This window comes from Lycium ferocissimum, chromosome 1 (genome assembly GCF_029784015.1).
Source record: "Lycium ferocissimum isolate CSIRO_LF1 chromosome 1, AGI_CSIRO_Lferr_CH_V1, whole genome shotgun sequence".
NCBI classification, from domain to species: domain Eukaryota; kingdom Viridiplantae; phylum Streptophyta; class Magnoliopsida; order Solanales; family Solanaceae; genus Lycium; species Lycium ferocissimum.
The window spans coordinates 15454894-15526982 of NC_081342.1; the positions used below are offsets into that span (position 1 = coordinate 15454894).

Here is a 72089-nt window from a genome sequence, read left to right on the forward strand (position 1 = left end):
ATGCATATCGTGGAGCACTAGACGATTTGGCCCTTTTGGTTTATCAAAAATGTAGTAACCCTTTTTGGTTTTTTGGCTTCAAATTTGTGACCTTTCAGCGTTCATAGGAGAAATCACTTGATTTTGTTGTTCATGAAAAGTATGGGAGTTTGTTATCTAAAAAAGTTCTTATATGGCTTGAAACAAAGTCCTCATGCTTTGTGCAGCAAGTTTAGTTGAAATAGTCCAGACGTTTGTATTAAAAAGGGGCAATTGTGATCACTTGACCTTCCATAGGCAATCAACAATTGTCCTAATCCTCCTTGTTGTATAGCGATGATATTGTTATTACAAGAAGTGATTATGTAGAGATATATCCTCTCAAGTCTTCATGTATCTTGGCCAGCTAAAGTACTTCTTGTAGTAGAAGTCACTAGAAAGTAAGAAAGTTCCTGTCTCAGAGAAATAATATCCTTGACCTACTTGCAAAATTAGAAAGTTGGCAGCCAAGCCTCGCACGCAGTACTCCAATGATTTTCAATGTGCATCTTATGAAAGATGATTATGGTCCATTTGATGATCTTGAAGAACATAGAAAGTTAGTCGACATTAAACTTATCTTATAATGACTAATTCAGATATTGTTTTTGCAATAAGAGCGGTTAGCGGCTCATGTCTGTATCTATAGTCAAACATTGGGCAGCTCTGGAGCAGATCCTATGTTACTTAAAAGGATCACCTCCACTTGACATATTTTATAGCAATAATAGTCAATATTATTTTTTTTATTTATTTATTTTTTTTTTACAAAAGGGGATGCTCGCTAACCCCTGTCTAGTGCCTGGCAGAGCTAAGGGGGCTTCAATCCTTACTCTTTATCCCCATCTTCGCCCAGGCTAACGGGGCCTTACTTATTCGGGGGGAGAGTGGAGCCTCGAAAAGACTGCTGAGAGAAGATCCTTGGCCCCTCTTCATTCTCCACAGGGTTCAAACCTGGGGGATCACCATTAGCATTGGGCTCCAATCCACACTACCTCTATCATACATACGACATTACACGAAGTGAGAATTGCATCGACGCAAGGATTTTTTCTTCACAAAGTAGCTTTTAGACGTACTTGACTAAGCCACTAATCATACAGCTAATAAAATCAAGTCGGTCACTACTGAGACAGCTCATAAAAGTCGTTTCAGGTGAGACAGAGGGCTCGTAGTACCTGCTAGCGCGGCTACGCAATGGAAGGGAAGGAGCCTAAATCGACCCCCTTCTTTTTTTCAAAACCTTGTTTTGGCCTGCGACTCGTTCTTCTCAGCCTCCTTACGCCTTGGTTTTTAGTTCATCGTTCGTTCGCACTCACTTCTTCTTTCATAAGTACCCTCCACCTCCAATCCGAAGGTTGTTGGTTCGAGTCACCAAGGGAGCAAACAAGGGCGAGCTCCTCGGGGAAGGTAATGGTCTTTTTATTTAGGTAATATAGCAATAATGGTCATTCTCACATTTAAGGGCTTTACATATGCACATTGGACACAATCTAAGGGGTCGTTTGGTTGGAACAAGTTATCCCAAGATAACTTATCCTGAGATTAGTTATTCCACTCTCCCACAAGGATAAATTAACACTACAATCCCGGGATAACTAATCCTGGAATTAGTTATACCACGATTTTATCCCAACCAAACGTGGGATAAACTCACCTCAAATATAATCCCGAATTTATTTATCCTTATTCCTCGTACCAAACGAGCCCTAAGATTGATAGAAGGTGTACTACTGAGTACTGACTACTGTATTTTGTACTTCTGCTGGTGAAAACTTGGTATCGTTGAGAAGAAACAAAATATTGTATCACAATTAGTGCAGAATCCGTACGGGGCAATGGCATAGTCCAATGTGAGATTATGTGCATACATCATCTTTTAACTAAAATTGAAATTAAGCATCCTATAACCACCACATGCAGGTGTGACAATAAAGTTGCTCTTAGAAAGGTTCAGAATTATGCAGGAAACATGAACATTTAGAAGGGCAACGTTTTTCCATCGTAGAAATAGTAATTTTACAGCTCCATACAGATTATCGAGTCAATTAAAACAGAAGAAAACAGTACGTCCTCTAGGAACATAACAATTTACCCATAAACAGATAGAAAAGCCACTATAAAATAGAACATGTAAGCCGCTTATTCATACAAAAATAATAATGACCCACAAATATTTTCAAGAGTCATCCATACACTATTAAAGGTTACTTTAGAGCAACATTCACATTTAAAGAGGTGTCCGTCAAAATTATATCTTTGTTATTATCTGCTTTTGGATGGTTTGGACAATCAAACTTGAGTCTCACATGTATAGGTCTTGTTATGATGACTTCTTCTAGATCTCTTTTTGATGTCAGCAAGAACTGAAGAATTACATCTCTGTTTACCCTTGTCCCAGGGTTCAACAGATCTGCTATCCTGGCTGCTTTACTCTGTCTACTGTCACTACACGCATCTGAATCCTTTTTCAGTCTCACATATAGTGCAGCAGAAATAGTAACCTGGTGGGAAACCAAAGATATGAAGACAATCACATAATGAGTAAAGCAGCATTTTCGGATCTGGAATTCAGTATGAAATGCAAGTAAATTCTAGACTGGGACAAAATCGTTTATCATTTTAAACAACTTAAACGAGAAATTTCACATAAATCTCAGAGAATCTCAGCAATTCGAGAATCCAAAGGAAATTGCTGGGAAGAATAATGTACCTCACTTGTTCCAGGACTTGAGTTAACGGAGCAACTGATCTCGACTTTCCCTTCTGGAATTTCTTCACCACGGCTCATCGTTCCCTCTTCTATGGTTGCTTCTATTTCTGGTCTTGAAAAGGCAAGGTGGTCAATTTCATCATACCATTGCTGGGCAACACCAACCTGCATATCCCCATCAATTTAACTCTTTAAACTAATGGAAAGAAGGCACTATTGAAGTACGTGCTACTTAATACTCCATTCATTGCAAATGGATCTCTTGATTTGATTTTGTACTGCTACTGGAGGAGTTTTAAAATGAATTATTCAGCATTTGTTGAGATAAAATGTTGGACTATATTCTTCCTTTAAAAGTAGTCCCAGATAACTATCTGTGGTACATGGTATATACCTTCTTTCTGAAAATAATTTGGAACTATCCAAAAATGGAAAGTGGAAATCAGCTTGGGATGAATGAAGTAGAATTTATGGGTGAATACAAATACATGAAGCCTAAAGGTGATCAGAAACCTTTTCTGAAGACGTATCCGTGCTATCTGCCTCGGATATTTCAGCTGCTGCCCCTCTAGTTTGCCGCCATATACAACTTTCACTCAGCGGTTCAATTAGATCAACATATTCTGGAATATCTACATTCAGTCGTATGTCAACTTTACCTGTTAAAAAATGAAGTGAGGTCATCATGCAGTGCTCCCTCTATCTGGAAAAACTTGGCCTACATTCTCTTTTTCCATTGATCCCTAAAACAACTTTTTTAACAGGAAGCAGTGACAATCAAATAACTACTTTCATTCATTGTAGCATTCTCCATTCCGGGACATCTCAAACTGCTCGAAAATATTAATAATATCATTGAATTTGATTGTTATAACCATTCAATTTCATTAAGTTATTAAATTTTAAACGTTGAAATAACACAGTAGTGAGATTAACATTTTAGCCTCCCTGCTTCGTCTATCTGCCGATCAGATAAAATCTGTCATCAGAAGTACTTTATATGATTTCAAATTTGAGTTAAACATATATTAAATTAATTACTCACTGATGAGAGGTGCATGTAGCATACTGTCCTCTCAAGTAGCATAAAATACAGGGGTACTACTCAACCTACCATTTTCTGCACAGCGTATGGATATATATGTAAAAATCACTAAAATTTCAACAAACACTAATTGCCTGTTTAGCCAAGCTTTTGAAAGGTCAAAAGTGCTTATATATTGAGAAAAAACACTTATTGGAAGGACTGAAGGTGTTTGGCCAGGTTCTTGATGAAGAAATAAGCGGTTTTGAGTAATAACAGAAACTGTTTTTCAGCTTTTAAGCAGCAGCTGAAAAAGTAGCTTCTCCAAAAAATAAGCACTTTTGAAATTTTTTGGACAAGATTACTCATATCAAAAGTTAATATTTACCAAATCAAAATTAGTAGCAACATTCTTTTTCGAAAGTTGACACCTAAAAGCACTTTTTGGAAATATTGGCCAAACTACTAACAAAAGCACTTATCAAATAATATAGCCAAACTGTCAAACACAAATTGCTACTCTCCCAAAAAGCACTTTTGATAAGAAATAATTCTCAACATAAGTTGATTTCGACAACTTGGCCAGAACAGGCCTTAAATTTGTAACCATAATTTCAAATGTGTAATGGGATCACTGGTAATAACCTAAAATTTGAACCCAATAAAATTTAAACCCTGAATCCGTCTCTACCGGTGATTTACATTTCAAGTATTACTTTTTAATACTGATCTAACTCCTAACATACTGATCTATAACACACTTTCTAGTCCCACTCTCTGGAGTTGACAAAAAAAAAACATCTTTTTTTTTTTAAACGAAGACGAAGGTATCACAAAAATTGTATAAATTACAACCAGATTCTTGCAAGAATATATGATCCAGAAAAAGAATACAATATTGAAGATAAACAAATATAGGTATTGATAAACAACTGAAAGATTAGTAATATTTTTCCAGATAAGAGCTTTTTAAAATTTATTTGAACTACATGTAACCAGTAGGCTTTTACTACCTGGCAACAAGTTGAAAGATTCTATGTGATCAATTGCCAATGCTGCATCACTGTAACACAAGCATCAAACAACACAGTAAATTAATATAATCAATCAGATAAAGCAGAAAAGAACAATGGCTTAGAGCGTAAATTAATATAATCAATCAGATAAAGCAGCAGAAAAGAACAATGGCTTAGAGCTTCTTTAATCTGTTACACTTACGCAGCACATACTCGTTCCAGAGGAGATGAGGACCAGTAAGGAAACCCAAGGATCCCCAAATTAGAAAACTGGAAGCTTGATATAGAACCGGAGTTTCTATTGAGTTTTAACACTGTCTGACCAACTACAGATAAGCAGAATACAAAATTGAATCAGGCAAAGTAGATGTTACAACAGATGCAGTAATTGAAGACATGATTACCTGTATCACAAATGAGTATCTGATCCTGAAAAGTTTCCACAGAAGATATAAGCTCAACATACGGAATTCTCTTTGATGAACAATGTGTATCCACTTGCTGCTGCAACCAATCATTAGGTATTTGATTCAAAAGCATCGACTTCTCCAGGATCAATGGCTCACAGATCTCCAAAATATTTGAAAATCCTTTTAGAGTATGGGTGAGTCAATAACTGACAAGGCAAACTGATAGAAATAGAGACAACTTAAGAACATTTTGGCAATAATTTATACCTTTAACAACCTTTCTGATCACGCCGGAGGCTAAATCCATGATCCACAAGGTCTCACAGCTGCATGCAAAAAAAAAAAAAAAATATATATATATATATATATATATAAAGTGAGGGCAGCCCAACAGCTCAAACTGTAAAATTTACAAATATGAGTGCAGAAATTGTCGAGATATTTAATATAAAAATACAGAAGACAATTTCTGCATATATGAGTTCATAAACAGCAATCTTGGGGCTTCTAATATTCCAATTTCCATGAAGGGGTCATAGAAACAAGATCACAAGCTTGTTCATTATATTTAAATTGGAAGTTCATGAAATGTTGCCCAATTGGGTCAAAACAAAATTAACAACCAATGTTAGGGCATATATTCCGAGTATTTCCAATTTTTTAAACTTGTTATGTTATACCAGCATACATAGTTATGCTGCCCAAAGATAGATTACAAAGCTTAAGCCCTAAGCACGTACAGCCTACATAGTTTAAGAACTATTAACAGACAAACAGTTACAAATGATGCATAGCATTCTGCTTAAAGAGAGAAAATGAACCAGTAAAGTCAAAGGGAAAAGAAGAAAATAGAAACTACAAGCCGGATGCCTGAAGATATTTTATGCCAGAACCAGCCAAGAGAACAAAAACGACAAGTTAAATGGGACATGCGTAACTGGTCACTGACAGTGTTTTGTGTTTTGGAAAACATGATTTTTCAACTTCCCCTATGAAGGCATCATATCTTATTTGAGCTTCGCATCGCCCGTTTCAATCTCGAAGAAAAGAGAGTTTTGGTAGGTTAACGATCAATGAAACAATAGTGAATTAGAAGAACTCATATCAAATATATACGTGGTAAAGAAATGGACCTTGGGCCTAACTCAACCCCAAAAGCTATCTCATGAGGAGAGGACTGCCAAAGACCGTATAAGGAGACCATGTACTCTTTAACCCACCGAAATGGGACTCCAACACCCCCGCACGCCTAGGACTAGACATCTGGAGCGTGGACAATACAAGACGGAGGCCCAACATCGGAAAAAATGAATTGGATGGGTTGACTCTGATATCATGTTAAAGAAATAGACCTTAAATCAACTCCAAAAGCTAGCTCATAAGGGGAGGATTGCCCAAGAGTATATAAGGAGACCATGTACCCTTTAACCCACTGATGTGGGACTCCAACTGTATCAATGTCATAAAGAATATGTACAAAGGAGCTATCACATGTGCAAACAAAGGCAACAAGTGTAGAGGAATTTTGTAGAGATTTGGAATTACATTCGATAGCTACCTCGACTTTTATAGAACAAGTACGAGTCAAATAGCAATGATTCGAAGCATTTCTTTTTACACTATTTCGGAAACACAAGGACTCAATCGGATATGTAAAATACTGGATTTCCAATCCTAGCAGGAAAGGGAGGGAAACTGATACTCTAATTTAAAGTGAATAAACACAATTCCATACTCGATCTCATAGATACATATAGAATTCTACGGAAAGCCGTATTCGATGAAAGTAGTATGTACGGCTTGGAGGGAGATCTTTCATATCTTTCGAGATCCACCCTACAATTTGGGGTAAAAAAGCCAAAAAGGTGATTTTAGCCCTTATCTTGAGGCTCACCTTATTTACCCTAACTGGATGAGCTAATCAGTAGTATAAAATATAGGGTACCATGGCGTATGCTATTTGAACAAGATGCGGTGTTAATTAACAAAACTAGCAAAGGAATCAACAGTTTGAGTGTGAAAAAGCACTATAGATGGTAACAGTTATTTAGATTGTTAGTAGTAAGACAACATACATACTTTAAGTTTAGCCTGCATAAGAAAAATGAAATTGATGTGAGATTAAATGGACTGTGGTGCTCAAATGCAGACAATTTATTTATCTAACCTCAGTCTTCCGAGAGAAATGTATGATAGATGAAGATGCAATACCCTATTAATTAAATAGACCACTTAACTTGAGAAGTTCTATGTGAGGGTTATGAGATAGGAATATACCTGCCAAAGCAATATGCAAGTTTTGTAGGATGGTTGTGACACCAGCAATGTTATATATAGTGAATGTTGAGCGTCTAAGGTCCAACATATCCACAAGAAGATTATTTTAGAAATGTAGATGCTAAGAATCTTAAGATGGGTGTGACGTGATAGGAAACAGAAAGATACATATATGAACCCATCCTACAAAAGGTTCAAGTAGGGCAAATATGAGAGAAGGTAGTTTGAGATGGTTTCACCATGTCTTACATAAACCTTTAAATGCACTTACATAAAGGTGTAACACTATAATGATGGAAAGTGTTACGCGGAATGAAGTACACCCAAACATCGGAAAGATGTGTTAGAAGGCTTACAACCTCTTATTATCAATGAGGACTTAGCGAACAACAAAACATAATGAAACCAAATCTCTAATCAAATGACCTAATGTAAATATAACAATGACGACTAGATCATATGCATCTGATCTAAGGTAAGTATAATAACAGCAATCAGATCGGACGTGTATCACGACTAGATCAAAGTATGCATATGATATGGGTGGTGTTATTATATCCATGACAAAGTGTTAAAGGAGATGACGTAGCCCTAAAATCTGACCTAATAAAAAAATGATAACTAGATTGTAGGTGCGAAACCATGATAACATGTTAAAAGGAGAGGAGGTAGTCTTCAAATCACGTGAAGGAAGTTGTCTCAGCATTACCTATAATCTCTTAGAATACATGCAGATTTAGGGAAAATAGAACAGACCGGAAGAAAAAATTCATATAGGCGATATCAACTAGTTGGCATTTATATGTCTAAATTATTAAATATTGAAATGAACAAATTCAAATAAAGTGAAATGAATAGTGAGGATTCATATAACCGACCCTAACTAGCTAGGTTTTGAAGAATAATTGTTGTCATCATCTTGCTCCCATGTGCAATTGAAGAAAGTGCAAGAAAGAACCCCAGAAACAGATAATATTCCCAGCATCCATCAGGTGACCTACTGTAATAAGATAATTCTAAACTAAGCCTTCAGGATACTTAAATGTTCAAACAGATAATTAATCCATTTCATATAGATTGATAGAACCAATAAAAGGAACTTTTCTTTCCTGCTGCTGTATCAGAAAATCAACAAGCAAGATAATGCCTTAACACCTAACCAAAAAACAAACGAAACAGCAGATGGAAGATGGTCCCTGCTTGCATTTGGTGGGCAATTTGGAAAGAAAGGAACTCTAGATGCTTTGAGAACAGCAGCAACACAATGCAGGAGATCAAACTTAACTGTATTAAGCTTTTTCTTTTGGTGTAACCAGATCTACCCAGAGGATACTATATCTATCCTAGACTCATTAGGTTCCTGTTAGAACTGTAGACTGGTTTACTCTCTTCTGCTCACTTGTAAATATGGTTTCAGTACAACCCATGTACTGTTTTGTGTTTAATACATACAACATGTTACCTTCTCAAAAAAAAAAAAAAACAAACGAAACAGTGAAAATTTCACAGCTAATCTTCTATGTTCATTAATACAAAATCGTTGTGCAAAATATGCATGGCGTCCTTGCATTTAAAATATAAGTTAAAACCTTATGAGGAAGAAATAGTACGAAATATCTGCAGATCTATAAACTTGGAAGAAAAAATGGACTAGCTGTCACATCTACCTGCGGTTTAAAATAAGGAGATTGCCATTTGGAGATTTCAGAATGTGCCACGGAAACAACAATGCATCCGGATTCAATTCCTCAGACGGGGCATCTAGATCATTTCTAGGCCAAAGCTTTCCCAATATCCAGCTCCATATACTGCTATTTTTATTTGTTTTGCTTCTTGGGTACAAAGTCTCCACAACCCTCCTCCCCATATCAGCTCTCCTAATAGCATGATTCTTTCACAACAGGGACACATTTGTTAGCTTTATGGAGTATTAGGGACGCGACGCAACAAAAAAGGGAACAGTGAGGGTTGTCCTCAACCACTAGGACAAAAATCTAAAGGTTGTAAAGTAGTAGAACATTCTAAAATTCAAGCATAAGATAAAGGAGATGCATGAAAGCCATACTGTCTATTGAATAACACAGTATCTTCAGATCATTCTATATCTCATTTGACAGAGATTTTTATATCAACTAACCTAAAAACAGAAAGTTTGACACTTGTAGGAGAGAACTGTATATTGAGGACTAATTCAACAACATAGGACTTGTGGAGAAGCAAGGAAATACACAAATATTACACTGTGAAACCCAATTTGAGTGCTCAGTTTTTACTTGACTTGATTATTAAGAGAATAATTAAAAGTTGTGTGTTCCGTAGGATTAAATGGGAAATGTGTAAGATCCCATGCAACATTGTGGTTGTCAGGAGAGGAATAAAAAAGACTAAAAAGTGAGCATACAATCTTTCATTCTTTTGTGACTATATGGTAGACCTCTCTTGTGAAAGAACTTGGACATAATCTTCAAAAGAACTAAAAGATATAAGGAAATTCACTTTGGGCAAAGTGGAAGTTCCTTTTCTAACTCACGTGACCTTGTACTGCAGCCAAAAGTCTGGAACTGAGTGCAGACTTATTTGCTATGAAAGAGACAAACAACATCACTCTTAAGTAGCATAACCACATTTGCCTTGCTTTTACCACTATCTTTCACTAAGTTCACTTGAATTAGAGGTGTAAACACGTAATCATGGTCATTGAAATTCGTGTGTGCTCAAATGTTGAAAGCTCAACCCTATAAATTTAGAAAATTGAGCTTCTCTTGATAAAGTAAACAAGCCTAAGCTTGAGTTCGCTTTACTGGAGCACAAATTATAATTTAAAGAGTTCATTAAATTTTTACATGATTATGCATATTTTAGAATTTTAGGGACACGCTAGAACACTAATACTCGATAGGATCAGAACATTAATATTTTTCCACATAACTGAAAAAGATCTATTGACTTTCCAATATATATTTAGAAACAATACGCTCAATTAATTTATATCATTGCTTTTATTCTCAATAAATAAATATGTAGAAGTTGGAAGAAAAGACCCCAGGAACTTAAACGAGCCAAACTCGAACTTGCACACTCAAATTGCTGATCAATAATGAGCTTAAGCCCGGCTGTATTCACTCCCTCTATTCCTTTTATATAACAAATTGGAGACACATTTTATATATATATATATACATATTACTTTTATAGTGAGAAAAAAAAATTATTCACATTCAGAATATTTTCATAGTTTTGCATGGAACACAGCACGTAATTTTAAGAAATGAATAACTTAATGAATTCTACTCTTGAGACAACAACTTTTTTTCTGAAAGTGAGTTAACAATTCGGGACATTCCAAAAAATTGAACTCTTGCGCGATGAAGTGGTTTTATTTTTCACTTTGTGCCAAATAAGACACAACCACACCCTTTCTTCTCTTTTTTTGTCCCTCTTAACCATCAATGTTAGACAATGAGACATAGGATATCATACCAAGAAACTTAAAGAGCTTCAACGCAATTACCTCCGAGTCCACAAGATACAGACAGTCCTCGGCGGCATGATAAAAAGAAGCTGCCGGACGCCTTAACTTTGCAGATTCAAATTCTCCATCCTCATGACCAGGGGAAGAACCAATCTACATCAAAATGATAATGTTGGCATTAAAAATTTTGGTCATGCTTTAATAGTAAGATATAACAATCAAAGATGATGAAGCCACCATGCATGCCTGACACATACAGAGTCTAAGATCATTCCATTGCCATCTAGTACAATAACTCTGTGGTGATTGGAGTCAGAAAGGAAAAGGCGATCGCCACTCTCATCAACTGAAATGCCACCTGCAAGAAAAGCCAGAAACTAAAGTATAAGTTAGACATGCTGGGAACAAGGGGCTTCAGGCAAACTATAATCCTGGCATTTTGTATATGGGAGCTTTCGTGTCTTTTATCATCTCATGAAATTATTTAGACAAGGGAAGCTTTTTCAAAAGTAAATTGACACAGCTATCAGTATCAGATTTCAAAAATCTCCCACCATAACTCCAAGCTTCCTCATAGTGATTCAAAGAGAACACCAACTACATACCTCTTTACCTCTTTCTATCATAGCACTGTTTTACGGCACTGAACATCATCATCATTTATTTTGATAGTTCAGCAAAGTAGCCTTTGATGAATAACGCTGAATACAATGTTATTCCTCTACTTTTATCCTTGAACCGCTAAATTGCACTAGGTTTACAGTCGCATTAGTCGTAAGAGCTATAATTTATCATTTCATACAAATTACACCTTAAATTCGGAACCTTCTTCAAGTGCTTAATTGTTCCTTTCTTGTCAGATTTTCCGTCATTTTACACAGCAACAAAAAGACGAGGGAGTAGGCAGAAGGAATCTGTAGATAAATGACATAAACACCAATTCAAAATTTTTTATTAAAGAGAGAGAAACAAGTTGCCCGTTTGAAGCAGAAAATTCTTGCAGCTACCTAATAATTAATATATGAATGTCCATAATTATCTTCTAAAAAAGTGCTAAATCAACAGTATGGGACAGCTCGAAAGGGTAACCTCTACCTGGAAAGTAAAGAAGCAGGTTTCGCAGGGGAAAACAGAGAGGAGATTCCTTGAAGTCATCAGTTGGCTTTACCCATGTGCTTGTCAGATTATGCATGGTCTTGGGGGTCTCACTCTCTTGTGCTCTGAAATCCTTGATTGCTGACATCGCAGAATGTGACAGAGAACCTTAGTATAAAGACAATAGAAGGAATATGGATAGATAGAGTTCCAATTCTCATCATGCCATACACTGACCATCACCATCACTGCAACCACTCCCCCAACAAAATTCACATTTTGTGATAAATATGCAACTCAGAAGTAATCAATTATACTACTTATCGAGAAAGAAAAAAAAAGGAATTTGTTATCCTTATTGATTAACTCTTTGGATAAAAGTAGTAACAGCTCCTAAAAAAACAGCTCAGTACTACCATTTATTCAGCATGCCAGATATAATTAAAAAAAAAAAAAGGAAACACACCCTACCTTTGTCTAGAATCACCATATCTGCTTCCTTCCCATAATAGATTGAAGGACTTTTAGAACCTTTAAACATCACATAGCAGGCCTGACTAGCAATCTAAAAAAGGTATAGTAAGTCAATTCATGGATGAATGGATCCAGTGACAATCAGAACATGAAAAACATGAAATAAAGGTTGCAGAAACTCGGACATCAAGTCGAAGAGCAAATATCACCCAAAAACAACTTATTAAGCATATGCGGCATTAAAATATATGGAGGGGAACAAAGTAATACTCAAGACCCAAAAAGACATGGGCAAATTGCAAGAAACATAAGTCATATCTTAACCCTAGTACACAACCAACAATTTTTTGATGAAGGTGCTGCAAGCTTAACAATTAAGCACAATATTTCCAATCCTGACACATATCAACATGTATATATGCCCAAAGGATATAAAAGATTGAATCTAGCTAAAATGGAATTGCCTATCAAAAACATGAAAAGAAAGATTGATGATGTGGACTTAACCCACAATACGTGTTGCATATTCTACCACAAGGCCAATTTGCTCTAATATAGACAAGATTCTAGGTTTAACTACCAGATAAGTACCACTTTACACAAAAGGAGATTTAAATGAGGCCGCCTAACACAAAACTCAAACTACTTAACCAATATTGTTAAAGAAGTCAAAATCTAATGATGAGGTTATGTTAAGTTCTGTACATTTATTTGGTCTACAATGGAACTCTCTAACAATGTTAAACAATCTTTGAAAGCATTGTTCCTTAGTTTATAATTTATCTCGGTTTTCGTAGTTTCTGTCAAGACTTATAAGAGTTATAGGGACTTGCTAGTGTTTCTCTCCCTGTTAAAATCATAGTGTTATAAACCCTATGACAGTATATGAAATAATGCTTCAACAACGTACCAAAAACTTGAAATTATTCATTAACAGAATAGAGAAATAAACATAGAAGGGATTTGTCTATTGTTTTACGCATTATTATTTTCTTAAAACCAATGATAATCAAGTTGTACGACACTAAATATGGAAGACAAAAAAAGATTGAACACGATCTTTTGAACCGGACTAATTGAGCAACAAATTCTGTGAACATACCTCTAGAACATCCTTGTTAGCTAACAGAATAGGAAAGGTGATGTATTCTTTCAAGGTTCTCCCAAGCAGATGTGTGCAAATATCACTGGAGCAAAGTGGGATCTTAGTATCCTGGAAACCAATTATTTGAAGGAAAGGATATCTGCAACATTGGAAGAAAGGACAGATTTGTGAAAAGCTGTATATAAGAAAATTAAAACGGAAGAAGTTTGCATCAGGATCTTCTCTACCTATGCTGGAGAAACTTTACTTTCTCAAGCATGCTAACAAAGTCTGCCTCTGTGATTGAGGAACTATCTACGAAGCCAGCTATGAGCACTAAGAAGATCCCATCTTTCAGAGATTTCTTATCAGGAATTCCATTTAACCAACAATGAGAAGGGCCTGTACATTTCGTTCGAAAAGCAACAGAAAATGAGGCAATTATGCATATATATCCAGTTCCACAAACCCGGCAGCAAACAAGTTAGTAGCACCATAAGTTAAGCAAAAAATGTGAAGTATATAGAACATAATAAAGAAAGATATTGATAGCACAACCAAGAATTTCAAGATTAACTTTTTCATAATCCACTGCTTACGTATAGCATCATAAATAATCCACTGCATATAGACATCCCATTATTAACAAGTTGATGAGACGAGGATTCATGAATGCAGAATTGACATTAAATATTCTATCAGGTAGAAGACATAAGATTTAATAAAAAGCAACCATCATTACATGCAGTAGAAAATGAATGCAAGCAACATGTTAGTTTTTGTTCTCTGATTCTTCTTCGCACCATCACTGATGACTTCTTTAAAATGTTAAGAGTCCAACTATGGACCAATACTTTCACTTTTTACTAAGATTGGTATGACGTTATCCAAGAGTAGATTTGATAGACGGGCAGAATTTTACATGGGATACTCATGCTGCTGTATCACCTTCCAACAAATTTCATGGAGAGAGGACAGCAACATAAATTAACAATCACCTTGAGTCTGGATTATTTTTTATTAGATGCTCTAGCGTTTTCATGATTCACCTATTATTGAGCTTGTCAACAAAGGGGCAACTAACTTACAATGGATAATAACCATGTTTACCATGCAAGCTTGAGTCAAACCTCATACTCCAGACATACACCATCTCATACTTCAAACATCTTCTCACCATCACCTCTCACTATGTGACTGTTCCATCTCCCCCCCCCACACCTCCACGCACACACACAAACAACCCCTTCAGTGTGTGACTGTGTGTTAGGCATGTAGTCTATGATACATTTTCTGCTTCTACAGTTGCACAAATGGTACTATTTGGTATTCTTAATTGGTGAGGATTGATGGTCTTGGCGTGATTTGAATACAGCGAAGCAGTATATAATTTGTGGTTCTGCTTGATTCATTGTTAGCAAATGTTAGAGTCAGTAAAAGCAGTGCCGATTGGAAGAACAAAAAAAGGTAATTCATCAAATTGGAGGATAGGAGTTGATGGTCATTGGATATGTTATGATGTAGCAAGTTCATTAGATTGTGCTGATGTTCTCTCTTCTGACTTGATAGCAGATATGCTTGATAAAAAGACTATTGATAGCAGATATGGAGCTAGGTGGGATCTAATGGCAGGAGGCTAACCTTCCTTGCTCAGGAAAGTCCTGCAAAAGATTGAACTGTTGCTAATTTTTAACTGATGAAGGGAAAAGGAAACGGAAGGCATGAAGGTTTTTGTGCTTGTTGCCGAAGCAGTCATCATGCTACTCAAGGAAGACTCGTAGATGATCTTCTGACCGATATGCTGGTAGGGAAAATAGACTGGTCACTGGTGACATGAAATCAGGATCATACCGTTCTTTATCGGAACAAAAAACAAATATGTACAGCTGCGGAAAGCAGATTACCACTCAGGCACGCTTGCTTTTGCTAAAAATAAGGTACAATAAGCCAAACTAGAAAATGAACTCAGAGTTCAGACATGCAATTCACCCATGACGAATACTAACAAAGCCTCAACTGAAAATCTACTAAACATTCAGCTGTCAGGACTCATTTCACAGATAAGATCCACAGAAGGCACATGATAAACTCAACCGCTGACAAGTTGGTCCAGTACAACAGTCATTTATTGTCCATTTGTACAAGTCTTTGCCGCATCATATAGGACAGGGGAAAGCATTTAAAGTTTTCCTCCAGCTCAGGAAATATTTTCTTCTTTTCTTCCTAGGTAAGTTTCTTCAACTCGCCTTATTAGCTTAGATGGTCAGAAATTACATCAAAGTTTTAGATGTTAATACTACCAAACCAGTGAAATTTCCCCAGAACATAATGAATTTTGCCTGCTAGAGCCTAATGGTAGCTAGACACATTCCACGTGTGACCTCAGTATGTGGTTTCATCCTCACTACTTTACAATAAATAAGTAAATCACATTTACCAAGTGAGAGTAGCTCACCTTCAGGTTTATCAATAGTAGACTTAATGAAGGAGGGGAAATCTAGTTGTACATGAGGCTCCGCCACTGCTTCTGATATAGTTGAATACCTGAAAGAGACTGTCAAGGACAAATGAAGACTACTACAACCTCCAACATAGTAGGCTGAAAAAATTCAAACTACTACATGGAGCAATAAAAACAAAAAATATAGAATTAATGGTCAAAACAAAGGTAATCTGCTTGTGTGCAATGCTCCTTTTTTTTCCCGACGAAAATCTCTTTCCTCTGATAAATATTAAACTGATAACAATTTCTTTATAGCCAGGTAGCCGAAATTTTCTCTATGTTAGTACATATACATGCATATATTATACGGCACTAGAAAGTAATAGTCCTCAAATAACTTTATCCAATAATCATGTATTACTTATTCCATCTTCTACCCTGCATAAATAAGACATAGATTCCCTCATAACTTATACATGTATTAGTTATGCGGGATTGTAAACTGGTAACCAAACATCGTACTTGGTGTGCTGAATTCTATACATAACAACTAAAACGTTACCAAACGCGGTACTTAGTTATGCTGGTTTTAATCACTTCCTAATCATCAATTCATTGTTTAAATAAATAGAAATTGTTACCTATGATCCTGATGACATCTATATCCACACCTCGTATTAATGTCTGCAAATGAATTTTTCGAATGACTCAAAAAAGGAGGCAGCATAAAATTGCTGTCTTTTACTAGTAGGTTACACCTGTTTCCTGTCCATAATCACAAATTAAGATTAGCAGAAAAATTAAAGAGAATAATTAACATTAGGCAAATGTTGAAACAAAGTAGTATTGAAGTGGTTAAGTAAGTAAATAAATACCAGGAGAAATAAGAGGGATTAGCCTATAAGCTTCTTTCAGGCGTCTTAATCGCACAGCCATAGCCATTCTTTCTCTTCAAACTTCACGGCGGGGAAGCTTTTTGTATTTTTAGGGCTGAAATGTAGTACTGTACTCAAATATTTAACATACGAGTATTCCTGCAAAATACAATTAAATTCAAGCTAAGAATCTAGGGAGTGTAACTTTTTTACATTTGTGAACGAGAACCCGTTGGGCCATGAGAATTATTCACTTTTTTTCGGAATTCTTTTCACTTTTTGCACGTGTTTGGTCATAAAAATTTTAAATACAACTTATTATATTTGAAATTTGAAAAATAATTAAAATCTTGATTTTACTTTTTCCACTTTTTATTTTGGACCATTACTTTTGTTTTTTTGTTTTAAATTTTTACCCTAAAATTTTTGATGTTGCTCAATTTTTATCTTAAAAGTTCGTATAACTTTTTTCACTGGTCAGAGTCAATTTATGTTGCTTAGTTGCTCTCCACTCCAACAACATTCAACATCATGTGCTAAAAAGCCTCTAAAAGAAAAGAAGCAGGTGGGAATTTTGTAACAAAGTTATATTTAGAGATGCTATATTTTCTGCGTACACCAGTAAACCTCCTAGTTGCAGCCTTTTGATGGGAAAAAACTATCAGTTTTGAACACTCCATAAGCTAATCTCGAATATAGTTGTTACATTTCTCGCACTGGTTATGTTTATTAATTGCTTTGGGTGATTTTGCTAGTTTTTAGAAATTGCATGTTTTTTTAGAAAATGTACATTTCAACAACCAAATATTATTTTCAAAAATTATGGTCAAACAGAACTCCAACTCCAACTCCAACTTCAAAAGTTCCAAGAAAAGTGAATTTTTTTTTGGTTTCTATGGCCAAATGCCTACTTAGCAGCTATTGTGTTACTCTCTCGGTTTAATAATAAGTGGTTTTTAGGCTTTTCAATTTTTTTCAAAATAAATGGTGTTTTAGGATTTCAAGAAGACTTTAGACAGATTCTTTCAACATTACCCTTATTTAAATAGTCAAGATTCATTAACTATTTTTTTTTTCCTAGAAAGTACTAAAACTTGATTAGGGGTAAGTTAATAAAAACACTTTTAATTTTCTATGAGTAAGCAATTTCTTAAGAGTGTGCATGAGCCTAAAAAATCACTTATTATGTAACGGAGGGAGTATTTTACTGTGGGTCTGCAGTTACCTGCAAAATGTTTTTAGTTTATCTCATTTCCTGGTTTTTTAATAATAGGAAATTGTTTATTACTTATTTGCTGGAAAGAAATGACAAAAAAATCTGCTAAGTTTTTTTTCTCCAATGTTAAAATCCTTTCATAGATCTCCCTCCAATCAAAAAAGAATTGGAATGGGATTAAAAGATTATTTGTTAAAGAAAAAGGATGAAGTACGCACTAGCTGTGAGGTCGATTCTGCTAAGTGTTACTGTCTCCTTTGTAATGGAATTTCTTTGAGATAAAATTTATATATAATATAAAGCTAGGCATAAACAAGTTGATATGCACCTCTCTATGACCTAGAAAATCATTTATCTTTTTTTTTTTAATGATATTTTCGTCTCTAAATGTTTCTTTAATCTATTCTCTTTCTCCTCCAATTAATGTGATTAATATATACCAAATGTTAGTAAAGCAAAAAACTCGTACTCTCTCCACGTCTAAGACTAATAACTCCTAAACTTTTTATTTATTTATTTATTTAAAGAGTTCCCCTTTCTGTTATGTTCAAAAATTGTCTAAAATCTTTGCGTTCAATTAACAAACTTATTTTTCATTTTGAAATCTTTGCGTTCAATTAACAAACTTATTTTTCATTTTGTTCTCTTGGCCTTATTGTAATTATAAAATGACAATATCTCTTATTATGTTAAGTATTTTTCTCTTTTGCATTTAATATTTTTACAAGGCTACTCATAACTCACACCTCTTCAACTACTCTTAATAATATCCACAACTCTCATACTTTAATTTTCATGTCCATAACCTCCATATTTTAATTTGTAAGTTTGTGATACCTTACGGTATTCTTTCATTTTGCCTATATAAACTCATATTTTGTTTCATGAAGACTCTCATCCAAAGTTATCTTTTCTCTTCTCTATCATTTTAGCTTTTGGATTAACTAATGTGTCAAAAGGCAAGGACTATAAAGGTAAGAATTTTTTTCATTTTCAAGTCTTCCTTTTGAACTGTATGTGCTTGGTCGCACTTTCTTTAGCATATTTTCTCTAGGCTTGTATGTATTATCATCCTTTAGGCTCCACCCAACCATGATCAAGAGGATTTTCTCGGTGAGGTACTTTTATTAGTGGTGCTATTTTGCGATTGACACTTGTATGTGGTTTTTCGAAAGTTATTTTGCAACTAATACTAACTTTTTAATCATATAGTGTAGTTTGATTACGATATTTGTTAGATCTCAAGAAACTTTTGATAGTTAGTTACAACTAAAGAAATGGTTTGCAGAGGCTTGCATAGTTTAGATTTCTTTCCACTTTCCTCTCGTTCCCAGATAATTATTCTTTGGCTGGTATGATTAGAATAGAACTATGGTAAATATCATACGTGGTACTTAGTAGTATCATATTAACAGTTGTCTAGATTGTTTATTCAAAAAAAGAAGAAGGAAAAAATGGTTTGATATTTTTCGATATTTTATATAAAATTAGTTTATTTTTGTGTTTTATGTTATTTTAATTAGAGAATTCATTTTATTTATTCAAAATTGTATTAAAACTTTTTAGATTAACTGGAAGGATATGATGTGGAGTTTCATTATTCTCACAAAGAAAATTAAAGATGAACTAATTTATTCTATGATGTCATTGTTTATTTTCTTTTTGTTTATTCTTTTGCGTATGTAACAATCTCTTTTTTGATGCTTTTTTTTTTGTGTGTGTATATAGTGCACGTTATTTTAATATACATTTAACTACATAACTAAGAAAATTTATATATTGGATATTGTGATCTTTGAAATAGTGATGTGACACCTCTGCCATCAGATGCATTTTTTTTCCGCCTTTTTTCCATATTTTCCCAGCCCTTTTTTTTTCCATATTTTCCCCCTGATCTATTTTTTAAACCGAAAGATGAAGTAAAATGTTGGGAGAAAGGAAGAAAATATAATTGGTCTTCACTTTTTGTTCTCTTTTTTATGTTGCCATGTTTCTTCTCGAAGAGAACTTGTATAGATTTGCTACTTTCTGTTGATCAGGAATAGCAAATGTATGATATTATAACCGAGTTATCTTTTCTATTAAAAAAAAAACCAACGCTTAATGATTAATGTATTTAATGACTAATAAATATTATATATTGAATTTTATATAACTCACAAGTCACATCTCATTATCTTCCTAACTTCAACTCTTAATTGGTATCCACCTCATACGTGTTTCATTTTCATAACTCCTAAAAAATTAATTAATGTGTAAAAGATTGTAGTGAACAAATGTAATAAAAAAAAAAAAAAAGAGGGGATTGAAACAAAAAATAATAATTTGCAACTTAATACGGCAATTTTTTTTTTCAATATATGACCTCTTATTCCATTTACTTCACCACCCACCCATCCTAAATTATTACTTCTACTATGTACGTATATGAATGATCTGTAATTAAAAAGAAGTAAATATGTTACATACTCCTTAATTATAATAAGAAACTATCAATCCAATCTATAGAATTAGTTTTTGTATTTATAAAAGTGCAAATATAATAAATTCATTAATATTCTAATAACCTCCTGAAGTGCGAATAATTTCACCAGTAGAATAGAAACCAACACCTTCAACTACACAAACATATCAATTCATCCTTTGGGCTGTAATAAAATTAGGGCTTAGCTGAGGGCCAAGTGCACAAAGAGCCAATTTTGGTACCATTATTTATGTCATAGTCGTAGTATATAAAAGTTTACAAATTTAGCTGCTTCAGAACTAACTTCAAACATATGGGTGTCCAAAATATGGCTTGGCAGTCTCAAACTTCCGACTTTTAAGTAATCCCTAATTTTAGATATTTTTATCTAAACTTTGTGTCCGCCTCAAATCTGGGGAGGTGTGGCTTGCACCCGGTGCCTTACTTGACCCCGAGCTTACCATAGGCAATTCACAAACTCTTAACACACAAATGCACAATCTAGGTCGGCAAGACTGTACTTTGAATAATATGTAATAACAACTATCTCAACTGCTATAGAAACAACCCAAAAGATATACTTACATATACACGTGTCTATGCGGGCCGACAAGACCGCCATGGAGATCTACAAACTACAATCCCAAAACAAGTACATCCAAGGGCCGACAGGGCCACCATGCTGATAAACAATATATACAGGACATGTCTATAGGCCTCTAGAAAGAACGTAATTGTATTGTGGTCTGGACAGGGCCCCGCCTACCCATCATGTATGTATATACACAAAATGACTCTCAAAATCTGGACCTGGTAACTCTGGATGAAATGGAGCTTACTAATCACGCTGGTATTCGGCACTGGCTGCTGGGTAGGTCTTTATGTCTGTCTATCAAGACCTGTAGGCATGAAATGCAGCGCCCCTTGTAAAAAGGACATCAGTACGAAATAATGTAATGAGTATGTGAGGCAACTAAATAACTGTAACTTAAATAAGTAAACAACTGAGAATCAAAGATACTCTGGAATGCACTTACCTGCTCTGACTCAACTCTTACGTAATACAATAGTATAGTTAGCCGGCCACATATAGGGCTGGGTGTATCTCTCACCAATCATAAGGCCGGGGTATATCTCACCAATCATAAGGCCGGGGTATATCTCACCAGCCGTAAAGCCAGGGTATCTCTCAACAGCCGTAAGGCTAGGATATCTCTCATCAGTCATAAGGCCAGGATATCTCTCACCAGCCATAAGGCCAAAATATATCTGTATATAATAGTAGTACCATATTTCTCTCTACTCTTTCTATTTACATAAAACAAATACAGACTGTACATGGATTCCCGACAAGGATAGCTAAGACGTGAGGAAAATTATGACAATATGAATCTACGAACTCTATGATATACTGTTATGTCCCGTATTTTGTACATTGGGACAATCCGAGTTAACCATGATAAGTTAGGGATAAGACTATTCCGGGATACGAAGTAGAGACTTTTAACCACGATTTTGTTTTGAGGCATAAGTTGCTTATGATTTTATTGGCGTGGAATATTAAGGAAAATTTGGGGTCAAAAGTTAATTTTGGGAAACTTAATATTTCATGAACAATAGGCCATATGGCCGTGTGGCATGTGTGGGCCATGGGCCACATGTGTTAATTATATATGTAGGGGAAAGATGACAAGTGAATCATATTCATCTTTCCACACTTAGAAACTCTAGAAACTTGGAGAGAGAAGGGGAGAAACATGGAGACTTTCAGCCATGGCTATGGCCGAATATGGACCATGAGAATTGATCAAGAACAATAATTTCCTTCTAGTATTCCAACCAATTAGAAGGTCCTTATTAACGTGGAGTACTTGTTGGAGCAAGCAAAACATCTATCTTTGCAATTACAATCCTAGCCGAGAGTTGAGAAGTCAAGTGGAGGAAGGTAAGGTTCAATCCTCTTTTACATGTGTTATGGATAGTTGTGCGTGTGGTAGTGTGTTGAAATGGATGAAATTCATAAAGCTATGTGTGTTGGTGTGGTGGCCGAATAGGGGCTGCCTTGGTGTAAACGGAATGAATTAAATTTGCTTAGTATTTTGGTTATTGTTGTTGTGAATTTTATGGCAAGAATGAAGGTTTAATGATTCAAGTTGGAGTTGTAATTGTTGTGGGCTGTTTTAGAAGTTAATGTGATGCTAATATAGTCTCTTGAAATTATGAGAATAATGTTGTTAACATGTGGATTATTGGTATAGTTCATGAATTTGGAAGAAAGAAATGTGTTGTTGTTGTTGTTTCTATTGGAAATGGAGGGTTTCGGTTGAAGTAGTATATTGATTGGGTTGTTTTGAATATTGTGCAGATTGTTTGAAACATTCTTAAATCTCGTTTGAATGATCTCGGATTAGTACTTGAACATGTGAGCGATGATGTCGATTTGAATGTATGTAGTTGAATTGAATATAAATGGAATGTTGTCGAATTATGTAGAAAAGAGTTGCTAGCGTTATAATGCGTTTTGAATTGATTACTGATGTTGTTAATATGGTTGTTGGTATTGTTGTTGAAGATTTGGCCGAGTTGAATTCTCGGGGATGTTGAATTTACAGGGGAAATGCTGCCCAAATTTCTGAAGAATTAAGTGTTAGCTTGGAATTGAACTCCTAAGTGCCTATGGCTAATGTTTGGTATATAATGATGCTGTTGTAGATCTTGGGAAGCCCGAGACTTAGGTTTGGATTAGCTTAGGAAGCGGACGAGGTATGTAAAGCTTACTCTTTCTTTCTTTTGGCATGTCTTAGACGCAAGTAAGATATGACATGATATGTGCCTTAGGGTAACTCCATTCTTAAGTTCCGAGCATGTTTACGATTCTTATTTGCTTCCTGATATTGGCATCCTTAATATAGTCGAGCTATGGTCTTCATGTCTTTTGTATAGTTGGATTTCAAATGTTGCATAAAGAATTTTTGTTCATAAAAGATTCTATGTCTAAGAATGTCCGTAACTTTCATAGACGGAACCGGATTGCTTTGATATGCTCGCAGATGATTCTATAACGTATAATGCCGTAACTTTCATGGGCGGGCCCGGATTGGTTTGATGCATATCCGTGGTCCCCGAGATTTTCCTTTGTATAGTCCTAACGACTTTTTTTTTTAAAGAATTTAACATGATTACCGTTTTAACTCTCGAGCGTCGACTACTTACTTATCCATTGAGTCTGTAATGATGATTTATGTGCATATGGTTTCTCACTACTCGCTCGTCGCCCTCAATATGTCTTTCACCGAGTCCCGGCGGGTATGTATTCGTGCGCGGTTTCACCGCATTGTTCACCGAGTCCCTCACTGGGGCCGGCACGTATATATATATATGATGATATGATGATGTGATGATATGGGGATGGCGGCGGGATGGCATATGATGATTCTATTCACCGAGTCCCTCACTGTAGGGTCGGTACGTATATATATATATATATATATATATATATATATGATGGCATGATGACATGATGCTTTCATTTACCGCGTCCCTCACTCGTAGGGCCGGGCACGTTTTATATATATACATACATGATATGATGATTTTATCTACCGAGTCCCTCACTGTAGGTCGGGACACGTTATGTATATATATATGTACCACATGATATTGACATGCATGATTTATATTTCAAAGGCAAGCCTTATGATTTTCTATACTCCTTATTTAGGTACGATTATCATTCTTCGTATTTCATGCTTTACATGCTCGACATATTCCGTACCGACCTTTTCTTCGGGGTCGCGTTTTCATGCCACGCAGTGTATACGGATGAGTGTAAGATGTTCCGAAATTTGGATTGGCGAGCTCCATTTCCTCCCGGAGTGCTGCCGAGTCAGAATGTCTATGTTATGATATCTTGAGTTATGTTAGAGACTTTGCAGACAGAGTCATGTATGTAACAAGTCAGTCTTGTAAGAGGCTCTGTAAGCCGATGTATCATTATGCATTATATTACAGTTTCATATATTTACAGATTTTCCTCGATTTGAGAAAGACGAAAGGCATGTTTTTTGAAAAGTTTACAATGTGCTCTCATTTCATGGTTTAAGGGCCCAGTATGATTATGAGTAACACGAGAGTCAGCTGGTTCGCTCGGCCCTAAGTAAGGGTCGGGTGCCCATCATGCCCTATCGGAAATTGGGGTGTGACATATACACTTTTCTTATACGATTGTTCAACTCTTTCTGGTTATGGGTTAATGCCAATGAAAGGAAGGGTACAACCTTTACATACCTTTCGTTAAGCTCTCGTCAACAATAATGCACTCAAGTAGTGTAGCAACTCAATCTACAATCAACGATAACAAGACTATCATCAATTAAGGGAAAATCTAGAGCGCTCTATAGCAAGCAGCAAACTTGTTTCACAACAATAACCAACATGCTTCTATAGCTTCCTTTCTCCATAACATGCATAGTACAACAACAACAACATTCTCAAATCAATCCTCACATTTTCTAGCCATACAATACCATAAGAACTACCTCAAAACAGTCCACAATACCACAACAACTTCAACATGATTTCTAACCTCTAATTCGCAAGTTCTCCGCCAAACAAACTAACTAAGACATAGATATGCTCAAATACATGAAGAAGGGACATAATCTTACCTTAGAACACAAGAACAACTCCAAATCTGGAGTTACTTCACTTGGAAGAATCCTCCAACTTAGCCATAAGAAGGATAAGGAACAATCTACAAGCACCACAGGAATCTCTACGTCTAAATCACGTTGTTTGCCTTGATTTTCACCCTTGGATCATAGATGAACCTTTGGAGAGGGTTTGGGAGCTAGAAAAAAAGATAAATGAAGTCAAGAAGGTTAGCCACCAAATATATACAACTTTTTAAAGTTGCACCACCTAAATATATCGTCCAATATACGGACTGTAGAACTGATATACGGCCTGTACTTTGGACCGTACTTTTGCCCAAAAATCATGCCAATCCTCTGAATCCATATACGGTCTGATGACCAATTATACAATATGTAGATCAAATGTACAGACCGTACATCTCACCGTGAAATGAGCAACTTGTCAAAATCCGACAAAACGTATTCTGTTCGATTCGTTTAGCATCTAAACCTTCTAATACTTACTAAACATGGTTATAAACCCTCTATAACCTTTAGGACCAACATGATTATCCTCTTATAACCTCAAAGACAATCGAACTCACGTAGATTAATTTACGATGAACCTAACGTGTGAAAGTACGAGATGTAACACTTTGGCTTGGCAATGCATGTCTGAAGTTGGAAACTCTAATGTCTGAAATTTATTAATTTGTTCATTTCATTTTACTCATGGTTCCTCCTTTTCATTTCATTCATAGCGCCTCATTCATTACATTCATGATACCTCAATTTAATGTTCATTACCACCCCACAATTTGTTTTTGTCATACATTCCATTTCACTCACCTCAATTTAATTTATTCTATTTATAACCCATAATTATTGTATCCATTCATTTCATTTCACTCATGCTACCTCATTTATTTCGTCCATGATATATCAATTTATAATACAAATAACGAAAATATTGACATGAAATCTTTGTTAACCAATATCCAGCAAAACTTTTGAAGAAGGAGGAGGAGGAGAAGCAAAGGAGTAGTACTTTTGTTTGAATTTGCATAAGCTTCATACTGGTTATTTGTGCACAAATTTAAAATGATGGCTATTGCTTAAACAGAAGTGTCCAGATAGGCCGCAACTAGGGGTGTTCAAATGAGATTGAAAAAACGATCTGAACCGGTAAATCGGGTCAAACTGACTTAATGAACTGAAAACCTACTCGGTTTGATTTGATCTGGTTTTAAATTTTGAAAAAACGATTCCCATTTGGTTTGGTTTGCTGTTACACACAAAAAAAAAAAAAAAACAAATCAAACCAAACATAATCGATAAATATATACATATTTAAAATATTGTGTCGTGTGTGTGTGTTTTTGTGTGTGTGTGTGTGTGTTTCTCTCTCTCTCTCTCTCTCTCTCTCTATATATATATATATATATATATATATATATATATATATATATTAATTAAAAAAATTATCTATCTTCTTTATAATTTTGATTCATTTCAAGTCCAATATCAATTCTTGGGTGGTGTTCTTATTCTGTTTCCCCCACTTTCTTAGGGGAATGAAGCTAAGAGTTTTTCTTCTTCTTCTTTTTTTTTTTTTTTTTGACAGAGAGATGATGAGACAAATTTGTTTAGTATTTGCTTGCATTTTTGGTTGTCTCTCTTTGGTGGGAGAAGGAATAGAAACAAAATGGTTCCATAAGTGTGGGAGTATGCTTAAATATTTGATCCAATTAATTTGGAGTTACTAGTCCCTCAAGCCTGTAGTCATATCTAATTCATGACTATCCACTAATTCAAGATTAACAACAAAATCTTTGTGCGCAACTTGAAGTCTTTAAACAAAAGAAGTCCTTAAAGAAAAATGATAGGGAATGAATGTGTTAGCATTGATATGAATGTGATACTATTTTCACCATAGTTGTTGTATTTTCATTTTTTTCACCTCAGTTGTACCAATTTCTTTGCATTATAAATACTTCCTTAAAAACCGCAAAATCCGAACCAACTTGACAAAATCGAAACCGATTGAATTTATACTATAATGATTTGGTTTGGTTTGAATATCAAAAAACTAGATTTAATTGGTTTGATTTGGTTTTAATCAAAAACCGAGTCAGACCGGACCATGAACACCCCTAGCAGCGACCATGAATTTTTTTATCATAGCCGAACCTTTTTCATAAATTTTTGTTGATTGTCCCTTTTTGGGATACCCATTTAGAAAGAACCCGTTGGCTATGAAAATTTTTCACTTTTTTCTCGGAATTTTTTTCACCTTATTTGAAAATCAGCGTTTGGCCATGAACATTCCAAATACAACTTGAAGTTGTATTTGGAATTTTAGAAAACATCTAAAATCTTGTTTTCACTTTCAGTATATTCAAACAAGCAAATACTCTTCGCAAAAACTATAACCAAACACAATTCCATCTTCAACTCCAACTTCAAAATTCCAATTAAAGTGAAAAATATTTGATTTTCATGGACAAACGCCTACTAAATTATCTTTTTTTTTTCTCTTTCAACTTATGTACCTTTTAGACCATGGTCTAAAGAGCTTCTTTGAGCAAACTGAAAATCTTATAAGAAAGCATTAGACTAAATTACGAACGTTTGACGACAATCTAATGTTTTATCTGTAAGCTTTAGAAATATATGAACAAGCATTAGACTGAGTCTAACATTTTCCAAAAGGATAACTTTTCAAGAACTATATTTGCACGACTTTTAAAAATAGGAACAAAATCTAATTGGTAATCTAACTTTTAAATTTATTTCAACGAGGCCCACAGTGGGTTCATAAATAGGGGAAAGGACACAAATGACCGGTCAATCCAAACTTATCCCACCCAATGACCCAACTTTGTACAAATCCAAATTATAGCTACTAAAATAATTCCAGCCGTTAGCCACTTTCCCTTCTTTTTCTGCCTTCTCTATTTTTCTTCTTCCTCTTCCACCTTCTTCTCCTCCTCTTTGCTCTTCCACCTTCTTCTCCAATTTTATTTGATGCTTTGAGAGGACGCCTTTCAATTTTATTTGATACAGATTACTTTTACAGGAAAACGTTTACCTCATCAAAGAATAAACTGGCAAATGACAAACCAAAAGTAATATCTAGAGCCATGTTGCTCCAACTTTTAAATAAGCCGATCGAAGAATGCAAATAAAATAGTATAAAATAAACAAAAGAGAGAATGAGTAAAATATACGAACAAGTGCAAAAGATAAAAAACCGACAGTTCATAAAGGAGCACATACGAAAGGACACATATGATTGTCGTTGTTTTTTGTGAGTTGCAGGTTACGAAAATGGCAGAGGATTCATATGAAGACGCCATTGCAGGACTGAAAAAGCTTTGATGTATAGAAACTGTATCATATGTGTATATAATATGTATCCCTGCTGTATATGTATATAAAATATATCATATGTATAGAAATTGTATCATATGTGTATATAATATGTATCCCTATTGTATGTGTATATAAAATGTATCATATGTATATAAACTGTATCAGTCTTGTAAAGAAAGTGTATCATACGCATAAAAAATGTATTATAGAAACCGTATCATTGTGGTATATAATATGTATCACTATTGTATATGTAAAAAAAAAAAATATCATATCATTATTGTACAATTTGTGTATAATAATTATATAATTAACGTATAATTTATGTATAATAAATGTATGATTAATTCCAGCATATGTATATAAACTGTATCATTCTTGTATATAAAGTGTATATATAATTCCAACATATGTATATATGCCGTAGCATCCCTAAAAAGTTTTTTTTTTAAGCGCCTGGGCTGTTGGGCCGGCCAGCCTTGGCATTATTTTGGGCCGGCCGGCCATTTTTCTGCATTAGTTTGGGCCGACCAGACTCCTGGTGGGATTAAGCCCAAATAGTGGTTAAATGTGGGATTAGTTTGGCTGAGTGGACACACAGTGTCCATTTCCCTCATAAATATCCTAGGCCCAAGGCATGTTTGGAGCCATTTTTTTGAGCGGATTGGCCTTCTTTCGGGGTGGTCTTTAATTTTTGGCCCTAAAATTGCTGCTTTTTAATTTTTTTCCTTCACTTAAAAAAGTAGCCGAAAATATCCGAGGTTCTGGGTTCGAATCCCGCTTAGTCAAAAAAAAAAAAAAAAAATCGCAAGGCAAGGCTTTGGGAAAATTCTGCCTTATACAACATAGGTGCCTTAAGGCATAACTAAAAGTTTGCCTTATAAGGCAACCAATGCCATCTCCGGCAAAGGTTGACTTGGCATAACTAAAGTCTATCTTATAAGGCAACCTCTGCCGGATCCGGCAGAACTTTAGTTATGTCTTAAGGCAACCTATGCCGCATAAGGCAAACTTTTCCAAAGGCCTTACTTTGCGATTTTTTTTTTGATGCCTGAGCCGGGGTTCGAACCTAAAACCTCAGGGCATTCTAGGCGAAGGGCAAAAATTAAAGACAGCAATTTGAGGGACAAAAATTAAAGACCACCCCGAATAAAGGGCATTCCTGCGAAATATACCTTCAAGAGAAAAAAAAGTTGTTCTTGCTAGGCAGCAGGTGGTAGCATATCGTTTTGGATAGAATCATGTACTACTACTACTACTAGTCATATGTAACTATATAAGTTCTTATGTTTTCAGATTAAATTTACTTGAGATAATCAGTGTAGTTTTTCTTATAACAAGCTTGATAGAGTAACATAAAAAATAAAGTATAACATGTTAATAACTGATTAAATTGTAACTAATTGCGTTAATTTTCTTTGTACGATTGTTCGTGCAAGTAATGTAAATCATCTTAGATATGCCTAGGTCAACTGATGGTACTTCACCTAGATTTGTATAAGTTCGACATAACAATCAGGCGGATAGTAGTGTAACTGATAACTTAGATATAAGTATGAGCAATTTGCTATCACTGCTTAAATTACATTAATAATATAAAAAAAAAAAAATTGCTCTGTTTGTATACATAAACTTAAATCATTTCGTTTACCAGGTAAATGACGATGAAAATATCACGGATCTCTAGCATATTAAGGGATTGGGCTCCTCTCCATTTTCCCCAAGTGCTAGCTTAGATTAGGTGCATATGGCATAAGTTAAAATTAATGGCTAAGATTTAATTGACTAAAATAAAGTCCTAACCATGATTTATATAATTTAATAACTTGTCCATAAAATTAAAAACTTTTCTCTCTCTTCCTATTTTTTCTCCCACAGCCGTACCACTAATCTTCCAATTTTACTTGAATTAATAACTTACAATTTATCTTCCTTTTTTTTTTTTTTTTGAGTTAATCATTTCATTGCATTTTTTCTTTGGAATTTTCTCTTTAAAGTTAGAAATCGCAGGGATATGACACTTCAATATTTTTTATTAACTAGGTGCCTTAATCATAAGACTACTATGATTATTCACATATATTTATTAACGTTTTTGTAATAATTCAAAGCAACTCAGATTTCCTCTTTGCTACACAATTTGCCTAGCCTAATAAAATTTGTGAAGAAAATTTCATGAAACTTGCCCTATAGCAGCCTCCATACAGTGGCATTTTCACGTAGTGGAAGAAATGCTATCTAATTACCGCAATGACAAACACACAAATTACAAGTGTTTGATCCCTAAAAAATCGAAAAGGACGACTATACGGCTGCGGGAGAAAAAATAGGAAGAGAGAGAAAAGAATTTAATTTATGGACAAGTTATTTAATTATCTAAATCATGGTTAGGGCTTTATTTTAATCAATTAAATCATAGCCATTAATTTTAACTTATGCTATGTGTCCCTAATCTAAACTAGAACTTGGGAAAAATGGAGAGAGGAGAAATGGAGAGGAGCCCAATCCCATATTAAGCTAAGCGTCTAAAAGGTTAATAGTGTTTTTTTCTTTTATTTTTAGACAATATAAAGAAGGTGTGTTTGGTCAAACTTTGAGTAAAGAAAACCAAAGTTTTTTAAGTAGTAACTAAAGCTATTTTCAGCTTTTAAGCATAAGCTGAAAAAAGTTCCTTTTTCAATAATAAGTGCTCTTAATTTTTTAGGATAAGGTTATCCAAAAATTCATATCAAATTAATAGTACTGTAACTTTATTTTTTTGGTTAAGGTTTTTTTTTTTTTTTTTGGGGGGGGTGGGGGGTGGGGGGAGGGGTGGTAATTTGGTGTTTAAAAACACATTTTGAAAATACTGCCCAAACATAAAATTATTAAGAAAAATAGTTTTCAAATGATTAGGTCAAACATAAATTACTACTATTCCAAAGAATTTAAAACGAAAAACATTTTAATAAGAAGTATTTTTTAAAATAAGCTAATTTGAGCTGCTTGATCAAACAAGCTACTCTTCTCTACAATTTGTAAATTAATACCGGGATAAATAATTAAGAAGAAAAACAGGAGTTGATCATCATATTGATTCTACAACAAGTACTACTACAACCTTTTCTTTTGGTCTTTTTTGTCTTTCCCCAAGCTAAGATAGTCAGTTTTTTTTTTTTGTTTGCAAGACAGGTGAGAGTCTAATTATCGAGTTATTTTTGTTCGTGAAGCGAAATCATGATTACCAATCTACGATAAGAAAAATGTCTGCCTGATTGCTCAAAACTAATTCAGTACAAATAAAAAAAGATGGAGATCTTCATACAAAATGCATTATCAGTGCTAGCTTGTTCTGATCAGGTATAATTCGAATAAATTAGAAAGAAAAAAATGTTATAGTTTGACCGTTTCATTTATTTCCAGAAAGAGAATCGCTCACCAAATAATATCTTAACTTTACAGCTTGTCTAGTTTAGATGGTACTTTTTCTAGTTTAATTATTACTTAGTCGACATTCTTGACTCGACTAATTAGATTGAGCTAAGTATGCCTACTAAGTATTTTTATTTTCAGGACTCAATGTCAAAGTTATAGGTCAAAGATAGAGGGATATCAAACATCCTATCACACTCTTCGTGGCCGTTTAGATGGCGAAGCCAGAATTTTCACGAAAGAGATTTAAAATATAAAAAAGTAAATATGCAAAGAAGCCAAGAGTATTTAATATCTACTATATATACATAAAAAATAATTTTAATCTTGTATATATAATATAATTTTTCGATAAAGGGGTTCGGTATAACTTGTTTTACTTTAAAAAGTCATCAAAATTTCCAATGGAGCTCTTTAGAGTAATGTAGATGGAGGAACTACTATGAACGTATACAGAAAAATGTTTGCACCCAAAATTGTGTGTAGCAATTTACGTTGGATGCTCTATTGTGAGTGCTTTTTATCAGCAGCTGGCAAAGGCATATTCATAAAAACATATTATAAATAAAGGAAGACAAAAGAATAAAGAAAATTCCACAGTATCATTAGCGATGGACTGGAGATTTCCCCAAGAAAAAGTTGAGATGTATCTTCATATGAATATATTCCTTATTTTCCTTTTAATTAACACTTAAAAGTCGTTTGGACATAATAAACTATAATATTTGGAAATATGTAGTATGTGAAGGTAAGTTTTAAAATGATATTTAAAGTCGTGTTTGAATGTGCATTTTAATGTATTTTTAAAAGTATCAAAATTTAATGAGAGAAAAAAAAAAATATTCACTGAAAAAACTGATTTGAAAAATTCATCTTCAAGAAAAGAAATTCTATAAACAAACCACTCCTTAGATTTGATGTACAATATATCAGGTTGAATATGGAATAATTAATGAAAGTGTGATGATTCTCAAATCATGCCTCATAATATGCTGGATAGGCATCCGCTTTCTTGAATTTTGTGCACTGAGAAGACAAAAAGTAAAATGTCCAAAGTAGTGATTCAAATCAAATAATGGCAAAATCAAAAAAGGTCCCTCTTCTCCTATTCACCCTCACCTACCCACCCCATAAAGATTTACCATCTTTCCTTCTCTACACTGAAAAAAAACCCTAATCATAAAACACCATTAACTAGATCCAGTCAACAACAATTTTCATTTAGTGCTTCAATTTCTTTTTTAAACATTTAATTTATTCACAGAGAGAGAATCTAAAAGCTTTAATTATATGACAACAATTAATGATCTTGATCTTGAGGATGATTCATATAGCAGAGATGAAAAAAATTGAATCCATCATCACACAATAGAAGTAAATCAATTTCTAACAACAACAACAACAACAACAAAAAAAAAAAAAGGAAGCTTGATTTGCAAACTCAACTTTGGCAAACTTTAGACATGTAAACGCCATCTATTTTGTGGTGTAGTAGTAACCAAAAAAAAGGGGCAATTCACTAATGAATTCATAAAAGCACCAATATATGTTCAAGACACAACAAAAGATTTGGTACCTACATATAATATTTTTTTATATATATTACTCCATATGAATATATATTAAAATTGTCTCTTGCTATACAAGTCCAAAACAGAAAAACCGGTGGATGAAAAGAAACCAAAAAAAAAGCTAGCTAAGAATGGTGACGATAATAACAAAGCTAATAGTAGTAACAAACTTTCTCACTGAAGAAGATGAAGACAAGTAGCATTAATGGCGAATACCCGTTTTCTGATGAGCCATAAAAAAAACAAGTAATCACAGTTACAAACTCCAGCTGCTATAATCTTTTCTTCTAATCTTCTCTTTAATTAGCGGTTTGATATAGGATTTGGACCACTAGGAACTTCATGAGCAGCAGCACCATATTCTTTACGAGAAGGGTTGTGATGATTTTTTGGTACTTTTCTTGGGTGCAACTTCATTGTTGCTGTAGTAGTACTAGGTGATTTAGGATCTGAATTCTTGAAAGGATGATGATCATCAGAATTAGAAGAATGAACAAGGATGAGGCAAATGAAGAAAAGAGTAATGAAGTAAAGGAAAGATTGAGAGATATGTGAGGTTTTCAATGTTGCCATGCAATAATCTGATAGAAAAAATAACACCCCCCCAAGAGTCCACCAGAGATCAATATCCATCAACCACTCAAACACCCACCAAAATAATAATAATAATGGCTTAGGGAGAAGTAGAAAATAAAAGAGAGAAAGGGAGGAGGAGTTTCAACTTAGAGAGGAAGAAATGACAAATTAAAAGTGGATTTTTCTTTATCAAAATTCGATGCACATTTATTTAGAGAGAACAAAAGAACCTACTTATCGTGGAAGTATATATGCAAGGTGCTTCCAAATACTGGCCCAAGTTATTGACTTTGGTGTCCTTCCTTTTTAATCCGCATTTATACCTTTATTAACCAAAGAGATTACCCATAGCTACTCTATGAAAAGACCAACAAATTAATGTTAACTTAATGAGCTTAACTTTTATAAACGTACAACTTTTACAGTATCAAGTCATTTAAAAGATAACTACATATATATGAAATAGTTGTTAAATAATGAAGAAAATCTTAGAAAATATGATATATTACCTGCTATAACAAGTTGAAATGCACCGAAAGTGTATTGTTTTTTTATGCGTTCAGTATATATATTATGCGAGGATTCATATAGTTGTGTTCCTTATTCGGTTGAACTGAGGCGTAGTTATTATTTTTGTCACTAATTTATATAAGTCAAATCCAAACTTTAACTAATTACCTCATTTATACCCACTAAACCTTACACTAAGTTACAATTAGGATTGGATACTATATATTTGGATCTTTCTTATTCAGTCCCTTCTTCGGGTTTAGCGTGGACTCAAGCAAGTTTTTCTACTTTTACACATTGACAAGCTCACGTACGTTAGAGGAAGTTTCTTGATTGTGATTTTTTTTTTTTTTTTTTTTTTTAGGAGGTAGCGATATAAACGTATTTCCTTGGTCCAAAATAATTGAGGTTTTAGTCTATCAAAAAGATATTTTATTCTTTTTCCAAATTTAATCTTGACATAATTCAATGAACAAATTTAATGCTTGCTATAGTTTCAAAACCCCTCTTAATTAACGGTATTTTAGTCAATACACCTCTTAATTTTTAGGAGTAATTGAGTTCCTTAATCCATGTGCCCAAGTCTAAAACCTCAATTATTTTGGATGGGAGGGAATACTAATTAATACTAACAATGTATATTTCGATCACCTGTGGGCTGTGGCTTTATTTATGTGAGTACAAGTTAAAAATAGACGGAAGAGTACAAAAAAATGGTGAGATAATTAATTTCTAAAATAGTGCTCCCATATATATAGCTGCAGTGGAATCAATAATTCATATTCAACATGAGTTGGCTATATATATCTACAATCAGGAAAACAGGTTTTGACAAGACTCAAATGGACAAAAATGTCGTGTCTTAATAATCCCCTCTTTCACCAACGCATTACATATTTTCAGCTTTCTTGTACGTATATGATGTTCAATTTCTAGTGCTTAATTTTCCAGAGTCTAAGTTCAGCAATATAACACGACAATAATCTAGCTCGAAATATGATGTAGGATATCAAATGCGCTCTATTTTAAACTGTGATCAACCATAAATAAAATACTTTATTTACAATATTAATCAAATTTCCTGTTCATTATATTAAGCTGAGATTGTTATTGAAGATGGCATTATGGTGATTTTCAAGACCCAATTTACCTTGTCAGGCCAAGAAAGAATCTTAGAAAGAAAGATAAGTCATTTTACACCAGGAAAAGAAGCAAAAGAAAAACAAAGTAATTAATTAAAGAATTAAAGGGGGTGGTGGAAGTTGGAAGAAAAAGATGATGGCTTTTTCTTGAGGGTTAGCAGGTTGCTCAAGAAATCTTTGTTTGACTTAGGCTATATATATATATAGCCCCAAGTTTGGAAAACTAATGTTTCTTTTGCTTTCCCTTACTTTTATTTATCAATTTATATATGTTCCCTTTTGACTCTCCTTAGCTTGCCTCAATATTGGGAATTCAAAAGTATACTCATTATTTATACTTAATTTGAATTTAACGTAATCTTTTTGCTTCATTTTATATACATACATATATGATCCAGTTTAACTGGACATAAAATTTAAAATGTGATCTGAAAAATGTTATAATATTTATGCGGATATAGGACTTTTAAATTTGTGATCTATGTTTCTATAAAACGTTGTCATTAAGATTAAAATGATAAATTTAAGTTAAACTATCTTCAAATCTAAAAAGAGAGATTATTCTTTTTAGACATAGTAAAAAGGAAATATGATCACATAAACTGGAACGTATGAGATATATACATATATACTCTAATATTGTAAAAATATTACTATCAGTACAATTTAATCTATTATAGCAGGTAATTTGCTTATTTTCAGGTATACTAATGCCACCTTTCATGAACGGTTACTTATAATAATAATATTTTAGGTGTGAAAATTCTTTTGCACCTTCTTTGTAAAGAAGTTAAATTCAATTTACAGAATCTTTTTTAGTTTAAAGCTCCAGGTTAAAGATAAAGTTCCGCCACCCTTTGACCAAAATTATAGCCTATAACATCGTCAAAGGAGCAATAATTCAGGTTAAAAGGTGCTACTTAACAAATATCATAATGGTGGGGTCTTATTATATAAAAAATTCCAATGTATGTACCCTCTTTAAAGTAGAAGCATATATAGTCTTGATTAATTCTGGTTAGAGTAATTAAGAAAGGCTATTCGGAATATTAACATGCGTCCTTTTCTTTGAAATTGAAATATATATATGCCATTCTCATTACTGTTCCAAACAAAAGGGAACTTTTTTTTTAACTTGTTTATTTGAAAACTCAATATGGGCAGCCATATTCACAAAATTATTTATCACTATTTGGTTTTGAATTATTCTATTGGAGCTCAATATTTGATTAAGTATCCGTGTTGTTATTTATTGCGAAAGTTGTTCATATATATGGCTAATATTTTAATGATAAACTTAATAACACAAGAATCTAAAATTGGGATTCATAAGGTTCATTTTTTTTGTTGAAAATATCAAATTTATAATGTGTGTTTACGTACAAATTAGCTGTACGCATACGTAATTAACTCGAAATATAACTTTGAAGGGTGTGTTAGTACTAGTTTACATATCATTTAATTTGTGGTATAACCAAACCGTTGAAATGACTCGGTTGCTTTTCTATTCTAGTAATTAATTTATTTCTGTTTGCTGTCATTTCTTTATCATGTTCAACTTTATTTGGGTCTGCGGGATAGGTATCGAGGATGGTAAAAGGTATATAGTGGGTCTTTACTAATTGTTTATTTCTATTTTCATGTTAATGAAACGAAAAAGGATTTCAAGTTATAACACTAACAGGTTTAAGATTTTTTAAACTATCATCACAACTCTACTGATTATGATAGACAGGGACAATTAAGATTTAAAGTTTATGAATTCCATATTCTAAAAAAGAAAGTTAATATGTTCTTAACAAGTAGATTTTTTAACACAAACTAGAATATGCAGCAAAGTTACTAGATCTTCTTGCCGAATCCGTGCGTAAGCAGAATGCTATCTCCACCCTGCAAATAATTTTATACTACTTTTTAGTTTTTTCAACATATCAAATGTGTCATAAAAAAGCTATCTGCTAAGATAAATTTGACTAAATCAAATAGTATAAAGGAACTAATTTAATTTAATACTAGTATGGAAAATTTATACGCTAATAGTGTATAAGTGTGAATTACTCCCTCCGTCTCATAATAAGTGTCACCTTAGTAAAAAATTTTTGTCCCATAATAAGTGTGATCACTTTAGGAAATCAAGACGTAAATTGACTAGTTTTTTTCAATTCTACCCTTAGACAATAAAGTAACATCTAAATGATAATTGGAAAAGCCACATACTAACTTGGTATTGTTGGATTCCCAATGTCAAAATGTTTAATTTTTTTGCATGTTCCAACCAAAAGATAAAAGTAATTTATTTTTATTATATAGGAGTAATTTGGTAAACTTCATATTACATTATTGATTTCTTAATATGCGTATTTTTGACTAAAGTGACACTTATTATGAGACGGAAGGAGTATATTGTACTCACTCTGTTTTCAATTTATGTAACCAATTTCTTATTAATCCGTCAAAAAGAATGAATTTTTCTATATTTGAAAACAATTTACATTTATGCAATGATTTATAGCCACACAAAATATATGTGACTCATTTAACACCACAAATTTAAAAGTATTCTCTACTTTCTTAAACTTCGTGCCTAGTCAAATGAGTTCGCATAAATTAAAACGGAGAGAGTATTAAAGAGGAAAAAAGAGGAGACAAAAAGCAAAGGGTCATATTCCATCCACCGGCACAAAAACGGTTGAATAGGCTTTCGTGTTGTCTCCATGATGTCCCCCTCTATTTATCAATATAAAAATAAAAAAAAATTACTTTGCAACCTCCCGGCCCAATCATCAACTTGGTTATTGCTACTACAAAATTTTAATTAGTACATTAAGGTTATTTTTGTCATTCACTAATTCTCAAATTAAAATCATTTTCGGTCTTTTTCTTGTACAAGAATTTAATTTAATTTAATTTTGTCAAAACCCTTTGCCAAGCATCACTTGGATGATATGTAGCTCTTTGGTAACGAATGCATCCAAAGTCAGTATTTTTTATACGAAAACAATTAGATTTGATTCCATATATAATTTTAAAAGTTCAATGAGACATTTTTACATTTTTTTTTAATCTCTATTCAGAATTTTGATTTCGATACTGATGGATTCATTAAATTTAAATTCTAGATTCTTCTTTACACTGTACGTTCTTGGATGCAATTTTACATTCTCTTCAAATAAATAGCTTCAAAATTACTATATGATATAGCATGTTTCAACGTATTCATTTATCATGAACCGGTCATAGACTAATCCATTATTTTGGATGGAAATGAAATAAATGAACTTTCGTAAGCATGACACAACAATTATAAAGTTGAAGGAAGAGGTGGATGTGGAAAAACAAAAGAAAGGAGAAGGAGCAAAGGTAAGCAAACACATATAATTCAAATGATGAGTCTCAAAAATAGGGTACAAGAGAGGGTTGCATCACATGTGACAGTTTGCCTAATTAGCATAACAAAGAGTGCCGAAAGTCAACAAGAATGAACCATTGACAAGATTATTACAATACTATATGATTTGTGAATTAATTAGCACCAAAAAAGTCAGAAATCATTTTCAACTTTTTCCAAGAAAAGACAACACCCCCTCATCCATATCTGTGCCTAATTGCCTCCTCAACCTTCTACATGTATTATGTATAAGCTAGTACTATATGGCAGTAAGTTCCAACGCCCACAACTGTGTGTCCTAAAATGTCAACAACCTTAGAGAAGCAATCTTGCTGGCATTATTTGAATATCATTGATCCCCAATCCATGCCCCCCACCAATGTCTTTCATTAATTTGATTACGTACGACCTACCTGATAGCCCCAAAGAATTGAGGCTAAAGTAGTCTAAGAAATTCTTAATATGGTGGGATATATACTGTTCGGTTTGATCCAAGCACGATTTTTCCCAAAAAATCTCACATAATTAATTAAACATATCAGAGACCCTATAAGTAATTTAATTTTCGTTTTCAACTACTAATGTGGGACTCATAAGAGGGTTGATTGATTAAAAAAATTTGGGACTTGCTCTGTTGCTCACACAATAAAAAGGGCTAATTTTTTTATTTAATCATCTGATACCTAAAGTTTAATTTGTTGGTTAGATTAATTCAAATTCATGTCGGATGGGTCTGCAAAAATTTAAAACGCTTTATATGGAAAGTTTTTTTCATAATAAGAGCTCGAACCTCAAAACCTTTAATTAACGGAGAAGGAATTTCAATCATTCCGCCATACTCTAATTTCACGGTGATGGTTTTTTGGTAGAGGTGTGTTACATAAGTTTTCAAAGTCAATTAACTCGAGCGGATCTATTTTCTTTTCTTTTGTTTATTTTGTTTTACTGTTTTTCTACTTCAATATCCTGGTGGAATATGGCTATTCGGCCAAAAAATTTCTTTGTTCAATTATTTTTATCATTTTGTCTGTAGTACAGATACATATATACCTGTAGGACATTTTTTTTTTCCCTCTTTCTTCATTTTCATAGAGGGGAGAGGTGGTGGAGGCAAGAAATAATGGAATGGCATGGAAAGCTCACAAGTCATAGAGAATGGAGATATTTTTTGGGAAAAGAGTTAAAAATATCTCTCTACTTTAGGAAAAGGGCTAAAAATATCCTCCGAATTAATTTTGGGTCAAAAATACCCCTCCCGCCATTAAACTCTTCAAATATATCCCTCTCTTAACGGAAATTCTCAAACTTCCCAAAATAACCCGATTTCATTTTTAAACCGGCTCCATTATTTAACACAATCCAACTAAATAATAACCCATACTATCCCCTTATTCCCCTCCAATTCTCTCAAAGAAATGAAATCGGGTTATTATTAGTTGGGTCGGCTTAAATAATGGAACGAGTTTATGAAATGAAATCGGGTTATTTTGGGAAGTTTGGAAATTTCCGTTAAGAAGGTGTATATTTGACAACTTTAATGGCGGGAGGGGTATTTTTGACCCAAAATTAGTTCGGAAGATATTTTTAGCTCTTTTCCCAAAGTAGAGGGGTATTTTTGACCCCTTTCCCATATTTTTTTGACGTGTGATTCCGAACCACGAAGATAAATATTAATTAAATCGAATAGGTAAAAATAAGAGAATCGTGAATTTCTACAATATCAAGGTCAAACAATTCTTTCTTTAATGCATGATACGACTTTTATCTCCCTAACTTTCATTCCAAAATAGAAATTTAATTCTCTTTTCTAAAGACAGGAGAAATAGCATATATTCCTCAACAAATCAATTGTTGACATCAAGAATCGCTATCCTTAACATATTTTTTATTTAGGTTGCAACCTTTTGGCCATCCTATTAAAAAAATCAATTTCTCCACTTGGTTTTTGTTATGCTGATACAACCATCTTGGAGAGTGAATAGTATAATACAACTGTCCACTTTAAGGGAGAGTTACAACTTGCCAGTAGAATCAGGGTCCCTAGCCTGTCAGGACTTGTAGGTAATTATATGCAATAATATTATGTATAATGCCAATTAGGCCATTAGTTATTTTTTAAGAATTTCAGTTATATAAATGTAAATAAGTTTTTACACCCATCAGTTCATCCAAAGAATATCTACAAATACATATTTTTAAAATGTGAGATATATAATCTTGAAAATAAGATAAAAACAATTTTTTGGTGCAAAAATATTTTACACTAACGATATATATATATAACTTTTATGCGTTTCTAAAGGTATAAGCCCTAAAGATGGATTATAAACCAAGACTTAAAACTGGGGGAGTTTGTGAAGGTGCGTGGGGGGAGTCTGTCCCCATAAAGGTGATAATGGCACTTCATGATCTAAAGCTTCATCACCTCTTTTTCCTTTTTTCTTTTATCTTTGATGGAGTGTATATGTGTTGTGGGGGTGGGAGAGATATATGGCACACATGCATTAGGCACATTTAAAGAGCTAATCTTCAGTTGCAGGTTAATCAAATGATTGCTCCCCCTCCCCCCCCCCACCCCCCGCCCCTCCACCTTTTTTTCTTCTTTTGCGGAGGGTCATCTCAAACTCATTTTCTTTCTACTTTAGTCACAACTCATAATTGCCTCTAAGGTTTGATAAAAAAAATTACATTGTGGAATATGGATAGGTGAAATATGTATAGTAGATTCCAAATTAATTAACAGAAGGAAAGCTTCCAATATGTTGTCAAAGGAGATTCATAAAATGTTTTATTAGATCATGGATTCGACACCCAGTCCCAGCTATGCCATCTTACCATTTTTTTAATGCCCTTGTCCCCAAATTCTGCTTCCCCCTGCTGATCACATCAAAGTTTGGAACTTTTCCCTTTTAAGTATAACATGAAGCCATAAACAATCAATGAAGAAGTGTTGAGGATATAAATAACTTAGGAAAGTGAGCTGTCTCTAACAATTTAAGCTTTTAGATGTGTTGGTCACATACTTTAATATAGTATTAGAGAAGACAAAGGTTCTAATTTTGAGTTCGGCTCTTAAAAAAAAAAAAAGAATCAAGCCCGAACATGAAGAGGCATATTATATTAAAGATATTGTAAAGTGAATAAAAGTGAGTTTTCTCTAATAGCTTAGACTTTTAGATTAGTTGATCGATCACACACATTTTAAAAAGAAGATCTGCTGCTTCTTTTTCTTTCTTTTCTTTCAAATCTTGCATGCCTATGAGATTGATGATCAGTCTGAGGCTCTGAGCAATCCAGCATGCTGCCTCAAATCTTTCATATCCTTGTCAAAGCATGCACCACACGATTAATAATTAGTATATCGTGGTCGATACTCGACAACATTGATTTTTTCTGTCATCACATCCTAATTGCTTAATAATTAGTCCTTCACTATTATTTTTTCCCCATTTAGAAAAACCATCCACATATTGCATGCAATCATGCATGGGAGGTGTGAGGTCAATTCTATTAATTTCTTGGATAATGATGCCTCATCAAAGTCATCAACTTCCCCACAAAACATGCCTGCTTTTCCGTTTTGAATCTCAAATTAAGATACTGACTTTGTCAACTTCTCCTCCCTAATGTGACACTGACACATATTAAGCAAATGCAGAGGAGAATGCTGTTTCTTGTAAGTATTCTCGCATTACTCACAAATCTTATGTCATTAGTCATCATACCACATAATACGAGGAGGACTGTACAAGGTACTTACAATCCATTGAAGTCGATTGATAGCCACAACCTAACCACCACATTTACATTACAAAATGTAATACTCCCTACAGATTAAAAAAAGTGTTCACTTAGTCATTTGTAGTCATTTGCACACCCCTTAAGAAAATACTAACCCCTAGACAAAAAGATGTAATTTGACTAAACTGCCCCTAATTAAATATGTATTGGGATTTGATCACATAACACTTGATAGGGGCAAATCTGAAAATATAAAGTTAATTATTTCTTGATTTGATATGTGGATACTCTTTTTGATTCAAGAAAAAAAGGCCGAGTACTGGACACACTTTTTTATCCGGAGGGAGTAATATATAAAAAATCTTCTAATCATTTCACATGCGCTAAAAAAGAAAAGAAAAATGTATCCTAATTAAGCTTCTAACCATTTTAAATGCGCTTGACCAAGATGATGCAAGAATCACATTAGCTTCTAGACCAAAAAAGATGATACATCTTCCTATGCACCGCAATAGGTTATAGACTCGTATTGACGAAAAAAATAGACTCAGAGATTATATAAAAGCCTGTTAAAGCAGTATTTCCTCTTAATTAAAACTTTTGTGGAGTTCATCTCCCTCTAAACAAGAATGTTTGAAAGTAATTATTTGACCACCCAACTTTCCCATCCAGTATTTCCAATTTCCTCTTACAGCTAACCCCAACCCCACCCGGGAAGGGAAAGTGGGAAAGGAGACTTTATGCAAAGTAAAAACACTATGAAATATTTTGAGAATTAATTAAGGTTTAAGAAGTTTCTTAGCGAAAGAAATTTGAAGAGAGTAAAAGATGGTAGGGCCACAGCAGAAAGACTATCCTTTGATATCTTTTGCTTTTAGATCTTTTGGAGTTTCTCTTATCATCTATCTATATGCTCGTCTTGTCTGTCATTTCACTCTACTTTCCGTAATTATTAGCAGTAGTTTCACATGAATTCGGGATTTTCAGCTTGAATTCTAGGGTCCAGACATTAATGCTACTATAAGATAACAGTGTGAAGACAACTCTCAGTATAATACATATGGTTATTTCAAAGGGTCAAAAGAGTAGCAACATGCCAACACCTATGCAACGTAAATCAAAACTGACTTTCATCATGTGTAACCGAAAGCTGTCAAACTAGAGTACGTGGTCCAGAAATATATTTGCCCAGCAGCTTTTATTTGAAAAAGAACACGTTTAAAAAAGGATGCAGAGCTTTCAATATGGACCAGCACATTTCAAAGCTGCTGCTTTTGTTTCCTCTTTTGCCAATTCTGTTCTCCGCTACTTAGATTGTAGATCAAATATGATGACTTTGAAACACCGGAAGTGAGATAAATAGTAACAGGAAAACTAGTTCATCTTCCACTAATTTTTTTTAAAAAAGGATCAAGTTCTCCACGGGATGTAAGAAATTTCCTCTTCGATAATTCAATTGATGCAACATATTAGTGTGCGCATCTCTCAATTCTTTCAACAAGAAAAAACGCAAGTATGAGGGGCTCAAATCCGAAAATCAGATTCTAAGACAAACGAATGACCCAAGTAAAATTCTTCAACAATCACAAATACTTGCCAACGAAAAAAGGAACAGCAACTTTTAGGACATTCTTTCAACAGTTTGAATCTTAACTAGTACTAGGAAACAGACTTAAGTTGTTAAGTAAAAATCTAACCAGAGAATACTGAAGTGGGCCTAAAAGAATAGAAGCTGATATTCTCTCAGTACATCTATAAACAATGAAGAAATTTTGTAGTGGATACAAAAAGGGAATTGACTACTGCTAGTTCTTACTTCCACCGCAGGGATTGCCTTATCCCCGTATAGATAAGCCCCAAAGACCGCCCTATCAAGCTAACCAGAAAAAATGAGATGGCATCGCTCAGCTTAGAAATAACAGTTCTTATCAACGGCATTGCAATATCAGCCAATTCAAGGAGAAGACTGTAGTAATATCTCCTGAAAGGGTAAAGAAAGATAATGACAGTAAGTACATCACATTTTGGCTTGATAATGCCTGCACATGCAAAGACATAGGTCACTAACAGATGATTCAAAATAAATATGATGTATGAACGGGACATGATCATCAGTAACAAGAATCATATGAAAACAGTTCTCCCACAAATTTTCATCCAAGGAATAAGACCTAAAGCCCGTTAAGGCTTCAATGGCTTGAGATGCCAATATAACCACTGCTGTAATATACCAACTAAATTAGACCAATGCCAACCAGAATATTTTAGAACAACTCTTGCTATCGAAGAACATATCTCAGTTTGAACAGCATTAGAACTCCCAATCTTTTAGGGAGTTCTGCACTGCATACGATATTTAAAACTTAAAAGCATCAATAAATATATTTACCTAACGAAATTCTCATTATTTCTTGTAGTTCAACAATTTAAATCATGACATCAGATCACTTAAGAAAATGAAAACAAAAAACAGCCAGCATTTTTACCAAAAATTCCCTAATTGGGTCAGTAGTAGATCTTGAACCTTTACTATCGTGTCCTTAGATTATAATTGCAATTCTGTCACCTTAGTGTCCCAATTATACATGTCACTCTCTGGGTAAGCAATCATGCATTTCCTCTATCTATTGTCAGTACATTATCTTATATATCTGTATTAGATAATTAAAGACATATCAGTTCAAAAGGTGAAAACAAAGCTTAGTTTTTCTATTAATCAAAATCTGTAAAGGTTATGGTAGAATTACAGCTCTAACATCCTGACTCAAGTATCACAGTATTAAAGTCCAAAAATAACATAAAACATCCATAACTAAGAACCTTGACATTACCCAAGAAGATCCCAGGTCCCAGGGCATCACAAGAAGAAAACCAAAATTTAAATACATGATACGAAATAAAGCATCAGAAATGAAGGGCTCTACTTACCACCCAGTCAAGGCCCTAAGTTCCTTGGTCCGTTTAACAGGTATGGAGATTTGGTTGATCACAACAGTACTCAATTGAGATAAAACAGGCTGAGCACTCATCATCCTAAGCTTCTTCCACCAATTAACATTTTGAACTTTCCTCTTGCTAGATTCCTCGATAAGCTGGAGTTGAAATGTGTACAAGTCAAACCGATCTTCGTACATGGAAACAACTGTTTCCATGTTCTGACGCAACCATTGATTCAAAGCAGCCTGTTAAAACATTTTAAAATGCAAACATTCACTACTAGACAATATATTATAAATCGCAAAATGCATGTCCTCTCAGACACAGCAAGTGGCTTATAGCTTTAGATTTCAACAAATTTGTGATTTTACAAGAGTATCTTTTGATATTAAATGCATTTCTTCCACTAAGTTCATCCAACATCAGTTAATACGAAAATATGTCTTTTTCATGTAGCATTAGAAATTATTGGTCGTTCCCCATTTTGAGATAATCTCATCTGCAGAATGCAACTATCCTCGTAATTCAATACAGATCACTAGATCTCCGTAGTTTCAGCAAAGCAGGATAGTGCAGTAGCAGCCCAGAGTCCAGACTTCCAATATATAAGTAGCAATTAAATAAAACATCACATGAACCCAAATATTCAGCCAAACAAAGTTGAAGTCCATGAAACGCTTTGACAGACAAGGAGAGTTTCAGTTAATCAGAAAGAAAGTAGCCACCTCAGCATATCAGCTAACAAGACAATTCACAGCTAGTGTTTTCTGGATTTCCGAGGGAGGAAGCCGTCAAATGTAATAACTTCTGAAACAGTTTCTCGACGGCTTTGGAGAGGTCAAAAACAAGCTCGTCGAAATGAATTTTCGATGGAAATGATATGTAATCGATACTTTTTGACTACCCTTGGCATGCGAAAGGGCTAGTTATGGTTTGATACTTTTCGACAGACTTCTATGGGGAAATATTAACGACTGGTTTTTGACAACCAGGTTGTCGGTATATTAAAATACTTGTTATCCATTTTTCATGGCGAGGGGCCGAAAAACTAAATTTTAAAAATATATATTTCACCTTTTCAACGGATAGGCCATTGAAAACTTTGATACTCCCTCCGTTTTAGTTTAAGTGTTTTAGTTTGACTGACAGTCTGACACGGAGTTTAAGAAAATAAGAAAGAATTTTGAATCTTGTGATCTTAAACTAAAGATATATAATCTTCCAAAATGCCCTTCGAATCTTGTGGTCTTAAATATACCATGTAGGATGTTGGAATTAAAGAGTTACCCCCTCCTTTCACTTTTACTTGTCCACAGTGGACTTTGCACACCCCTTAAGAAATGATAAATGAAATGCATACTTTGGCATGATGCCCATATTAATTAGTATATAGTCTTAATGGTCTTGAAAATTGATTTGAAATGAGTAATTAATGCTAAAAGTAAAACAGGAAAACGAAATTGTTTTTCTCTTGATATGCTAGAGTGGACAACTAAACGTGAATGGAGTACCACATATACAAAGAGACATTCTTTTTTGAACGGACTAAAAGGGAAGTAGCATACTTAAATAGAAAAGGAAGGAGTAATATTTTGCTTGTCAGACGGCAGTGCGCCGAAAAGTGTTGCAACACTGATGGCTACACCATCAAGAAAATCATTTTTTTAATTGTTTTAACTTTTTTGACAGCCTTAAGTCGAAAATCCGAAAATTGCATTATATTAAAATGCTGTTTTGAAGCTACCGCGCAACCTGTCAATTTCAACAAACAAAATGATAGTAGAACATAACCAAAACACTTCCAACAGTGCTGGCTAGTTAAGAAAGCTCATGTCCAGAAGATGAAGGTAGCAGAGATGCGGATGCTGAGATAGATGTGCGTGCATACCAGGAGAGAAATGATTCGGAATGAAGTGATTCGGGACAAAGTAGTTGTGGCCCCAGCAGTGGACAAGAGGCGCCAAGGAAGGTTGAGATGGTTCGGCCATGTGCAGCGAAGATGCGTTGATGCCCCAGTGAGGAGGTATGAGAGGTTGGTAGTGCTGGGCCTGAAGAGAGGGAGGGGTAGGCCAAAGAAGGCCTAGGGAGAGGTGATGCAGCAGGATATGGCGCTACTTTAGCTTACCGAGGACATGAACCGTGATAGGAGGGTGTGGAGGTAGAGTATCAGGATAGAGGGCTAGTAGGGGGCCGCGAGGATTTCTTTTCCGTATTAGGAGTATTATTATCTTTGTTCACTCGCTTATTTTTTTTAGATCTCTAATATAGCTTGCTTGTTTCTTTCTTTCTTTCTTTCTTTGTTTAACTTCATTTATCTTATTATATGTTGCTATTACTGCCTATTATTATTGTTGTCTTGGCACCTTCTCTTGAGCCGAGGGTCTATCCGAAACAGCCTCCCTACCTTTTATACTGGGTATGTTGTTGTTGTTGTTGTCGAATGGAAAACAATATTTTAATATACAAATGGACTGGTCGTCAAAAGTTCGTCTTCGGAAAGTATCCACTATCGTCAGCCATATCATTTCCATTGAAAATCATTTTGGTGAGTTGACTTCCGATCTTTCCAAAGGCGTCGAAAACCGTCAAAACTTACCTATTTCCGACGGCTTTTCTACCGCTTCGTCAGTCGACAATCCCAGAAACTGCAGTAGAGAAAGTAACTGTAGTTGACATGTGAAACTTTATTTAATCCCTGTTTCCATCCCTAAAAGATATATCCACTTAGAGCAGCATTCTGGAAAATGCAAGAAGTGGACGTGCATTTTGACATTTACACTATGAAATTTACATGTTTATGCATAACCGTGTCAATTATACAGGGTATCTCGAACTTATAGATTACAGTTACCAGTTTCAAAAAAAATTATACATGCTATCTCAAACTTTTGTTTCTTCGGAAGGCTTCAACTTTTCTTTCAGATTCATTAGAAGACCAGTCCAGCATACCAACTTACTAAAAAAAGATCATTACACCATCGTTGATTACTTTAGTCTAAAATTTTACTATGAAAGATAAGGAAAAAACTGAAATGTGACCACCAACCGTTGACATAAGCATAGAAAAGAAAATATAGCAGAACTTGCAGTCTCCATTGAAGTGAGGTGGAGATGAATATCTTTCTTTTTTGGTCTCCGTGTGACCTATAGGTCAGGGGTTAGAGTCGTGGAAGCAGCCACTAATGCTTGCATTAGGATAGGCTGTCCACATCACACCCCTTGGGGTACCGCCCTACCGCGAACCCTGCTAACGCAGGATCCTTTGCGCACGGGGCTGCCCTTTTTTGCCATTTAGTAGTGTCTGGACCAACTTGCGTGCACCTTAACTATTCCATAACACCTGCTACCTCCGACCAACATAGGTACTGGGTAACTTTTCTTACCAAGGCTTAGGCAAATAGGACGAAATCACCTAGTGTTTTTGTCTCTAGAGATCCGATCTCAAAGATTTGAGCCAATATCATTGACCGGAGTGCAGGTGAAGAAAAATACATAAGAAATACAAAATACTATTCCGAGTGAAGATAAGTTGCGTATATATACAAAGAGGGTCCATGATAAACAATTAAAAAATGTGATTGTAGCCACAGAGAAATATAATACCTCATTGCGTAATTTCTGAAGTGCTCGGGTTGACAATGTACATAAACTCAACCCAAGGTTGTTCATTTCATTTGACACACTACTATCAACAGATATAAGCTCCAAATACATGCTTGCAATCCCATCTGCCAACGTTATCACCAAATCCTCCAGAATAAGGACTCCGTGCTCCATAAACAAGCTATCATTATAAAGGCCAGCTTTCCTGCCATGATAGACATTAGAGAACATTAAGGCCATTCTTGGGTAATTTATCTTTTGGTTGGGAATCAAACTCCAAAGAGGACATTAAACCCTACCAACTGCGATGAGAACATAAGAAACAGTAACGGGTCAGGACTTTGTTCTGTTTCGGTGAAGCTACACTTTATTGCTGCTAAAGTGACAATTTGAAATGACAATTAAGGTCTTCCAATACTTCAATTACCTTCATGAATATTCGAATTAGTTAAAGAATCTCATCAATTAATGAAGATCACATACTTTCAGTTAACCACTTGGCAACTGGCATGCAATTCTGCCTAGATCCTACTGTCTGGCTTGAAATCCATCTGCAATCATGTTCTGTCAAAAATAAAAGTTAGGCAGAATAGTCTGGGAAACCCTTGTACTTGTCCTGATTTGTCATCCCGGTGTTTGTACTTCTCGAAGTTTCATCCAGGCCCCTGAACATGTCCAAAACATGTATTTTAAACCCCTCTGACCGTTGACCAAGTACATGTGGCACTAAGTTAGCTGTGTTGGCAAAAGTGCGTAAATACACGCGTATAAAGCAAGTGTAAGGCAAAAATTTTGATTAAAAAATGAAGATTTTTTTATTTTGACAATGTTAACATAAAAAATAAAAAAATAAAGATTTTAAGAAAAAAAAAAAAAGAAGAAAACAAAAATAAGAAAACATATTTCACAACCTCCCGTTCATCTTCTTCATCGTCCCCAACCACCAACCCCACCCCCACACAGCCACAGTCCCCGTGTTCTTCTTCATCATCCCCCCCCCACCCCACGCAGCCACCCTGCCATGTTCTTCTTCTTCATGCCCCCCCATCCCCCCCCCCCCACCCACCCCAACCACTACCACCACCCTTAAGGGGCAAATAGAAAGTCATTACTAGACAATCACTTCAATGGACCGATGAATCTACCCAGCAACTTCCACCATTTATAAAAATAAGAAAGCTTTTTCACCAAAAAGAAGTCAAATTTAGAGCATAAAAACAGCAGACCCAGATGTAAAATTCGAAATTCGATCACCTGGAATGGATTTTATCAAGAAAATCGAAATTTTTGGAATGAAGTGACTTTAGAAGGTGATTGTTGGTGGTTTGAAAAGGAGTAAAACTGAAAATCTTGGATTTGATTAGAGGTTTTGGAGAAAAAAATCACAAGGCTACTATGGAGAAGATAGATTTGAGATTTTCCCCTTTTTTAAGAAAAAAGAATAAAATTGATTTTCTTCATAAAAGCTATTTTTAAAGAATATAAATGATGACATGGCTTTAATTTATCTAGGTGGAGCTGATTTGTTTTCCATGTCAGCGCAAGTGAGCAACACACATCATCAGAGCGTTTAAAATACATGTTCAGGTGCCTGGATGAAACTTGAGAGAAGTACAAACACCGGGATGACAAATCAGGACAAGTACAAGGGTCTCCTAGGGGGCGTTAATAACTCTTGTCTAAAAAATGTTCTCTCTAACTTTTCTCTCTGACTTGGGAGATGTGCCCACCTTTTCTCTCTCCTTCTAAAACTTTTTTGGGAAGACCTTCTTCTGGTCCTTACCATGGGCAAGCAAGCATTTTTCATTTCAGGGGAAAAATCTTTTGAACTCGTCAACATCGGGAACACAGAGAATAGATGGTTCTCCCTCATCGAAAGGAGCAAACGATTCACCAGCAGAATCAACATCGATGAGAACAATCTTCGGTGGATATGTGATGCTATGAGGCAAGCATCACGGGGGGCAGGGGATCTCTACAGAAGATGGGGTAGAAAACAGCAGCAATATCTCTACAGGGTGTATCAGAATTTCGATATCTACGGCAGATTTGTTAGAATTGAGGTATGGTGCGGTGAAAGGAAGTCGGCGGTGATCATTCCAGAGGTGAATTACAACAGCGGTTGGGTGGATTTTGCAGGAAAAATTCTTCGTTTTCTAGGGCACTCCAACATCACTGGTCCTCTTCATCCAGCATCCCCACTTTTGAAGACATTTTTTGAAGCGGCTAAAATTGAGAGCTGGCCAGATCTGTCTTCATCATCTACTTCTAATTTCAAAGACCCAGAACACCCACTCTCCAGATGTTTGATAGGTGTCTTCAATAACCCTTTCAACATTGGCCCTAACACAAAAACCATTCAAAAGTGGTTCCTGGGTCGATGGAAAATTACAGCTGGCCTGAAAGTTACCCCAATCGATCACAATACCTTTCTTTTCGAACTTCCTTCGAGACAAGAGGCGATGAGAATTAAGGCTGGGAACTGGTTCTGGAATGGGAGACATTTGGATTTGCAATGGTGGTCACCGGAGTTTGGTACTAAATCAGAATCCAGCCGTCCGGAGTTTCTTTGGGTCAACGTTTTTGGCATTCCCCTTAGTGCATGGGACAACGGAAACCTTCGGAAGTATTGGGGACCAGTGTGGTGGCTACGTCGGGGAAGATGAAGACACGAGAAAGAGAAATCACCTTATTTGGGCTCGTTTATGTGTTAAAAATACCGGCAACCAAGTTCCGGCGAAGGTCAGATTAATCCAAGGGGGGAAGGAATTTGAAATTGTGGTAATTACGGAGATCCGGGCAACTCCATTACCCACTGGTCCATGCCAGCATCACTTGTCAACAGATGCAGCAGAGGTAAACGCAGGAATATTGGGTAGCGTGAAAGCTGATAGGGACAGGACTTTTTGGGACCCAATTCCAGTGAAGAAGCAGGTAAGGGGACCAAATTTAAATTCATCTGGCCCTACAAAACCTATTCTTAAGCAGCAGCCTAAATACCAAGGTTTTAAAGGAAAAGGTTTATTGGGCCATCAAAGTGGTTACTACTCAAAAGGCCCAAAACAAAGAAAACAAAGGAAAAGGGCCAACTATTATCCAACCTGGAAGGCAAAGTCTGTTATTAATAAAAACGATCCCTGTCTGCTAAGGGATTATTCCATAGAGCATCATAATTCTTTCGATCTTCTCTCAGAAGAAATTCTAGCATCATCTATTCAGGGCAAGGAAGAAAGGGGGGAACCATCCTATTCCCAACTCGATGCAGATGACGAATCGGAGCCACCTTCTCGCCCCTCTGAGAATGACTTGGATTCAGATTTTTCACTACATTCCTTTAGTGAATTTCTCCCTCTTCCCTGGCATGATCAAGAAGATATTTGCATGCAAGTGGTGGACAAGCCAACAGTGGTGGAAACATCAAGGTGGACTAAAATTACGATGGTTAAAGCTTGCAAATTATTCGGAGTAAACGCCACAGGTTTTGAACATGACCTCTTTGATATTATTCTAAGGATGGAGGAGAGGCGCAAGGCACAATTATTGGCTCAACAACAACAGGAGGCACAGGGAGCTGCCAGTCCTAAAAAAGGGAGAAATAAAGGGAAAGCAGAGCTAAAAAAACTGGAATGGGGTCTTCAGAAGAAAGGCCGGGGCAGGTTCCACAATTCTCAACCTAGATGAGAATAAAAATCTTGAGTTGGAATATGCAGGGGCTAAACGACAGAAATAAAAGGAGGACTTTGGAGTCATTGATTCGTAAATGGAGAGTTGATATTGTCTGCCTTCAAGAGACTAAAATCGAAAATTGGACCAGCTCTCTAATTAGAGAGATTTGGGGCTGCAGATGGATATCTTGGGTTGAACATAAGGCTATTGGAAGCAAAGGGGGAATGTTAATTTTATGGGACAAAAGGCAGTGGCAATGTGTTGATACTCAATCCGGGGAATACTCACTGACCTGCAGATTTGAAAGTCTAACTGAAGACTTCAAATGGGCCTTCACAGGGGTATATGGTCCTCATTCTAATCCAGAAAGGAAAGAGTTTTGGCAGGAGTTAGAGGACTATGGTCGGATCAGTGGGTAACTGGGGGAGATTTCAATGTATGTAGGTATGAAAGTGAAAGACTTCACTGCTCCACAAGGTCCAGGGCAATGTGTAAATTTTCCAACTTAATTTTGGACTTGGGATTAATTGACCCCCCTCTAGAAGGAGCACAATACACTTGGTCAAGAGGAGAAAATCATTCTCAAGCATCAAGAATAGATCGATTTTTATTTTCTAACGAATGGAGTGACGCATTTAAAGATGTGAAGCAGCTAGCGTTGCCAAGGGTGATTTCAGATCACAAACCTATCATCCTGGAGTGTGGAGATTGGGAACCTTCACCCTCTTATTTCAAATTTGAAAATATGTGGCTAAAAGCAGATGGTTTCATGGACATGATAAAAGAATGGTGGCAATCTTACTCTATCACTGGTTCCCCTGATTTTATTCTTTTACAGAAGCTCAGGTCCCTAAAGAAGGACATATCTGTCTGGAACAGAGAAGTGTATGGCAAGCTAGAAACCAGAAGGAGGAAAGCATTAGATGATTTGCAGCACCTTGATCAAGCTGCTGATCAAAGACCTCAGTCAGCAGATGAAAAGGAAAAAGCTTTTACCTTAAAAATGGAATTGCATCAGATTGCCTTAGCTGAAGAGACGTCATGGAGGCAAAAATCCAGATGCACATGGCTTAAGGAGGGTGATAAAAACACAATGTTTTTCCAGAAAATTGCCAACTCTCAAAGAAGATACAATTGCATTGATAGACTCTTAGTGGGGCAAAACATCGTGGAAGACAAGGTCCAGATCAAGCTGGAAATTCTGGAATACTACCAGAAGCTTTACAAAGAAAGGGAACATTGGAGACCCACTGCAGATTTTGAAGGTGTGGCCTCTTTATCAGCAATTGAAAGAGAGAGTTTGGAAGCACATTTTGAGGAAGTAGAAGTTCTGGCTGCTTTAAATTCATGTGCCCCAGACAAAGCACCAGGCCCGGATGGTTTCACTATGGCATTTTTTCAAAAGGCATGGAGCTTCATCAAGGCAGATCTAATGGAGGCGCTCAATCATTTTTATCTCAATTGCCACATGGAGAGATCTTGTAATGCATCTTTCACAGCCCTCATCCCTAAAAAGAAAGGGGCAATAGAGCTAAGGGACTACAGACCCATTAGCCTAATTGGTAGCGTGTACAAGATTGTAGCTAAGACCATGGCCGAAAGATTGAAGAAAGTCACAGGGAAGCTGATTTCAGAGCAGCAAAGTGCATTCCTCAAGGACAGACAGATAACAGATGCTTCTTTAATTGCTAATGAGGTTCTAGACTGGAGGCTTAAAAGTGGTGAAGCAGGACTATTGTGCAAATTAGATATTGAAAAAGCTTTTGATCAACTGAGCTGGAAATACCTCATTGACATCCTCAAAAAAATGAACTTTGGTAACAGGTGGCTTAGGTGGATAAAATTTTGTATCTCAACTGTGAAATACTCGGTGCTAGTTAACAGGAGTCCTGTAGGCTTCTTTTCCCCGGAGAAAGGCCTAAGACAAGGAGACCCCCTCTCTCCTTTCCTCTTCATTTTGGCTATGGAAGGCCTTACACAGATGCTGGGTAGGGCCAAGGAGCTACAATGGATTCAAGGTTTTCAGGTGGGCAGAAATCCAACTAGCTCAATCAATGTTTCACATCTGCTTTATGCAGATGATACTTTGATCTTTTGTGGTGCGGAAAAATCTCAAGTTATCAACCTCAACCTCTTACTTCTGTTGTTCGAGGCATTGTCAGGTCTGCATATCAACATGATAAAAAGCATCATCTATCCTGTTAACGAGGTTCAAAACTTGGAAGAGTTAGCAGATGTTCTTTACTGCAAAACTGGCTCACTCCCGACTACCTACCTAGGTTTACCTCTGGGAGCCAAATTCAAATCCATTGAAATCTGGAATGGGGTGTTAGAAAGAGCGGAAAAAAGGCTTGCTACCTGGCAGATGCAATACCTTTCAATGGCAGGCAGATTGACTTTGATTACAGTGTTCTAGACAGCATCCCGACCTACATCATGTCTTTATTTCCTATGCCAAGCTCTATCCTAAAGCAGTTTGACAGGATTAGAAGGAAATTTCTTTGGGAGGGTAGCAGTGAAACCCACAAGTTCTCACTAGTCAAGTGGCCAATAGTGACTCAGCCAAAATCTGCTGGAGGTCTAGGAATCAGGAACCTCATGCTGCATAACCAGAGTCTATTGATGAAATGGTTGTGGAGATATGGACAACCTGAAGCGGGTTACTGGAAAAAGATCATCATTGTCAACTATGGAGCCCTAAATCATTGGAGTCCAAAGAAGAGCACATGTCCACACGGTATTGGGCCATGGAAACACATCAGCAGCTTCCATCAGGTTCTCTTCCAGAATATATCCTACAAAGTTGGTAATGGGCTTCATGTGAAGTTCTGGGAGGACAGGTGGATTGGAAATGAAGCTTTGAAGGATTGCTATCCTGATTTGTACCAAATTGCTATCAATCGGAAGGCTACTATTGCAGAGTACAGAGAGAATAATAACTGGAGGCCAACACTTAGAAGGAATCTCAATGACTGGGAGATAAACGACGCGATTGCTCTTCTAGCATCACTTGGGGAATTTACTATGGATGATCAAACACCTGACAGGATTTTATGGGGAGTTTCTAAACAAAGGAGATTCACCGTCAAAGAAAGCTATAATCTTTTGTGCTCTCAGAACGGTCTGTTAGAGGAATGGCCATGGAAACATGTTTGGAAGACAAAGATGCCTCTCAAAGTCTCATGCTTCACATGGTGTGCCCTCAGGGAAGCTATTCTTACACAGGATAACCTCAGCAGAAGGAAAATAATTCTAGTTAATAGATGCTTTTTTTGCCACAAAAGCTTGCAGACTGTCAACCACCTGCTGCTACATTGTCCAGTCACTGCTGAGATCTGGAGCTTCTTTTGTGCTATTTTTGGGTTAGTATGGACCATGCCGCAGTCCATAAAGGAAGCATATATCAGTTGGAATCATTGGAGAGTTGACAAAGCCATCAAAAAGGTCTGGAAGATGGTTCCTGCCGTCATTTTTTGGGTTACTTGGAATGAGAGAAACCGCAGGTGTTTTGATGGGATTTCAACTCCTCTTCATGCTCTAAAAGCTAGTTGTTTAGTAGTTTTGTTCAGTTGGAGCTTTCACTCCCCTGTTAATAGCATTGACAATTACCTGGACTTTGTTAGCTCCATGGTTCTTGCATAGTCTTAGTTTCCTCTCCAAAAGCTTACTAGCTTTTGTTTTTGCTCCAAAAGCTCCCAAGCTTTTGCTTTTGTAAATGGCACCTTCCAGTTGCCTTTCTTAATGGAAACTTCTTACTTCATCAAAAAAAAAACAAGGGTCTCCTAGACTATTCCACCTAAAAGTTATTCATACTACTATAGTCTTTTTCTTTTGACAGACTGCACTTTTTGGTGTTCCTCCTCGTTTATGTAAAGATAAATCAATTTTTTCTATTTGACAAGGAAAATAGAAAAATTTGATTTATCTTTACATAAACGGGGAGGAACACCAAAAAGTGCAGTCTGAGGTGGTTTCTAAAATAGTGTGAATAACTTGCCCATATGGATAAATCTCTATGTATTGATTGATAAAGCCATCAGATATTGATATAAACATGCAACCAAGAGCAACCAAATATGATCAACATATTCAAATTCTTAAATGCCATAAAATTTGTCCAATTGACAAGGTAGGCAGCTTTCGAAAAATTAACCTACAAAACAAGTTGGGTAACTCATGTAAAATTTACTATCATAATTCTTCTATGGCCTGTATGCCCCTACAGTCATACTTGTTCTAATTCCTTTTCTACTGTTCACATGGTTTAAATTTTCGAAATGGATATATGCCCAATAGAAACTTCACATTCAGGGTTTAGTAGAGCATAAAATTCAGAAACTAGATTCATTTAAAGAAACCTCCCAAAAAAAAGAAAAGGTGTAGAGGAACATTTAATCTACATTACGCAAATCCTTCGTTAAACCAAAGCCCTGGGCCAAATATTTTGTATCAATTCTACCATTTAATATCTTGATTTTGATTATCTATTGTTATAGTTCTTTGAACTTGCCAGCAATAAGTTAATTTCTCCAGACAAGAATAATTCCTCATATACAATTGAAAGGTCTCCAGAACATCTGATCTTGAAAAAAAAAAAAAAAAAAGGGTCTCCAGAAAAACTTTCTTAGAAATTTCCAAGTGTAAGATTGAAAAAGTTACTTGACTGAAATTTTATAACGCATTTTTTTACTTAGAGTTGAATCAGTGCAATTCACCCACCCCCCTCTTCCACTTTCAAGAACCTCTACTAACTCTAATCCCAGTTGTTATAAACTGAACCTGAAAGCACAACCTAAAAGACTAGCTTGCTAAATGGAAATGTTAATTCAATCTATGAAATTGATATGGGATCGGTCCTAGTTCAAGTTGGTTTGTTACAAATTTAAATTGACCCGCTTATCACAACTGGCACACATTCCTTAGGTCTAGGCCATCACTCTTGGCAGTTGGCACTCCGACCCTCGAGCCCAAGCCACCTCTTCGAGCTGTGGGCGCGAGTGCTGACATGTTCTAATATTAATGTGAAAGAATCTTAGGATCCCAAACCCATAAGGTAATGGGAGGAATAGCTCAAAACCTCATAAATCCTTTAGGAAACTCTTACTCAACCAACGTGGAACCGATATATTCTCTCAAAAAGTAAAAGCCGAAAAGAAGATTTTCAAGCAAAGTTCAACAAGAGATTTGTTCAGACAGATAGACTGGACTCAGGAGCACAACATAAAAAAAAAAAAAACATCAAAAGCTCCAACAGTCGGTTCAAAATGAAAGAATCATAAAGGCAACCCGTTCTGCTAAAAGTACGTATACATGAATATAGCAGGAATATTGTCGACAGCAGGTTTAGTGATGGCTTAGCCCAAAGAAAAGTAAAGGGAAAAAAAAAAAAGAATTACATTATTCATTGTACATTCATGACTAAGAGAAGCAAGGGTTGATTGTCTTACCGGAGAGAACCAAAGCTAAGAACACAGATCAATTCAGCAAATAGATGCTCCTTCCCTGACTTTCTGATGTTCGTTAAAACTCCATATTCATCTAAGTTATTAACTGCTGAAGAAAGACATTCCTGACAATGTAATAGGAAGAAGACAGATCTAAATAATACAGACTTGCAGCCTCATGTTCTTTCCTAAAATATAAATACATATTTCAAGTCATACCGTGTTAGTTTTGCCATTTCTCAGAAAGAGTTCCTCTTCCAGCCAAGTAACACATAAAGGCTGGCACAACTTCTGAATGACATCATTAAATATGGCCAAAGAGTTATCATTGCCGAAGGTAACAGCATTTGTAGAAATACTATCAACCTGTAAAGGTGCAAACCCATTATTAAAGACAGAAAAGGAAAGGAAAAATAAAAGTACAAAACTATACGTCAATGACACCTATTAAGAAATGGACTTAGGCTTAACATAAAAGAAAAGGACCTTACACCTAACTCAATTCTAAGAGCTAGCTCATGAGGTGAAGATTGTCCAAGACCTTGTAAAGGCTACAACTCATACCCTCAATCATTGTGAGATTCTAACACCACATCTGGAGAGTGGATAATACAACGTGGGAGCACAATACTGAAAACCCAACAACAGGGATGGGGAAGACTTTGCTACCATGAATGTTAAAAAGAATGGACATTAGACCTTATTCAATCCCCAACACTAGCTCATAAGATGATAATTGTCCAAGACCAAGAAAAGAGACTATAGTTCATACCCCAACCAATGTAGCACTCATCAGTCAACTGTATGGGCTTTTTTCTCAAGAAGGTATCAAAGCCAAACCACCCATGTTGTATTACCCAATGTTCGGCCATGTTATGTTATCCATGCTCCAAATGTCAAGTTTATAGTATATGTAACCACTCCTTGGGAAAAGAGACTATAGCTCCTAATTTATTTATTTATTTGTATCCAACAGGACTCTTCCAGTTTATAGTATCACCAAGATGTTTTATCTAAATGCATAAGGCCATGATAGAGACAGTGCCTGCCTCTTGCTTGAGTAACTGAAAAGATGTCCACAGCAGCCTTAATCTTGGACCTTGAGCAAGCACGGCCAAATTTGAAGGTTGTTTTCCAAGGTTCTGTTCAGATTCAACGCTCATAGCACCAAGATCTACTCGTTTTATGGAAGACAAAGAATTCATCAGTTTTCCATTTACTACATCCCATGCAAATTCTATGCCGATGCGATCATTGCTTGTCCTCACACTGCATTTAAACATGGAAAAGATCTAACAATGTAAAAATTGATACATAGGTCTAACAATGAAAAGTGATACATAGACCAAACAGAGTCAAGAGACTGCAAAGCACCTTCTTCTTTTTTCTTTTTTTTTTTTTTTTCAGTCAACTAACAATACCAATTCAAATAAGCTCTCGCCTAACAACCATTCTTACCTACCCAAAAAGGATGTCCCGTCAGTGTCCACATTTCCACTTTGGGCGTTGCCTCCAGGATCTAAAGGAGAACTTTTTTCAGAAGGTATTACTCCAGCTATATATGTAAGGAATATACTGGTCATGAGGAGCATTTGGTCAATGGTTGGAACCCATTCAGAAATTACTACAGCATCAGCATCAACCAGAGAAGCGAGGCAAAAGCGTCTCTTGCACCTTTGCATGTTTGATCTTCTCTCCAGCTTTATTAAGTACGGAGTAATGACCTTCCAAATGCTCGATGATGGAAAGCGAGATATTTTACAACTCTCAAAGCAAAATCCCCTGAGCCACGGATGGTGAGTATCAGCATCACTAAGGTAAAGTTTTTTCTATAATTTTTAAATGGGAATGACCTCATTATATTGACGGCTATGCAACAGCAAATTTAAACTCTATAAACAGCAACTCTAAGGGATTAAAGAAGCTTCAGAGTGACAAAGTCTTCAGGCTATCTTTAACATTATTATCTTTTGCAACTATATCCAGAGAAATCTAAGTGGCTAGATCAGGAAACAAGACCTGTGCATCAACATAAGTGAGCTTTTAGGCATGAAGAGTTGTTGTTTCGAGAGCTGTCCATTGTCAAGCAGCTTAAAACTTGAAGTGAAAGCCACCTGTGCTGCCATCTGTAATTGTGTTTTCCTAGTAAAAAAGATTCAATTGATTTTCCACATGCTGCAAGCTGCTCACACGACCTTGGCTTCCAAAGCAACAACTGCATAAACAACAAATGATAATCAATTACTCTCATGAGCATCCAGCCACTACAAAAAAAGTCCTCTAATGTTTTCATTACCTTTCCACATGGTGTGCTGTGTTACATGTTTTACCTTTTTTCTTTTGTATTTGGAGTAAGTGAAAAGGCTGCTTAACATATGAGAGTTTTGTTTGGTTACCGGTTAGAGTTATGCAGGTATTTGTGATGCAGGGCTAAGTCATTCATGTATTAGTATCTTCTACCCTACATAATATGAGTCATTCATGTATTAGTATCTTCTACCCTACATAATATAATACATAAATTGACTCATAACTTTATACATGTTTTAGTTATGTAGGATTGGAAAATGATAACCAAACACCGTACTTGGTGTGCTGAATTTTATACAAAGCAATTAAAAAGCCACCAAACATGGTATTAACTATGCTAGTTTTAATACATGAATAATTCCCTTTCTAACCAGCAACCAAACGACCCTTTTTAAGTGCATTGTCGCTCCTAAGTTGCAGAAAGCAATGACATGATTGTGCATCTTTATGAAACATGTTCTCGCCATACATCTAAGTCCCAGCAAGTACAAAAAAGAACTTTTGCTTTCTTTTATACAATAGAGTTAATCAAACTTCCGAAGCACTAGACACATGAAACTTGTATCAAACGAGCACTGGCATCCTTAAAACAAATAAACTATCATACGACATTGCAAATGTATGAATAAAAAGAAGTACTAGGAATTTAATTCCCCGCATGTTTGAATGGTACTGATCACAAAGTGTGTTACACTGTACTGTAGCATCTACCATATCAACATAATTATTTTCCTTCACCATACTAATAAGACTCCTTCAGTATAGTGTTCAACAAACAGAATGCACAACACACTTATACAATCCGGCAGAGCATTGAAGAAAAGTAATGGTCCAAGTATCACTTTTTTGCGAGTTTCCTACCTGAATTATCAGGTGTTTGATTATACCAGTTGTTTGAATGCAGATTGCTTAAAAGTCTAAAAACTCATTATTTAAATGTTTAAAAGCGATGAGAAGAAAACCCTAGATAGAGGAGCAAATCGGAGAAAGTAGTGGTGGGAATGAAGATTAGTGAGGATTGGAAATGTGCGTACCTCAAGTGATGGAGGGACCAAATAGCGCACTCCTTTTCTACACAACAGAACCAGCACGAGATAACTACCACAATGATCACACGAATAGTAGACCAAAAAGCAAAGGGCCTAATCTCATTTTATTTGGGCTTAATGCATATCCGGCCCCTAAAATTGTCCTTTTTTTACATTTTGATACCTCAACTTGAACCTCTAAACTTGGTTCAAGTGTGTCGATCAAATACAATCAATATAACCGCACTCATTTTATTTGGGCTTAATGCATATCCGGCCCCTAAACTTGCCCCTTTTTTCTATTTTGGCACCTAAATTAAGTATTGTTTCTATTGAACCTCTAAACTTGGCCTCAAGTGTATCTATCAAACACAATCCGACTTACATAATATATATAGGGAGTTTCAATTTTATTTTTTAACCTTGCGCGTGAATGTCACTCGCATCCTATGTGAAAATTTCAACCAATTAAAACACCACCCATTTTAATTATACATCTGATGCAGAAAATCACATCTTATGTGTACATCGGAAGCCTATTCATGTGAGCACGTTCAATTTTCTTATGTGATCTGAACCTCTAATATAGTAAGTGAAGATTCTAACATCTGATCTGTATATTTTCTAGTCGTGAAGAAATGATAGCAGGCTAAATCTTGCATATTTAATTCCTCCATATGTATGTGCAGTCTTTTGTGTATAATTAAAATAGGTGGGGTCTTTTAATTAGTTGAATTTTTCACGTAGGATGCGATTGATATTCACGCGCAAGGCTAAACAAAATTGAAACTAACCATACATATTATGTAAATCGGATTGTGTTTGATAGACACACTTTAGGCCAAGTTTAGGAGTTAAATAGTAACAACACTTAGTTTAGGTGCAAAAATGAAAAAAAAAAAAAAAAAAAAAAAGGGGGGGGGGGGGGGGCAAGTTTAGAGGCCGCATATGCATTAAGCCTTTTATTTGTTTGTGTTTCCATTTTTCCTTTTTGGTGTTTATTTACTTTGGTTGGTTCTTTTTGGTTGGTCATGATATAAAATTATGACTCTTTATTTTTTTCAACATCTGAGTATTAAAACTTGTCTTAAAATTGTAATAGATATAAATTTTAAATAATAATTTAATTAATCTATTCCTTCCGTCTCAAAAAGATTACCTTAGTTGCTATTTGGGCAGTCAAAAAATATTTTCTTTGACCATCATTTTTTTAAATATTTTCTAATATTTTTTATTGTTAATTATTGTGATTTATAAGGTGTAGTATTTATGTAGTTTCGAAATATTAATTTTTATTTCAAAAAAAATTAAAGATTTTATGTCCGAATTCACAACGGATATTAGTTAGTTTGATCCTCATAATCCGAATCAAAAACATCTTTTTTGGGACAGAGGGAGTAATATATATATGTGTGTGTGTGTGTGTGTGATGATGGCTAGCGAGAGTGGTTGTGGGTACCGATTGGGGCTTCAAATTGTGTTTGGTAATGGTGTGGTGATTTTAGGTAGTAGCTAGTCGTGATTGTAATAAATATAAATTGTTGATTGTGATAGTTGGTGGTGGCAACTAATAATTGAGGTGGCCGATAGTAATAACTAGTTATAGTCGTGAATGATGACATTAGTTGGTGAAGTATAGCGACAGCTGATTGTGGTGATTATCGTTAGTGATTGGTAGTTGTAATGGTGGTTAGTGATGATGATTGTAAATGGGGCTAATGGCTGAATATGTTGATTGGTGGTGGTTGATGGTGGTGCTTTTAAGTTGTGGGTGGTGGTAGTTGATAATGGTGGGTGTTGACAATAATAACTGGTGAAAATAAATGGAGTAGTGATAAGTTGCATCTCATCTTTGTAGAAACCTTTGAATCGACGTCTTAATGATATTGGATATATCCCTCTATATTTTAAAATTTAATACTTACAACCCTGCAGTAGAGACTTTTTATACTTACATCCGGATAAGTAAATTAAAATAGACAAATTAAAATTATAAATTAGAAGTTTTTGTGTATTTGTTTTTTATGAAATTAAAAAAAAAATTGTTTTATTGAAAATACTCATTCACGCCTTTGATTAATAGAGGCGAAAAATACTTTTTGAACTCTTAAATAAAAACTGAAACACAAATAAGCGGTGAAGGTAGTGCGGGGAGCGATAAAGGATGAACAAAAGAAAAATATTAAAAAATCAAAGTTAGGGTGGAGGGTCAAATTTTTAAAAAAAATTTTTTAGGCAATATCCACTAGGCTTGTGGGCCTAGGGCTGATTTTATAACTTTTTCTCAAAACCAAAACACATCACGTCTTTACATAGTTGCCAAAAGGCTAAGAAAAGCTAAAATTAATCTAATGAGCAAACTAGGATCTATAATAAATCCTAATCTACGATTACTAATGACCAGATAATGAAATGATAACTTAACTAATGTATCTACTTTCTCATAAAACATCCAATAGATCCTAAGGTCCTCCGTGCATGGCTTGCATTATAGGCTGCGTATACGTGATGCAAAGAATACCTTCCCTTAGCATGTGTTTTGCTTGTGGTATTTGCCACAGTCTTTGTACCTACAAGAACGACCTTATTGTAGATTCCCAGCTTCTTTAGAAAACCGATCGAGTCTTCGTCCTCCTTATCCATCCAATTTATTCTTCCCGAGTTATAACAAGATAAGCACCCTTCTCGCCTATTGTCATATTCACAGTAGGGCCGAGCGATTTGCTAATACCACACACCGTGACACAGTCAATAAAGTTAGACGTGACCTTGTATCAATGCTAGACCGAACCAAAAGCCAAACCCTTTGAGCCTTCAATCTGAGTAAACATACCATAACCATATCCTTTCCATGGGACTTAGGATCATTAGTTAAATGATATGCATCCAAGCGCCTATCTAATAAAGATTACATACCAATATCATATTCATTTCCTAGCTGCTTAGGATCATTAGTGTACTTCTCTGCAGATATTAAATGGAATTCCTTCTTTGCATGAGTTACACCAGCAATCATAACACCTGCAGGACATGTGATATCATCGGGTGCTAAGCTTTCACCCATTTGAAAATAAAGGTAAATTTGGCGTATTTTAATAACGGCTAGGACATATTGACCTCGACTATTAACGGCAATGTTGTTCATTTCGCATAGTTCAGGAGCAAGTGTAACTCTTTGTCTTGGATATTTTGTAGTTGTTTCCATTTGAATTCACTTAAGATTCAACGTCAAAATTTTAATGTTTTCTACTTTTAAACTTAACATATAAAATGTATATTATACATATAAATTCATTCAGTTCGGTATTTTTTTGGTATTTTCAATAAATAAAAAACTTACCCTAATTTTCAGTACAGTTATAAATATACATTAAAATATGCTATTTTATTTTTTAAATAACCTAATGATCATACGTCCGATTCAATTGATTATTAAAATTGTTTTATACTCCTACCTAAGTTAGATATACTAATTTTCTCTCCACCCCATATTAGAGGGGAAAAGGCATATGAAGGCTTAAAAAAACTTTCAACAACATATCAAGATTTAGAAGATCTTCAGCATTTTTCAATAGACCAAGATAAATGTTCATCACTATTATTGATTATTACTTGAAATCTTGAGTAAATTGACTATTCAAATTATTTTACCAATCAACTCTTTCCAATATTATCGACATGTATTGTTTAGGTCTCAACTCTCAACAATTTCTATTGCATTAAAACAATTGTAGAGGAGGAGATGTTGATACATTAATAAGTTGATATTTAAACAGAAGTTTTTTTTTAAAAGACAACAAACAAAAAATTTATCGTAATTTTATTATGTATTGTGTAAGCATATTGAATTTACACTAATAGGAGAAGTTGAATTAGTCATGTTTGTCACGTGTGTGTTTACGAAAAAATAAGTACTCGACTGAAGTTAATCAAATAGTTCAAGATTTTATGAGTTAAAACGGTATCGCTTTAAAGGTCAAATACGATTAAGGAAATGTACCTAGCACCTCGGGGTGGTGGCGCAGTTGGCTAGCGCGTAGGTCTCATAGCTTTGCGAGTAATCCTGAGGTCGAGAGTTCGAGCCTCTCTCACCCCATACTTTTTATTTTCACTTTTTGCTCAATTATACAACTGTTTTTCGACCAGGGCTTTTTTGATACTCTTTCCATCTCAAAATAAGTGACGTTTTAGCAAACCAGGGCTTTTTTGATACTCTTTCCATCTCAAAATAAGTGTCGTTTTAGCAAACCAGTGCTTTTTTGATACTCTTTCCATCTCAATTAGCAAAAAAAAATAAAAATTGACCAAATAATTGCCGTATAAGGAATTCAAGACAATAATTATTAGTAATTGTTTCCAACTATACTCTTATATTAAAGAATTACTTCATCTTAACTGTGCTCAATTCTCAAGAAACATCTACTCTCTCCGGTTCAAAATAATTGAGGATCTAACCTCTAAAAGTTAATCCAAAATAATTGAGGTTTTAGTCAATCAAGAAGGTAGTCCCTCCGTTCACTTTTACTTATCCACTTTTAACTTTGTATGCCCCTTAAGAATTAATAAATGAAGTATTTATTTTACTTTAATGCCCATATTAATTGGTGTATAGCCTCATTGAGCCTGGAAAATGATTAGGAAATGAGTAATTAGTGTTAAGGGTAAAATAAGAAAAAAGAGTTTGTCTTTTCTTGATATGGTAAAGTGGATAAGTAAAAGTGAAAATTTATTTTTAGTATAATGGACAAGTAAAAGTGAACGGAGGGAGTACTTTATTCCTTTTCCAAATTTATCTTTGACACATTTTAATATAATGAACAAATTTAAAGCTCGTTTTAATTTCAAAGCCCTCTTAGTTAAGAGTATTTTTGTCAATACACCTCATAATTTTAGGAGTAAGTGAATTCCTTAATCCATGTGCCAAAGTCTAAAACCTCAATTTATTTTGCATCAGAGGGAGTAATAAATAACCCAACTTAGTAAATGATACTCCCTCCGATTAAAAAAAGAGTGTCTACTTAGCCTTTAATTTTTGGTTCAAATTAAGTGTTCACTTACCAAATCGAGAAATAATTACCCTTACTTTTTCAGATTTGCCCTTATTAAGTGTTAAGTGACCAAATTCATACTTATTTAATTAGGGTTATTTTAGTCAAATTACCTACTTTTGCCTAAGAGTTAATATTTTCTTAAGAGATATGTAAATGGCTAAGTGTACATCTCAGGTCTCAGTCTTACCCGTATCTAAAACAACACTTAGGGCTCGTTTGATATGATGGATAAGCAAAAATAGTTCTGGGATAAAAATTTAGTGCCGCCTTATCCCACATTTGATTGGAATAAAAACTGAGGATAATTAATCCCGGAATTATAGTGTTTTTTTAACCCACATGGAGTGTGGAAAACTTGTTTTCTAACCAAACTAGCCCTTATTTTGAAAGAGAGCGAGTAGCTTATAAGTACATTTTTTTGCGCGGATTGCCCTTCGTTTGGGGTGGTCTTTAAATTTTGCCCCTCAAATTTGTGGTCTTTAAATTTTGCCCTTCATATTTGTGGTCTTTAAGTTTTGCCTTTGCTTGGAAAGGTGGAAGAATATATGAAGTTACGGGTTCGAATCCCCGCTCGGGCATAAAATAAAAAAATAATTTCGCAAGGCGAGGGTGGGGGAGTGTATGCCGAATCCAAGACATAATCTTTAAGGAAAAGTTAAAGTTATGCGGATCCGCATAACTAAACATAACTAAAAGTCGCCCGCAGACTTTTAGTTAAACACAACTAAAAGTCTGCGGATCCAAGCATAACTAAACATAACTAAAAGTCTCGCCCTCCAAAGATATTCACTTGCATTTCTAAGAAAGTATGCCTCGATCGAGCTTGCATTTTAATCTTCTTACGCAGATATTGTTCCAACTCACATGCTTAATCTCGGTTTACAAATTAACAACAATTAACATAAGTATGAATTCTTGAGACAAGCAACCCAAGCGATATGTCCAACTTAACGGAATATAGAGTACTAGATTTTTTCGAATCCGAGCTATTAAATTTAAAGTAACCATAAAACTTTGCGTCCACAAATGAAGTTTGTGGTAATTAAGTTATATCCCAAAGAAATTAACAAATCAATATTCGCGTATTCGTGTGGATCCTCGTATATATACTTGAAAACCTAACAATAAATTGTTCGAATTAAGGGAATAGTAGTTAGTATCTCACGTTAATGACAACGTGGTTCGTCTATGGTGTTTAACAATTAACATACCGCTATACAACGCAACCCATAATTAGTTTGGAATGACAAATACATATATATCTTCAGAGCAAAGTCCGCCCATAAGGCATAAGTATGCCCCCGTCGCATAAGTTTGATAATTCGTTAACAAATTTATGCGATGCGGCATACTTTTAATTAAAACTTGTATGCGACCCGTATAATTTGTGAATGAATTACCAAAATTATCGGAACCGCATACTTATGCCAAGTCGCCACGAGGCATAAGTATGCCGTCCGCATAACTTTGGTAATTCCTTCAATCGTGTATGCGATGGGGCATAAACGAAATTTAAACTACTGAATTTGCGAATTTTTTTTTTAAAATTTTGACTGTGTGGGGGTTCGAACCTGGAACTATGGGTTTTAGGCGAAAGGCAAAATTTAAAGATTTCAAATATGAGGCGCAAAAATTTAAAGACCACCCCAAAAGAAGGAGCAATTCTGAATTGCCCTTATAAGTACATTCGGGCTCACCAGACCAACCCGAAATCCGACCCGTCCTTACTTGTATTTGCGCAGCCCCCTCCAAAACCCTAAACTAAACCTCTGATAGAAGAGAGACACAGCTTTTCACACAACAAAACAAAAATGGTGAAGAAAAGCAAGAGTAAGTAATTGCAAGCTTTATTCTTTTAATTTTCTGTCTTAGTATTCTACATAGTATCTTATTCTTCAATTTATACTACTACCTGTTACTTCATTTGCTTTGTTTATCTTGCTATTGTGCTGTCGTTATTTTCTTTATATCCTGCTTTAATTACACTTCTTAGGGTCTATTGGAAACACCCTCACTGGGTATGTTATTGTTGTTGCTTATTCAGTAGTCATTTGGCCATAAAAACCATTTTTTCCCCACTTTTGTTGGAATTTTTGTAGTTGGAGTTGTCTTTGGTTATAGATTTTGCAAAGAATATTTGGTCGTTTGAATGTACCAAAAGTGAAAACAAGGTTTTAGCTAGCGTTTGGCCATAGATTCCCCAAAAAAAAAAAAAAAAAAAAAATTGGAAAACCTGAGTTCAAATTTTGAGTTTTCCAAATTCCAAGTACAACTGATTTTGATATTTTTCATGGTCAAATGCTGACTTTCAAATGAAGTGTTTAAAATTTCCGGAAAAAAGTGAATAATTCTCATGGACAAACGGGCAGCCAAATTTCTGTTAGTTTTGATAATATGTAAATGTTTGCAGAGAGTAAGAGCAAGAGGGTGAGTTTGAAGCAGAAGCACAAGATTATAAGGAAAGTAAAGGAGCACCATAAGAAGAAGGCCAAAGAGGCGAAGAAGTTGGGCCTCAATAAGAAACCCAAGGTAGAGAAGGATCCAGGAATTCCCAATGACTGGCCTTTTAAGGAGCAGGAACTTAAAGCTCTTGAGGCTCGTCGTGCTCGCGCTATCGATGAATTGGAGCAGAAGAAAGCTGCCCGTAAAGAGAGGGTAATCACTTTTCTTTCGTTTAGTTGTTTCCATGCTATGCCTTGCTAGATTTTTGTGTTACTTGAGCTTTATATTGTGAGTTAGAGGCATTGAAGGCTCTGTGTCGGGTTGATTTAATGAAAAAAGGATGTATTTTTGCTAAGTTACAATTTTTGATTGTTGATGCTTGTTAATATCTACTTGTATACTGAGATGTTCAGTGGAATTTATGAAAAATGATATTGTGGTATGAAAGTATCTTGGTTTTACTAATATTTTTGTACTTGATACAAAGAAATAGAAGGGAATAGGACTTGTTTAGACATTTCAAAAAAATTGAGATAAACATCTAATGATATTAATTATCTCAATTCATGGGATCAAAAGAGAATCCCCACCCCCCACAAAAAAGGAAAAAAGAACTACGAAAGAAAAAGAAGATATCTCACAGACAAAAAGAAAAGCATTAACAGACTGGAATCGAGTGACTTAAGCCTCTCTGTTAAGGGCCTTCACAAAGGTATAGGTGGCTTCTTGGATATCTCAGCCTTGAAGTGGGCAGACCAACTCACACCTCAATGGTGGAAAAAACTCGTGTGTCATGTTCGATATAGGTTTCTTGCTATTGGGGTTGCAGTTTCCTATGTTTTCTCCTGGGGATATTTAGTCCGCATGTTTACCACTAACATTGTTTTCCAGGCTAAGAAGAGAAAGCTTGGACTGCTTGAGGACAACGATGAGTCCAAACTGGAAGATCTAACTTCAACGAGAGAAAATGAAATTGGAGGAAGGGTAAATGATGGCTCAGCTTCTTTTGTTAAACAACGTGGTATGCGGAAGCTTTCTCTGTATATTCATTATTGGTCGGTTGGCAAAGGAAGTGGGAGTGAAATTAGAGGTTTTGCTCCTTTTTCTTTCTTTGATCTTGATGGTTGATTGTTTGATGTAGATAACTCTGAAAGGGCTTTCTACAAGGAGTTGGTCAAAGTAATTGATGCATCAGATGTCATTTTGGAAGTACTTGATGCTCGAGATCCTCTTGGTACCCGCTGTCTTGACATGGAAAAGATGGTGATGAAAGCAGGGCCAGAGAAACATCTTGTGTTACTCCTCAATAAGATTGGTATTTTTCGTTCTATTATTGTTAGCATTATCCTCTATCTGCTTGGTTTTCATTTCTCTTTCGTTATACTGATTACAGATAGGTTTCAGAAAGTAAAAGGTTGTCGGTTTGAATTTAATCATAACAAAGAAGTGGATATTAGTGATGATGGGTGATATCTGTATATATCCATGTCTAAATATAATATGTATGTGTATGTGTCTCGGCTTCAGCCTTTTGATATAGGTCACCAACCTACACTCTGGTCTGTTTTTTTTGGTCCTGTAAATGTTGCGTCAGAGTCCTATATTAATGATGGTTCATGCAATGTGCTGTAGAGGAACTTTGAAAGGGTACTTTTACATGCTTACTTGGATTAGATTTTTTACTTTTTAACTACTTTCTCTAGATCTCATTCCTCGGGAAGCTGCAGAAAAGTGGCTAAAGTATCTAAGGGAGGAATTACCAACGGTTGCTTTCAAGTGTAGCACCCAAGAACAGAAGTCAAACTTGGGTTGGAAGTCTTCCTCAAAGGCTGGTAAGAGTAAGAGTAAGACTAGCAATCTTCTGCAGACCAGTGATTGCCTTGGAGCCGAGACACTGATAAAATTGCTTAAGAATTACTCACGAAGCCACGAGGTACATCCGCGATCGTCTTTATGGGGTCCTCTCTGGAGTAAATTAACCTGGGGTTCTATCTGGGGGATCATCTTTTAGTTTCTTGTTTAGTCAATCATGTTATTTAAGTTTGCAGTTTGCTTGGATTATTGTTGGTTTCGCACTAATGATAATTCCTTGCAGATCAAGAAATCAATCACTGTAGGAGTCATTGGTCTACCAAATGTTGGTAAAAGTAGTCTGATTAATAGCTTGAAGAGATCTCACGTAGTCAATGTCGGTGCTACTCCAGGATTAACGAGATCCTTGCAAGAAGTCCAGTTAGATAAGAATGTTAAATTGCTGGATTGCCCTGGTGTTGTGATGCTTAGGTCTGCATCTGAGGATGATGCATCTATTGCTCTTCGAAATTGCAAGAGAATAGAGAAGTTAGAAGATCCAGTTGGTCCTGGTAATTGGATTTCGTCTCCCGTTTTTGCTTCTCATTCTATTCTTTTAATAGTATTGATGTATCTGACTGCTAGTACTGTGGGTTTACAGTGAAGGAGATTCTCAAACTTTGTCCAGAAAGAATGTTGGTTACCATATACAAGGTTCCTACCTTTGATTCAGTAGATGACTTTCTTCAGAAAGTTGCTATGGTTAGGGGTAAGCTCAAAAAGGGAGGAATTGTTGATGTTGATGCTGCTGCAAGGATCGTTCTGCATGACTGGAATGAGGGTATGTGTGAATACCATTTAATTTCATTCGAAGAATTTTGAACTTCC

General features: G+C 35.3%; 3 protein-coding genes and 1 non-coding gene across 7 annotated transcripts in view; 2 read left to right on the top strand and 2 right to left on the bottom strand.

The window, feature by feature from the left end:
• Nucleotides 1-2145: 2145 nt before the first annotated feature.
• LOC132049883 (uncharacterized) lies at nt 2146-17089 on the bottom strand. Of its 3 annotated transcripts, XM_059440856.1 has the most exons (17): nt 16902-17089; nt 16668-16791; nt 16039-16127; nt 13832-13985; nt 13602-13743; nt 12497-12590; nt 12026-12166; nt 11188-11288; nt 10970-11083; nt 9126-9349; nt 5449-5507; nt 5176-5361; nt 4974-5097; nt 4769-4818; nt 3245-3390; nt 2732-2896; nt 2146-2522 (listed from the first exon to the last, which is right to left on the bottom strand). In XM_059440856.1, exons 1-17 carry the CDS (start codon nt 16966-16968, stop codon nt 2226-2228), a joined length of 2277 nt encoding a protein of 758 aa, XP_059296839.1. In that variant the 5' UTR covers nt 16969-17089; the 3' UTR covers nt 2146-2225. The 3 variants fall into 3 exon arrangements, with proteins under 3 accessions (XP_059296839.1, XP_059296846.1, XP_059296854.1); XM_059440863.1 differs by lacking the exon at nt 16902-17089 and having other exon boundaries at nt 16039-16137; XM_059440871.1 differs by lacking the exon at nt 16902-17089 and having other exon boundaries at nt 16039-16110; nt 16668-16783.
• A 27358-nt stretch (nt 17090-44447) lies between these two features.
• On the bottom strand, nt 44448-62038 carry LOC132049904 (uncharacterized). Of its 2 annotated transcripts, none has more exons than XM_059440882.1 (9): nt 61924-62038; nt 60599-60794; nt 60038-60361; nt 59629-59848; nt 58799-58945; nt 58583-58704; nt 49470-49674; nt 45858-46111; nt 44448-44910 (listed from the first exon to the last, which is right to left on the bottom strand). In XM_059440882.1, exons 2-9 carry the CDS (start codon nt 60703-60705, stop codon nt 44742-44744), a joined length of 1548 nt encoding a protein of 515 aa, XP_059296865.1. In that variant the 5' UTR covers nt 60706-60794; nt 61924-62038; the 3' UTR covers nt 44448-44741. The 2 variants fall into 2 exon arrangements, 1 of the variants encoding a protein (XP_059296865.1); XR_009413173.1 differs by lacking the exon at nt 61924-62038 and adding an exon at nt 45416-45580 and having other exon boundaries at nt 44772-44910.
• A 3889-nt stretch (nt 62039-65927) lies between these two features.
• On the top strand, nt 65928-66013 carry TRNAM-CAU (transfer RNA methionine (anticodon CAU)). Its single transcript is given in 2 exon segments — nt 65928-65965; nt 65978-66013. It is a non-coding gene; the product is annotated as a tRNA-Met (tRNA).
• A 2670-nt stretch (nt 66014-68683) lies between these two features.
• Nucleotides 68684-72089, top strand: part of LOC132049916 (guanine nucleotide-binding protein-like NSN1) — a 4623-nt gene continuing 1217 nt past the window's right edge. Inside the window, exons 1-7 of the mRNA XM_059440896.1 lie at nt 68684-68798; nt 69379-69623; nt 70302-70431; nt 70552-70725; nt 71114-71343; nt 71506-71773; nt 71863-72042. Of these exons, the coding sequence (XP_059296879.1) occupies nt 68780-68798; nt 69379-69623; nt 70302-70431; nt 70552-70725; nt 71114-71343; nt 71506-71773; nt 71863-72042 (1246 nt within the window). The 5' untranslated portion in view covers nt 68684-68779. The remainder of the gene's footprint in view (nt 68799-69378; nt 69624-70301; nt 70432-70551; nt 70726-71113; nt 71344-71505; nt 71774-71862; nt 72043-72089) is intronic.

Bases quoted from the DNA above. Each gene is read 5' to 3' on its own strand.
- LOC132049883 (XM_059440856.1), bottom strand. From the start codon at position 16,968: ATGGCTATGGCTGTGCGATTAAGACGCCTGAAAGAAGCTTATAGGCTA. The intron at 13,986-16,038 runs GTGAGCTACTCT...CGAAATGTACAG, and splicing joins TACTATTGATAAACCTGAAG to GCCCTTCTCATTGTTGGTTA. The intron at 5,508-9,125 runs GTAGATGTGACA...TTTTGCATGCAG, and splicing joins CTCCTTATTTTAAACCGCAG to CTGTGAGACCTTGTGGATCA.
- LOC132049904 (XM_059440882.1), bottom strand. From the start codon at position 60,705: ATGGCAGCACAGGTGGCTTTCACTTCAAGTTTTAAGCTGCTTGACAAT. The intron at 60,362-60,598 runs GTCTTGTTTCCT...TCCGTGGCTCAG, and splicing joins TCACTTATGTTGATGCACAG to GGGATTTTGCTTTGAGAGTT. The intron at 44,911-45,857 runs GTAAGTAGAGCC...TTACCCTTTCAG, and splicing joins CTTAGGGCCTTGACTGGGTG to GAGATATTACTACAGTCTTC.